The following is a 72,089-nucleotide window of genomic DNA, read 5'->3' on the forward strand; positions in this document are numbered from 1 at the left end:
AACTCATTTTTGAAACTAAAAACGGATGACCGTGCTAGGCACGCAAATCAAGGAAAACATAAAAATGATAATTTTGACCGTCCGACTATAAGTAATGGCACAATCTGAGTCCTTAGGAGTGTCACGGGGTTAACATTTTCCCCGGATCGAGTACAGTACTGGGTTAACAATGTCCCCAGATGTACCGATTAATACGGATTTAGTTTATGGGAATTATATAGTAACGACTAGATATTATATTACAGATCCAGGCACGTAGCTGTTCATTGTATTACCCACAGACTCACAAAAAGGTGAGTTTTCACGAGCCCCTTTTAATGAACTGTTTTAAATATTTTCCCGGGGCGGAAAGCATGATTGTTTTAAATTATCTAAGTACATACCGATCGTATGGAAACACTTGTATATTTTTATATATATATATGGTATGATGCATAGAATAGATAATTTGTTTATCGGGTGGAATTGTTCTGGGGTAACTTAGTTCCCAGAGGGTTATTGGATATATTTCTGGGTTAACAGTGTTCCCAGAGGGTATTGGATATGTTTCTGGGTTAACAGTGTCCCCAGAGGTTATTGGATATGGTTCTGGGTTAACAGTGTCCCCAGAGGGTATTTGATATGCGCTGGGTTAACAGTGTCCCCAGAGGTTATTTGATATGTACTGGGTTAACAGTGTCCCCAGGGGTTATTGGATATGTTCTGGGTTAACAGTGTCCCCAGGGGTCATTTAATGTGTTCTTGGGTTAATAGAGTTTTCACTAACGGGCTTAGCACAATTTCATCATTAACATATGATTTTTATACTGATCTATGGTTTATTTAAATTAGTGAAACTCACCAACTATTCGTAGTTGACCCGTTTTCTTTACATGCTTTCTAGGTATGCCCAGGTTGGAATGATTGATATGTGCTTAACTATCTATGCTACCTGTTGGAAGCTTGCTGCTCTGTATTTTGTAATGAATATATATTAATGTCTTATTGGTAATATATGTGTGTAACACCTAGACAGTAACGCAACTCGCAACAATGTAATATGTTATAAATTAATGTAGTGGTATTTTCTTTATAAGCAATGCTGTTGATATCAGATGTGTCTGTTGCATCCCGTGTACGTTTCCGCTGCGGTTACGGGGTGTTACAGAACTTGGTATCAGAGCCATTGGTTATAAAGATTTAGGATGTCTTTAAAAGATACCTAAAATATAACCAGTAGCTCAAGTATTATAGGATCTGAATATCAACTAATAATATATTGTGACGAGATCGGGATGAACTTGGATGGACAAGTGGGTTATTATGGTCCGGAACATAATAACAGACTTGTCTGCACGAGGGAATTCAGGGGAAGTCACGGGGGACTTAAATAGGTAAAATTGGCAACATATGTGTAAATATATGATAATATTATTATGTGGTAAAGTTGTATAAATAAGTATGTATTAATTTGATTATGAATTACACTATGAAAAGAACTATATGCTTGTTAACTTGTGTGCAGGTAAAAATGTCAAGCCCGCATAGCTTATCTATAGAGGAGGATCCGGAGGAGGTTAGCCCCGGAAACTCCGGGAGCTTACACGTGTCATCTGACTCCGAGCCTAGCGAGGCGAGTCACAGGAGCTCGAGTCAGTCCTCCCCGGCCCGGATCGCCAGATCCCCTACTCCCCTCGCACCGCAGGCCACCTCTGTCCCTCCGGGATTTGGTCCCCGCCTTACGGCGCGGATCAGCATTCCGCGTGTCCCACCGACCTCTCCCCCACCCCGACCTGCTACTCGTCGGGGAGAGTCCTCATCCCAGCCCGAGCCGATGGCTCTACCTGTCTGGGGCCTTCCCAGACAGGAGCGGGAGGCGGTGGCCTGGCTACGAGTGCTCACAGAGCAAGTAAATGAGCACTCAGCCGCCCTGACCGTGGGGGTACAGAGACGAGTGTACCTTGGTGACCGCACACTGGATTGCCAGTATGCAATCGACCGGTTGACCAGGGAGTGCTCGTACTCCCTAATGATGGTTCAGCGGTTAGAGGCGTGGCTCCGGGGGGTGGTGGCAGTAGTGGTGGCGTTGGTGGCAGTGATGATGTGGTGGGCATACCACCGTGTTTAGTAGTTATGTTTGGATGGGGTTAGTCAGGGACCATTTTCTTTTTGATACTCAGTGTAAGTAGTTAGTGGTGATACTAACACGGAGTGAATCTTGGTTAGTTATGATACAACCACTGGCCCCTAGGGTGGGTTTCTTGTAGGGCATATCACTATAGATACTTTTGGGTATCATTCAAGCACTGACCCCTTTACGGGTTATGTCGAGATGATACCGACATAGGGCCCTTGTAATAAAACTAGTTATGTAATGTTGACTGAAAGTATGTAAACTGATGTTTGTGTAATATGAATCAATGTTTACTAATGAATGAAATATGTATTGTGTTTTATGTTTTGAGATGGTATTGATTATATATATTTCTTTGATGATTGTGTAGAATGGCACCGAAACGATCCACGAAAATATCGGAAGTAGATGTGAGCCGTTTGATTGCTCAACAGTTGGAGGCGGCGATACCGGATATAGTATCGCGCATCGCCGCCAGTATTAATAACTCAACCAATCCAACCCCTCCGAGCAATCAAACGCCCATAAATAATGGCGGGGAACATAATGCTAATCCTCCACCTACTGATAACACGATTCCGAGTAATGACGCACCGCCTACGGTGGTCGCTACAGACAGTAATGGCCCTATACCTACCGTAGAGACCAACCGCACTGGACCCTCCAGGGGTTGTTCAATCAAGGACTTTATGTTATGCAAGCCTTTAGAGTTTAACGGGTCGGAAGGACCGAATGGGTTAGTGAAATGGATAGAGAAAATAGAATCAGTGGTGAATATCAGCAACTGTCCCGAGGATTGTGTCGTTAAGTACGCCACCTGTACGTTCACAGACCATGCCTTGACATGGTGGAACACCATAGTACAGACTCGAGGTCAGGCGGCGACAAACCGCATGACCTGGGCAGAGCTTAAGGATCTTGTTTTGAAACATTTCTGCCCAAAGAATGAATTGCAGAAACTGGAACATGAGTTGTGGAACCTGGAAATGCAGGGGGCGGACCACTTGGGATATACCAACCGGTTTAATGAACTGTCACGATTAGTGCCGTGGTTGGTCACCCCAGAGTCAAAGAGGGTGGAACGTTATATTTGGGGACTTACTCCAGTAGTGAGGAGTATAGTTAACGCGGGAGGACACCAGACGTATGAGGGTGCAGTGACACAGGCTGGTATTGTCACGTATGATTTCTTAAGGAGTGGATCGCTAAAGGCGACAGGAGAGTCGGCTGGAGGAAAGCAAGGTACGTATGACAATAGGATCCGGGAGAAGCAGCAAGGTAAACGTGCTAGACCCACTGCCCAGAACTACGCCATGACTAGTTCGGGCGGAAGGCAAGAACCGCAGAGGGGAACGTTTCCTAAATGTGGGAAATGTGGTTACCACCATGGTGGCGTGTGCAAAGAGGTGGTGTGCCACCGGTGTGGCAGGATTGGGCACTACGCACCCAGTTGTAGGACAAACTTGAACAACCTGAACCGTCAACCGCAACCTATCCGTGCGCAATCATTTAGGAACCAACCAACCCAACAGCAAAACCCACAAGGAAACCAATTGGTGACCACCAGCCGTGCTTGCTACGAATGCGGTAGCACAGATCACTTCAAGAAAAAACTGTCCGAAGCTGAATCAAGGAAGAAATGGGCGGCAACCCGCGGGTCAGGCATCGTCGTCCAACCCGGCGAGAAGCCGAGCTTTCGTGATAGGGGCGAGCGAAGCACGTCAGGACCCCAGCGTAGTGACAGGTACATTCCTTGTTTCTGACCATTACGCTTCTGTATTATTTGATACGGGTGCTGATAGAAGTTTCGTCTCCGTTAAATTCCTGTCATTAGCAAACATGCCGGTTAGTGAATCCATAGAACCCTATACCGTAGAAGTTGCTAACGGTAAGACCATGATAGTCAATCAAATTGTTCGGAATTGTCCTTTTATTCTAAACGAACAATCCTTCCTGATTGACTTGTTACCAGTAGAACTGGGTAGTTTTGATGTGATAGTGGGAATGGATTGGTTAGCACGCAACAAGGTATAAATAAATTGTGAAAAGAAACTCGTCAAAATCTGGGTGTCGGATGACGAAGAAGTATTAGTGCAGGGTGATAAGTCGGGCAATATGATGCCATTTATATCTCACCTCAAGGCGCTAAAATATATGCGTCAGGGATGTGTGGCGTATCTAGCGAGCCTGACGGCCACTGATTCTGAGGAAAAACGAGTGGACGATATTCCCGTGGTACGCGAATTTCCACAAGTTTTCCCAGAAGAACTTCCTGGATTACCGCCAACCCGACAAGTCGAATTCAGAATCGACTTATTACCTCAAGCCGGCCCTGTTGCTAAGGCCCCTTACAGACTTGCACCGTCCGAGATGCAAGAATTATCCAACCAGTTGCAGGAATTGTTGGATAAGGGATTTATACGTCCCAGTTATTCCCCGTGGGGTGCACCTGTACTATTTGTGAAAAAGAAGGACGGAAGCCTTCGAATGTGCATTGACTACAGGGAATTGAACAAATTAACCATCAAAAATAGGTATCCTCTTCCCCGAATCGATGATTTGTTCGACCAACTACAAGGTGCGAGCTATTTCTCAAAAATTGATCTTAGATCGGGATACCACCAAGTTAGAATTCAAGAGGAGGATATCCCGAAAACCGCGTTTCGGACTCGCTACGGCCACTACGAATTTTTAGTTATGCCTTTTGGGCTAACAAATGCGCCAGCGGTGTTCATGGATCTCATGAACCGAGTCTGTAAACCCTACCTCGACAAATTCGTCATTGTATTTATTGACGATATTTTGATATATTCAAAAAGTAAAGAAGAACATGAGCGACATTTGAGGTTAATTTTGGAGCTTTTGGATCAGGAGAAGTTGTATGCAAAATTCTCCAAGTGTAACTTCTGGTTACAAGAGGTGCAATTCCTCGGTCACGTTATAAACCACCAAGGAATACACGTTGATCCGAGTAAAGTTGAAGCAATTAAGGATTGGCAAGCGCCTAAATCTCCGAAGGAAATCCGCCAATTCTTAGGCTTAGCTGGATACTATCGTCGATTTATAGAGAACTTTTCCAGCATCGCCCAACCTTTAACCCTCCTGACTCAAAAGGATCGGAAGTATGAATGGGGTGAAGAGCAGGAAACGGCGTTTCAAACGCTAAAGCAAAGGTTGTGTCAAGCGCCAATCTTAAGTCTCCCCGACGGAGACGATGGATTTGTTGTATATTGTGACGCATCCCGTAAAGGGTTAGGATGCGTGTTAATGCAAAATAAAAAGGTCATAGCCTATGCGTCTCGACAGTTAAAAGTTCATGAGAAAAACTACACTACTCATGACTTGGAACTGGGAGCAGTCATCTTTGCACTTAAAATCTGGAGACACTATCTCTACGGTACAAAGTGCACCATATTCACTGATCATAAAAGTTTGCAACACATATTCGATCAGAAAGAACTGAATATGAGGCAACGAAGATGGGTCGAGTTGCTGAGTGACTATGACTGTGACATTCGATATCACCCCGGCAAGGCTAACGTCGTAGCCGATGCCTTGAGTAGGAAGGATCGGGTTAAACCATTGCGAGTGCGGGCGTTGGGGATGATAGTCCAGTCAAACCTTTCGGATTTGATTCGAGCCGCTCAACGCGAGGCGTTGAAAGAGGACCAATTGGATAAAGAAGGACTCTACGGGAATGAGAAGAATTTCGAACAGCGTGTGGACGAAATTCTCTATTTCAAAAGTCGGATTTGGATTCCGACCCTCCATGACCTTCGTGAATTAATCATGGACGAAGCGCATAAGTCGAAATATTCCATACATCCGGGATCGGATAAAATGTACCAGGATGTGAAAGAATTTTACTGGTGGCCAGGTATGAAAAAGGATATAGCCACATACGTCGGCAAGTGTACGACGTGTGCGAGGGTTAAGGCGGAGCACCAGAAACCTTCGGGAATGTTACAACAACCGGAAATTCCGGAGTGGAAGTGGGAACAGATCACAATGGATTTTGTGACGCATCTCCCCAAGACGCCCCGAGGTCATGATGCAATTTGGGTAATCGTGGATCGATTAACCAAATCGGCACATTTTATTCCAATTAGAAATAATTATAACACCGAGAGACTTGCGCAAATTTATATAAATGAAATAGTGTCTTGTCATGGCATCCCCATCTCGATCATCTCCGATAGGGATAGCCATTTCACCTCCAAACTTTGGCAAGCTGTCCAAGAAGCGTTGGGAACACGTATTGACCTAAGCACAGCTTACCACCCTCAGACCGATGGTCAGTCTGAGAGGACCATTCAAACTTTGGAGGATTTGCTTCGTGCCTGCGTACTGGACTTTAAGGGAAATTGGGATCAACATCTCCCACTCGTTGAATTTTCCTATAATAACAGTTACCATAGCAGTATAAAGGCAGCACCTTATGAAGCATTGTATGGGCGGAAGTGCCGATCACCACTTTGCTGGTCTGAAGTGGGAGACCCGCAGGTCATTAGATCGGATCTGGTCCAGGAGACGACCAGCAAGATTCTTGAAATTAAGAACAACCTAAAAGCCGTGCGGGACCGGCAGAAGAGTTATGCCAATACCCGTCGAAAACCGTTGTCATTTGAGAAGGGTGAAAAAGTATATCTGAAAGTATCACCCTGGAAAGGAGTGGTCAGATTTGGAAAGGCGGGGAAGTTGGCCCCTAGATATATTGGACCATTCATTATTACTGCGAAAATCGGTCCGGTAGCTTACCGATTAGAACTGCCTGAGGAACTAAGTGCAGTTCATAATGTGTTTCATGTGTCAAATTTGAAAAGATGTCTGGCGGATGAGACATCGGTGTTACCCTTAGAGGGTGTTCAAATAAATGATAAGCTCAACTTCGTAGAGGAGCCTATTGAAATAGTGGACGGTAAGATCAAGCAACTTAGACACAATAAGATCTCGTTGGTCAAAGTTAGATGGAATTCGCAACGAGGCCCAGAATTTACTTGGGAACGAAAGGATGAATTTCGGAAGAAATACCCCCACCTATTTCCTCAAAAGGAAGTAGTTGACATGTAAAATTTCGAGGACGAAATTTTTATAACGGGGGGAGAATGTAACGATTCCGGCAAATCCAGGTATACCCTAGCCGTTATACACTATTTACGTGTCATTTTAATTTTGATTATATGAGTTATAGTACGTTTATACGAGTATATATGATTCATGGTACGAATCATACTCGATTATATAGTGAATCGTATTGGAATTACAATTAACCAATGAACGATTATTGAAACCCGAACGAATCGGGAATTACATCATAGACGAAGTATATAATGTTTAGTGATGTTTACGAAGTATTAATGCTTCGGGACAAGTGAATTATAGCACAGAAAAAGGATTTCGATTTATTAGTACGTCGGTACGAAAAACGAAACATTTAACACCAAACCAAGCAAGAGACGATCGATCAAGCCGAAAAAGATGCGTAATTATTAATAATATGATGTTTTAATGTCATGGTTTAAGTTTTTAAAGTTTTTAAATCAGTTTTATGTAAATTTTATTTTAACCCGAAAAACGACCATTTTATGCTCGTTTTAAGCCAAATTACGAGTTTAAACGAGAAACGAACTGAGCCAGATTATCCACAACATTATCCGGATTGCGTAATCCGAATATGTGGCTTAGAATGGATTTGTGGGGCCCACCCCCATCCACCTTAATGGACCGATCGGTCCATATTATTATTATTATCATTCCATTTTCCTTTTCTAACAACAAAACTCTCTCAAACTCTCTCAAATCTTCAAACATCCATCCAATTTCTTGATCTCCAACTAAAGATTTGAAGGTATAAAACATGTTTTAATGCTTGATTCTTGTTTCTAACTCTATAATCTTGAGAAAAGGAAGTTTCATGTGAAAAATGGGTGAAAACCCGAGATGGAACCGATTCTCGTGTGATCAAGGGATGTATACAAGTTATACAAAGGATCTTGATCCAAGTGATGAGTTAAAAGTGTTTAGAACGAAATTTTACGGTTGAAATCGTGTAAAATGAGTTTTCCATGTGAAAGACGGGTAAAAGTCCGAGATGAAACCGACTCTTGCATAATCAAGAGATGTATACATGTTATACAAGGGATCTTGGTCCAAGAAATGAGTAAAAAGAGTCGAGAACGGATTTTTACGGTTAAAACCTTTGTTTTTACTTAAAAACCGACACTTTGAAAGAAATGGTTTGATTGTTGGTATAGTTTGCTTGGTATAGTGTTATTGTGCTTGTAAGTGTTGTATCTAGCGGCTAGCAAAGGCTAGAAACCGAGATCCTTGCGATCTAAAGCTAGAAAACACAAGATAGTTCGGTTTTCGTGTGGTTATGAAATTTGGACAGATTGTAGCACGCTTAGAGTCGGGTCACGAAATTTCACAGAGATGATCTACACATGAAAATAAGAGATCTGTGAATTTTTGGTAATTGTTGGATAAAAGATGAATATTTGGTGAATTTAATGCTTGGTTTTGGCCAAAAATAGTGAAAAATAGCTAAACTTGATGAAAAATTCTGGAACATTTAAGATAATCTTTTTATAACATATAAAAGTCACCCACAAAATTTGAGCTCAGTTGGAAAAGTCTAAGTAGGCTTTTCGGTGAAACGAGTTCTAGGGCTTTCTAGCTCGGTTTTGGGTGAAAATGGCTTGAAAAATGAGTTTTAAGTGCTGGAAAAATTCCAGGGAGTTATGAGGATGGCAAGGATCATCCCAGAAAAATTTGGGATTTTTCTAAAGTCTTTTGGTATTTTTGACATATTTAGTATTTTAAAAAGGTTTAAAAATAGATAAATAAATGTAAATATAAGAAAATAAATCTGGAAAATTTTTATAAAATGTCTTACAGTCAAAATAAGTTTTGTGCAAAATTTCATGACCCGAGACTAAACGGGTAATTATTTGTGCTAAAATGAACATAAAAACAAATATTTAAAGCTTAAAACGTGTAAACCGGCAAAACTCGCATAAGCGAGCTGACTGGTATATAAAAACCTAAAAATGGACCATTTTCATAAAACTAAGTAAAATAAGTAAAAATAAATCATCCGAAAATAATTCGGATGATTTGGGTAATTTTACCCAATTTTACTGTTTCCGGCACCTAAATGACGGAAACGGGCCCCGTGGCCAAACGGGGTGTCAAACCGAGCTCTAATTTCATCACTTTAACTAAAATAACAGTCAAACACCATTTTTGGGTTAAGTGTGAATAAACTCATTTTTGAAACTAAAAACGGATGACCGTGCTAGGCACGCAAATCAAGGAAAACATAAAAATGATAATTTTGACCGTCCGACTATAAGTAATGGCACAATCTGAGTCCTTAGGAGTGTCACGGGGTTAACATTGTCCCCGGATCGAGTACAGTACTGGGTTAACAATGTCCCCAGATGTACCGATTAATACGGATTTAGTTTATGGGAATTATATAGTAACGACTAGATATTATATTACAGATCCAGGCACGTAGCTGTTCATTGTATTACCCACAGACTCACAAAAAGGTGAGTTTTCACGAGCCCCTTTTAATGAACTGTTTTAAATATTTTCCCGGGGCGGAAAGCATGATTGTTTTAAATTATCTAAGTACATACCGATCGTATGGAAACACTTGTATATTTTTATATATATATATGGTATGATGCATAGAATAGATAATTTGTTTATCGGGTGGAATTGTTCTGGGGTAACTTAGTTCCCAGAGGGTTATTGGATATATTTCTGGGTTACCCAGAGGGTATTGGATATGTTTCTGGGTTAACAGTGTCCCCAGAGGTTATTGGATATGGTTCTGGGTTAACAGTGTCCCTAGAGGGTATTTGATATGCGCTGGGTTAACAGTGTCCCCAGAGGTTATTTGATATGTACTGGGTTAACAGTGTCCCCAGGGGTTATTGGATATGTTCTGGGTTAACAGTGTCCCCAGGGGTCATTTAATGTGTTCTTGGGTTAATAGAGTTTTCACTAACGGGCTTAGCACAATTTCATCATTAACATATGATTTTTATACTGATCTATGGTTTATTTAAATTGGTGAAACTCACCAACTATTCGTAGTTGACCCGTTTTCTTTACATGCTTTCTAGGTATGCCCAGGTTGGAATGATTGATATGTGCTTAACTATCTATGCTACCTATTGGAAGCTTGCTGCTCTGTATTTTGTAATGAATATATATTAATGTCTTATTGGTAATATATGTGTGTAACACCTAGACAGTAACGCAACTCGCAACAATTTAATATGTTATAAATTAATGTAGTGGTATTTTCTTTATAAGCAATGCTGTTGATATCAGATGTGTCTGTTGCATCCCGTGTACGTTTCCGCTGCGGTTACGGGGTGTTACATGCATGCAGCTTCTAGTTCGCTATAACCAATGGATCTGATACCAATCTGTCACACCCTCAAAATCCACTAACGGAGTTTTACCGTCAGAGGGTGTGAACTGGCAGGATCGGAATCATCAGTTATAATCAAACCATAAAATAAAGTTTCAAAACCATGAAAACGTTTACGAGTAATTAAATGCGGAAGCGTAAAAACCTTTAATCAAAAGTTGCGTCACGCAGGACGACTTAAAACCAAAGATAATTGTTAAAAATAAGTTTGCAGGACAAAAGCGTTTTCAATCAATGCATGTTCCTAAACCGCGCGCCCGCCTCGGCTACCTAAGAATAACATACTAAAAGTGTCAACACAAGGTTGGTGAGTTCACAAGTTATATAAAATAAATCGTTTAGCGTTTGCGTTCAGCGTTTTACGTTAAGCGTTTTGCGTAACCACGTTACGGCGTTTTGTGTTAAGCGTTTTGCGTAACCATGTTACGGCGTTTTGCGTTAAGCGTTTTGCGTTACCAGATAGTGTTATGTCAAATTATATATCGATAGGTAGCTAGTCTATACAACAAGTATTACTAAGTGTTCGACACCGAAGCTGACTCGTTTAGTAAGTGCCTTGTCACCAGGTCCTCCAGACCATGGTACGTGTTAGCCAAAATTACACCCGCTCGACCTCCAGTCGAGTTTAGAGTTGGGTGGGGTTTGTCAAACCCAGTAGTACTACTCAACAGTGACTCGCTATTCTAAATATTAACCGGTTCGATGTGTAGGACTTCAAATGTTTCGTTTGCCACTTAGCCTTTACAAGTGATATATAATTTATAACAAAATCTTAAATGCGTTGTGGAGTATGTTATCTCCACCAAGTGAAAAACGTTTGAAAACAGTTTAAAGAGGGGAAAGAGAAACTCACTGTTTGCGAAGAATTTCCCAAAATAAATCACCAAGATGCGCGTCACCGAAAAACTCTCTCTAGCGTTCTAAAACAACAAAGAGATTTTTCTAAGTGTCGGAATATTATCGAGTCTCTAGACCCGGCACATAATACATACGCACATAACATGTTTCGTGTTTCGTTCGTGAATCGTGTGTGACTTTAACAAGTGTTTTTTGTGACACGTCACATGTGTAAGCAACCATATACGTGTCATGTATTCATAACGTACATTACTAGCAATTCTTCCCCGTAAGGGCATTTTGGTCAACAATTAACAATCAACTAGCCATTATTCCCCATAAGGGCATTTTGGTCAAATTATGACAATCAATTAGCAGTTATTCCCCGCAAGGGCATTTTAGTCAAAACACGACAATTATCTTGCAATCATTCCCCTCAAGGGCAATTTGGTCAAAACACGATAATAAATTAGCAAGTATCATATTTCATGCATTTTCACAAAACTCAGCAGCTAGTTTCACCGAGACAGAAATCCTACTAGAAAGATTGTACTACTTCACCGATCATAGCATCTCAATTAATTTACCAAAAATCATCACAGAAGCACATACGTCTTAGGTTTCCAGAACATATTTTATTACATTTTTATTCCTCATAGTTTTCTCACAATCATCAAATCATTACAGCAAACTCATAACAGTCAAATTCATGCGCAACAGAATGTTATTTGCAATTCCCGTTCAACGAAAAATCCAATAAATGCAAGACCACTTGGGTTAGGTTCCTAACTCAATGAGTCAACTTCCAGAAGTGGAACCAACCCAATTGGTCTCGTAGTTCATGAGATATAACATTTACAACATAACCTAACAGCAGGTCTAACAGCTCAGCTTTGCACAACATTTTTGTAAAATCATAAAAGTTAACTTCTACTTGTCCAAAAATTACAAGTTTATATTCTTTAGAAACCAGACTCAGCCTAGTTTACTGTAGTACCAACAATCTCAACCAATTTTCATGTTTACACTTCGTTACAGTCACTTAAACATCAAATACACATTCTGTCCAGAAACTGTTTGCATCCAAACTCAACATAATAACAACCTATGAACTATCATGCATTCATATGACCCTCTAGACTCCATAAACACCATCCATGCACATCAATTACATATTACATACTTGATTAGGGTTTGTGTTTGAACTCAAATCAAAGACACAACAATCATCATGCAACAAGATTCAATCTAGTTATCAAATCATCATCCAAATACAACAATCATATTAACTATATGCACTCATGAAATCGGCCAGCTAGGGTTTGTTATTAACCCAACAAACATCAAAATAAATCAACAAGAATGTAAAGGATGATCAATTATACCTTCCTAGCACCTAGTTCTTCAATCAAACACTTGATTTGAGGGTTGAATGTGTATGTAGAGTGGACGGCAGCCAAGGAGAGGGGGGGTGGGGTTCCGATCGGGTTAGGGTTAATAATAATAATAATAGTTAGGTTTAAGTTAATGATATATTTATAGACATACAAGTTACACTCAAGTCCCTCCACTTTCAATTGTTGTTTTTCTAACTTAACCAACTAGTTTATGTCTTGAGTTAACGTTTTATACTATGTTATCACATAACACATAAATCTAACACATAATTATCACATAATTATTGTTTTGACGTTTTTCGTTTATTCATCAATCGTTTGCGTCAACTCGTTTGCGTTTCGGTGCAAATCCCGAAAGACTACACATGTAGTAAGTGTTAAGCGTCATTTAAACCCTAGTTTAAATGTAATGAAGTGTGTGTTATAGATTCAATGATCTTAAGTTTGAATTGACGGAGTTGAGTTAACGGAGTTAACCTGAAATTGACGATTGTCACATCATTCCCATGTTAAAGAATTTTCGTCCCGAAAATTTGAGTCAAGTCGTGATGAGTGTCTGAAAGAGTAAGAAAAAAAAATTTCAGTTTGTCATATCATCCCCTAGTAGAAAGAAATTTCGTCCCGAAATTTAATTCATACCTCCGGTGATGTCTGACGGTTTGCCAAGTTTCGCGGTTTTCTGTGTTTGGTTAGCCTCTCAAAAAGGTGAGGATACTTTTTCATCATTTGATCATCGCGTTCCCACGTGAACTCCGGTCCACGTCTCGAGTTCCAACGAACCTTAACGATTGGAATTTTGCTGTGCTTGAGCGTTTTGGTTTCCCAATCCAAAACCTCGACTGGTTCCTCAATGAAACGTAAATGTTCATCAACTTGTAGTTCCTCCAAAGGGACTACTTGGGTTTCATCAGACAAGCATTTCTTCAAATTTGACACGTGGAATACATTGTGTACGCCACTGAGTTCTGTTGGTAGGTTCAGTCGGTACGCCACCGGACCAATGCGCTCAGTTATCCGGTACGGACCAACATACCGTGGGTTGAGTTTGTTTCGCTTCCCAAAGCGAACCACACCTTTCCAAGGTGAGACTTTGAGTAACACCCGATCGTTCACTTGAAATTCGAGAGGTTTTCGGCGCTTGTAGGCGTAACTCTTTTGGCGATCTCGTGCTGCAGCCATGCGATTTCGGATTTGAACAATCTTTTCCGAAGTTTCGAGTACCAGTTCCGGACCAGTGATTTGGCTGTCACCCACCTCTGCCCAGCAGAGTGGTGATCGACACTTCTGTCCGTACAGCGCTTCAAACGGCGCTGCCTTAATACTTGCGTGGTAGCTGTTATTGTACGAAAACTCTACCAAGGGTAAGTGGGGTTCCCAACTTTTTCCGAAATCCAATACGCAGGCACGCAACATATCCTCCAGGGTCTGTATAGTTCGCTCACTTTGCCCATCCGTCTGAGGATGGTATGCTGTGCTCATATCGAGACGGGTGCCTAGTGCGCTTTGCAGCGACTTCCAAAAGTGCGAAGTGAAACGAGAATCTCGATCAGAAATGATTGAGACAGGCACTCCGTGTCTAGACACTACTTCCTTCATGTAAACACGAGTCAGTCTTTCCATTTTGTCCTTTTCTTTAATTGCTAGGAAGTGTGCCGATTTAGTCAACCGGTCAACGATCACCCAGATGGTATCGCATCCCGTCGGTGTCTTAGGTAAACCCGTAATAAAATCCATTGAGATGTGTTCCCATTTCAACATTGGGAGTTCCGGTTGTTGCAGTAGACCAGATGGTTTCTGGTATTCTATCTTGACTCTGGCACAAGTCAAGCATTTGCTCACGTAGGTGGCAATGTCGGCTTTCATGTTCGGCCACCAGTAAAGTGCCTTTAAATCATGATACATTTTATCTGAGCCAGGGTGGATAGAATATCGGGACTTGTGTGCTTAGTCCATCACTAGAGTTCTCAACTCTCCGTATCGTGGAACCCAAATCCGGTTCTCAAAATATCGAACCCTGTCCGATCTGGTTTCAAGTTGTTTGTTCATGCCCCGCATGAGTTCCGATGGAAGATTGTCATCTTTCAAAGCTTCAAGTTGCGCATCGCGAATCTGATCGGGTAAGCTGGCATGAATCGTGAGTTGCAATGCTCTCACCCGTCTGGGTTTATCTGTTTCTTTTCTGCTGAGGGCGTCGGCCACCACATTGGCCTTGCCAGGGTGGTACTTGATGGAACAATCATAATCCTTGAGCAGCTCGACCCAACGACGCTGTCGCATGTTCAGCTCCTTCTGATCGTAGATATGTTGGAGACTCTTGTGGTCGGTGTAAATGGTAAACTTGGTACCGTACAAGTAATGCCTCCATATCTTAAGAGCAAACACCACAGCTCCGAGTTCCAAATCGTGGGTTGTGTAGTTCTTCTCGTGAACCCGTAGTTGTCGAGAGGCGTAGGCTATAACTTTCTCGAGTTGCATCAGCACACAACCGAGACCTTGTATAGATGCGTCATAGTGTACCTCAAAATTTTCCGTTCCCTCGGGGAGGGCTAGAATAGGGGCGCTACAAAGCTTGGTTTTCAACAGTTGAAAAGCGGATTCTTGCGCGTCACCCCAATTGTACTTAGTGCCCTTGTGAGTCAAAGCGGTGAGGGGTTGAGCAATCTTTGAAAATCCCTCGATGAAACGCCGGTAGTAGCCGGCCAGTCCTAGGAATTGTCGCACCTCGGTCGGAGTCTTAGGTGCTTCCCAGTTTTTGATGGCCTCTACCTTACCGGGATCGACATGGATACCATTCTCGTTGATCACATGTCCTAAAAAGTGAACCTCGCGAAGCCAAAATTCACATTTCGAGAGTTTAGCATACAGTTGTTCCTTCTTCAATAGTTTCAGAATTACCCTTAAGTGCTCTTCGTGGTCAGTCTCGTTCTTGGAGTAGACGAGAATATCATCGATGAAAACAATCACAAACTTGTCGAGGTACGCCTTGCATACTCGATTCATGAGATCCATAAATACGGCTGGTGCGTTGGTTAGGCCAAAAGGCATAACCAAAAACTCGTAATGACCATACCGTGTTCTGAAAGCCGTCTTTGAGATATCTTCTTCGCGCACTCTAAGCTGATGGTAACCAGATCGCAGATCTATCTTCGAGTAGTAACTCGATCCTTGAAGCTGGTCAAACAAATCATCAATTCGGGGTAAAGGATAACGGTTCTTGACCGTCACCTTGTTCAATTCCCGGTAGTCGATGCACATTCGGAAAGTCTCGTCTTTCTTTCGGACAAACAAGACAGGGGCTCCCCACGGCGATAAGCTAGGTCGGATAAAACCCTTATCCAACAAATCTTGCAACTGAGTGGACAACTCCTGAAGTTCCGCCGGTGCGAGCCGATACGGGGCTCGTGCTATGGGTGCTGCACCGGGTGTCAACTCGATTTGAAATTCGACTTGACGAATAGGAGGGAGTCCGGGCAAATCCTCCGGGAAAACTTCCGGGAAGTCTCGCACAACAGGTATATCTTCAATTCGTTTCTCCTCCGCGGGTTTCTCAACAATTTGCGCCAAAATTGCCGGATGACCCTTTCGTAGATACTTCTGCGCCTTCATAAGGGTAATGACGCTGGTGGTCATGCCGCTTCTCTCGCCTCGGACCGAAATGATCTCGCCGGAAAGGGTGGTAATATGGACTATATTTTCGTGGCATATAATCTCCGCTCGGTTCTCGGATAACCAGTCCATGCCGACAACGACATCGAAACTACTAAGGGTAAAAGGAATAAGGTCGATATCAAAGACATGACCTGACAGTTTTAACTTACATCCCGCAAGTACATGAGTCGTTACTATAGTCTTACCTTCAGCTAATTCAACAGGAAACTTAGCATCTAACGGAATTGGAGTTACGTCTAAGAGTTTACTAAAGGCTTTCGACACAAAACTCATATCAGCTCCAGTGTCAAACAATACAGAAGCAAAACAATCGTTTACAGGGAACTTACCAGTCACCACGTGCGGATCATTGCGGGCTTGACCCGACACAATCACAAACGCTCTTCCCTTGCCATTGCTTCCACCACTACTGCCACTTCCATTACCTCCATTGTTGTCATTTTGTTTCAGCTTGGGGCAATCTTTTCTGAAATGACCTTCCTGCCCACATTCAAAGCATCCTTTCGTCGTCATAGGTGCCTTAGGAGCACCCTTTGCCGCAAGGTCTCCTCTACATTCTTTCGCTTGGTGACCCATCTTTCCGCATCTCTGACACTTGGCACGGTCACACTGGCCAACATGATGATAGTTGCACCTGTTGCACTTTGGATATTTCCCAGCATATCCGCTCGAAACCTGCCCGCTACCGTTGTTGTTATTGTGATTCTGAGTGTTAAAGCTCCGAGTGAATTCGGGCTTACGGTAGTGTTGTTGCGGTGGGAGGTTCGAGGATGAAGATCTGGTGTTGTCAAACTTCCTCTTCCCACTGTTCGGGTTGCTGTTGCTGTTATTGTCGTTACTCTGGTTGTCACGGGATTTAACGCTCGAACCCCTAAGTGGTAACGCACCTTGGGTCACAGCCTGATCCGTCAGTTTGTGAGCTAAACGGATCGCTTGTTGGATCGTGGCTGGTCTGGAAGAAGTCACCATGCCCTGAATCTGCGGTGCTAATCCATCAATGTACATTTCTATCCTCTTGCTCGGCGGATCCACCATCCGCGGACACATCACAGCCAACTCGTGCGAACGGGTAGTGTAGGCTTCGATTTCCGAACCCACCATCTTCAGTGACCAAAATTCCGACTCTAACTTCGAAATCTCCTCTCTCGGACAGTACTCCTCTCGCATCATATTTTTGAACTCCTCCCAGTTCATCGCATTTGCCAGTTCCAATCCAAGGATCTGGAAGTTCGAATTCCACCAAGTGAGGGCGGAATCCTCAAGTGTCCCAGCAGCGAATTTGACCCTACTGGCAGGGGGACAATTACACATCTCAAAGGCCGACTCGGCCTTCTCAGCCCAACGCAGGAAGCCTATAGCTCCCTCAGTGCCCTTAAACGTACTGGTTTGCAGTCAAGGTAGTTCTTGAAGGTACACGTTCCACTCGGACCTCCAGCCTGATTCTGAACGTGTGCGGCTAAAGCGGCCGCAACATGGTCGCTCAGCAGAGTTTGGAGTTCAGCTGCAGTCAAGCTGATGTTACCACGTCCTCGTCCAGCGTTTCTTCCAGCCATTTCCTAGAATCACCGTATAAAATGTTAGACATGAATTTTTCTTTCATATATAACACACCATACATGTAATAAAAAAGATAGGTAAGAAAGAAATAAGAAACAACATCACATCACAACCACATATTAGTCTAAATAAAAATTCATGATTAAAACCATTGTATTCGCTACAAAGTATTTCCAATCAATCCTTAAAAATCATAGAAAAATAATAGTTCGGATGGAGACAACCCCTCCATCTAAGTGTCATCATTACTAGATGTTCATCTGAGGACACCTCTGAGTGTGCCTCCTCCTCAGCCGGTTCTTCCTCCGGTTCTTCTTCGGGTTCCTCCTCGGGATCTTCCTCAGGCTCCTCTTCGGGATCTTCTTCAGGTTCGGCCTCAGGCCCCGCCTCAGGCTCGGCCTCAGGCTCTGCCTCAGGTTCGGCTGTGTTCTGAGCAAGTTGCATTTGCAAGACATCGCAACGCTCCAACGCTATCTCAGTTCGGGTCCTTGCTTCTTGGAGTTGCTCTTTCAAGTCTATCATCTCAGCTTGCATCTTCATCATAACTTTCATCTGTTGATCACTAGTCTCTTGCATTTCCTTCATTGCCGCTGCCATGCGGGCAATCTCCTCCTTAGTCTCGGTTCCGTCTTTTAACATTCTGGAAACGTTCTCCCTCGTATAGCGCATGTAACCCACGTCACGCTCCAAGTATGAAACAACAGCTGCGAGAACTCTTTCTACAGGTTCGGTTATGGGTGGTAGGGTGTTGGGATAAGCAGGGTGGTTCGGGTGAGGCAACGGGGGAACTTGTTCGCTATAGACCATACGTCTGATCATGTTAGGGTACCAATCCCTGCTAACGTTGTTTTCGTAAATGCCTCCGGATAGGCGGTACCTCTTCGGTGTGGGAGCTTTGAGTTCCGGGACTACTCGGGGTGGCGAGGCGGTAGGTAACTGCGGTTCCTTCCCGTGAGCATGCGTCATCGAATCGGATGATGATGAGAGTGGCGTCGACATTCCTACAGGTAAGCCGTGTATGCGCGGGCGTATGAGTGAAAGAGGTAAAGAGATAAGATTACAAGACTACACAAACCTATGCAGTGCGTATCATTATAACTAATGGGTCGTCGCGGTTATAGTCTAGTATGCATGCAGCTTCTAGTTCGCTATAACCAATGGATCTGATACCAATCTGTCACACCCTCAAAATCCACTAACGGAGTTTTACCGTCAGAGGGTGTGAACTGGCAGGATCGGAATCATCAGTTACAATCAAACCATAAAATAAAGTTTCAAAACCATGAAAACGTTTACGAGTAATTAAATTCGGAAGCGTAAAAACCTTTAATCAAAAGTTGCGTCACGCAGGACGACTTAAAACCAAAGATAATCGTTAAAAATAAGTTTGCAGGACAAAAGCGTTTTCAATCAATGCATGTTCCTAAACCGCGCGCCCGCCTCGGCTACCTGAGAATAACATACTAAAAGTGTCAACACAAGGTTGGTGAGTTCACAAGTTATATAAAATAAATCGTTTAGCGTTTGTGTTCAGCGTTTTACGTTAAGCGTTTTGCGTAACCACGTTACGGCGTTTTGCGTTAAGCGTTTTGCGTAACCATGTTACGGCGTTTTGCGTTAAGCGTTTTGCGTTACCAGATAGTGTTATGTCAAATTATATATCGATAGGTAGCTAGTCTATACAACAAGTATTACTAAGTGTTCGACACCGAAGCTGACTCGTTTAGTAAGTGCCTTGTCACCAGGTCCTCCAGACCATGGTACGTGTTAGCCAAAATTACACCCGCTCGACCTCCAGTCGAGTTTAGAGTTGGGTGGGGTTTGTCAAACCCAGTAGTACTACTCAACAGTGACTCGCTATTCTAAATATTAACCGGTTCGATGTGTAGGACTTCAAATGTTTCGTTTGCCACTTAGCCTTTACAAGTGATATATAATTTATAACAAAATCTTAAATGCGTTGTGGAGTATGTTATCTCCCCCAAGTGAAAAACGTTTGAAAACAGTTTAAAGAGGGGAAAGAGAAACTCACTGTTTGCGAAGAATTTCCCAAAATAAATCACCAAGATGCGCGTCACCGAAAAACTCTCTCTAGCGTTCTAAAACAACAAAGAGATTTTTCTAAGTGTCGGAATATTATCGAGTCTCTAGACCCGGCACATAATACATACGCACATAACATGTTTCGTGTTTCGTTCGTGAATCGTGTGTGACTTTAACAAGTGTTTTTGTGACACGTCACATGTGTAAGCAACCATATACGTGTCATGTATTCATAACGTACATTACTAGCAATTCTTCCCCGTAAGGGCATTTTGGTCAACAATTAACAATCAACTAGCCATTATTCCCCATAAGGGCATTTTGGTCAAATTATGACAATCAATTAGCAGTTATTCCCCGCAAGGGCATTTTAGTCAAAACACGACAATTATCTTACAATCATTCCCCTCAAGGGCAATTTGGTCAAAACACGATAATAAATTAGCAAGTATCATATTTCATGCATTTTCACAAAACTCAGCAGCTAGTTTCACCGAGACAGAAATCCTAATAGAAAGATTGTACTACTTCACCGATCATAGCATCTCAATTAATTTACCAAAAATCATCACATAAGCACATACGTCTTAGGTTTCCAGAACATATTTTATTACATTTTTATTCCTCATAGTTTTCTCACAATCATCAAATCATTACAGCAAACTCATAACAGTCAAATTCATGCGCAACAGAATGTTATTTGCAATTCCCGTTCAACGAAAAATCCAATAAATGCAAGACCACTTGGGTTAGGTTCCTAACTCAATGAGTCAACTTCCAGAAGTGGAACCAACCCAATTGGTCTCGTAGTTCATGAGATATAACATTTACAACATAACCTAACAGCAGGTCTAACAGCTCAGCTTTGCACAACATTTTTGTAAAATCATAAAAGTTAACTTCTACTTGTCCAAAAATTACAAGTTTATATTCTTTAGAAACCAGACTCAGCCTAGTTTACTGTAGTACCAACAATCTCAACCAATTTTCATGTTTACACTTCGTTACAGTCACTTAAACATCAAATACACATTCTGTCCAGAAACTGTTTGCATCCAAACTCAACATAATAACAACCTATGAACTATCATGCATTCATATGACCCTCTAGACTCCATAAACACCATCCATGCACATCAATTACATATTACATACTTGATTAGGGTTTGTGTTTGAACTCAAATCAAAGACACAACAATCATAATGCAACAAGATTCAATCTAGTTATCAAATCATCATCCAAATACAACAATCATATTAACTATATGCACTCATGAAATCGGCCAGCTAGGGTTTGTTATTAACCCAACAAACATCAAAATAAATCAACAAGAAAGTAAAGGATGATCAATTATACCTTCCTAGCACCTAGTTCTTCAATCAAACACTTGATTTGAGGGTTGAATGTGTATGTAGAGTGGACGGCAGCCAAGGAGAGGGGGGGGGGTGGGGTTCCGATCGGGTTAGGGTTAATAATAATAATAATAGTTAGGTTTAAGTTAATGATATATTTATAGACATACAAGTTACAATCAAGTCCCTCCACTTTCAATTGTTGTTTTTCTAACTTAACCAACTAGTTTATGTCTTGAGTTAACGTTTTATACTATGTTATCACATAACACATAAGTCTAACACATAATTATCACATAATTATTGTTTTGACGTTTTTCGTTTATTCATCAATCGTTTGCGTCAACTCGTTTGCGTTTCGGTGCAAATCCTGAAAGACTACACATGTAGTAAGTGTTAAGCGTCATTTAAACCCTAGTTTAAATGTAATGAAGTGTGTGTTATAGATTCAATGATCTTAAGTTTGAATTGACGGAGTTGAGTTAACGGAGTTAACCTGAAATTGACGATTGTCACAGATTGACAAAGAATTCAAGCCCCAAATTGGGAGAAATTTAGAAGTCTGCATGGATGACTTGGTGACCAAAAGCGATGCAGAAGAAACAATGCTGAAAGACATTGAAGAAACCTTTAGAGCGCTGCGCCAAATCAGCATGAAACTTAACCCTATCAAAATGTTCCTTTGGGATGGAGGAAGGAAAATCCCTAGGAGTGATCGTGACCAACGGAGGCTTCAAAGCTAACCTCGAAAAAGTGGAGGCGGGTAGTAAAAATGCCTTCTCCAAAAACCATCAAGCAAGTGCAAACACTTAATGGCTGATTGGTCGCGCTCAACAGATTCTTGTCAAGTCATGCTGAAAAATCCGTTCCATTTGTCTCAACCCTAAGGAACTGTCTCAAAAGTCTCAGTTTCGATGGACAGCAGAAGCAGAAACGGCGTTCCAGGAGATCAAATCGCGCTTAGCAGAGTTACCAACGTTAACGGCACCGCGAGCCAGAGAGCCGCTCATAATATACTTAGCGGCTTCAGAAAGAGCAGTTGGCGCGATTATGATGGTTGAAAGGGATGGTGTTCAAACACCCATCTACTATGGAAGTCGCACTCTGGCAGACGCAGAAACAAGATACTCCACCTTAGAGATGTTGGTTTTGTCATTAGTACAGACAGCGCGCCGCCTCAGGAGATACTTCCAAGGGCACCCAGTAAGCGTCCTCACAAACTATCGCCTGCAGAATGTACTTGCCAAACCAGAACTATCTGGCAGATTAGCAAAATGAGCGATAGAATTGGGAGAATACGCCATTGAATACAAGCCCAGACCAGCAATCAAAGGTCAAGTATTGGCTGATTTCATAGCAGAAGTACCCCAAGGAAAAAAAGAAGAGTGCCAAAAGGAAATGGAAACCCCAGCGGAACAAAATAAAGAGCAAACATGGAAGTTGTTCACCGATGGGGTATCCAATGATGAAGGCGCATGCGCAGGCTTGAAGATCACCAACCCGGATGGACAAGAATTCACGTATGCAATACAGTTGGAGTTCAAGAGCACGAATAACGAAGCTGAGTATGAAGCATTACTGGCGGGGTTAAGAATCACCAAAAAGTTGGGGGCAAAACATTTAGAAGCGCATGTCGATTCAATGTTGGTAGCAAACCAGATTGGAGGGCCGTATGATGCAAAGGACGACAAGATGGCATCGTACTTGGCGCAGACTAAGGCGCTAATGACACCCTTCGTCACATGCAAAGTTAAACATGTGAAACGAGGTGAAAATAAACAGACAGACGCTCTCAGCAAGTTGGCGTCCGTTAGTTTTGAACATCTTGCCAAAGACATCCGCGTTGAAGTACTGACACATCCCTCCACCACCGTAAGAGAAGTCCGCGTATGCTCCGCGAGCGCACCCACCTGGATGACCCCGATCATCAATTACTTGTCGACAAGCATTTTGCCAGACAGAAATATTGGAGCCAGGAAAATCCGTCACAAAGCGCTAAATTACACATTACAATACGGCGTTTTATACAGACGATCTTACTTGGGACCACTCTTCCGATGCGTATAACCACAGGATGCGAATTATTTGTTGAGAGAAATACATGAAGGAATCTGTGGAGTTCACGCAGGTCCAAGAATGGTGGTCGCAAAAATTATGAACACGGGGTACTATTGGCCAGGTATGCGTGTCGACGCGGAGTCGAGGAGAAAGAACTACGACGGTGCAGCGCATGCCAGCGCCACACACCAAACACTCTACGCCCCAAGAATGCAATGATACCGGTTACGTCATCCTGACCGTTCCAGAAATGGGCAATTGATATAACAGGATCATTCTCTGAAGCGCTGGAGCAAGTGAAATTCCTGATCGTGGCGATTGACTACTTCACCAAGTGGATCGTGCCGATGAATTTGGTTAGCGATAACGGAACACAGTTCACGGACCAACGCATCAGGGAATGGTTCAGAAAGTTAAGCATAACTCAAACGTTCACTTCTGTTGCCCATTCACAAAGAAATGGAGAAATGTAGCGCACCAATCAAACCGTCCCCAAGCAACACACCAAATAAAAAGCTGGTTATTATTATTTTTGAATTAATTTAGTTTTGGACACCATTCTACTTGAAAGATAACACTTTTGATTTTGGACATATATACGTACGAGGCTACAGCCGTCTCCATCCGTCTCTTTCTTGTCAAATTGTGTGCAGTCACATATATTAATATTATTGTTATATGATATTATACACATACGTATACGCAACAACAGTCCTTGATATTCTCTTTCAGTCTGCAACAGGCTTTTCCTCTCTCTCTCTCTCTCTCTCTCTCTCTTAGCCCCTTCTTGCATTAAAACATTTTACAGAGACTAAAGCCCAGGTTTTTATTATATGAAGATCTAAAACTCTTGTTTTTTCTTGATCTGGACATAATGTCTCAGGCTAACTGGGAGGCTGATAAAATGTAAGTCCTTTTTCTTTCTTCTTCTTTAAATCTTGTAAAAATCAGAAATTTATTTTATTTGCTAGATTTGGGATGTGGGCATCTTTCATTTTTGTTGATTTTGTTCTTTTTCTGAATCTTTTTGAATTTTTTTGTTCTCTTTCTTTTGCCTCTTTTTTTGTTCTAGGGTTTATGTATCTATCTGCTTTTCTGTTTCTTTTCTATAAAATTAAAGTTGTTTTATTTTAGTAAATTGTGTTTACTTGGTAGATTCACTATTGCTGCATTTTGAAGGAAAACAAATGGTTAGAAAATGGATTTTTAATCTAGATTTTAAAATGTTTCAAAGCCGTGTCATGATTGTTCTTTATTTTTTTTTCATAAAATGTTTAATCTATGCTCATTTGGTGTTTAAATTTGTTGTTTTTGGTTTGATTAACAGGTTAGATGTTTATATACATGATTATTTGGTAAAGAGGGATTTGAAAGCTTCTGCTCAGTCTTTTCAAGCTGAAGGGAAAGTCTCATCTGATCCTGTTGGTAAGAATTAACTTTGCAAAGATTATTTCTCTAAAAAAGGGACAATTTTTATTTTAGTTCATATAGTTTAGATAATATAAAATGCATATAGTTTTAGGCAGTTATAAGAGTTCTTTGCAAGCTGCTAAGATTCTTTTTTTTTTAAAGAACAGGTTTTCTTTTGGTTCAGATAGTTTTCAGATTATAGCATATAGTTTTCGGTAGCTATAAATATTCTTTGCAAACATGGTTTTTGAAAAGTAACAACTTTTATTTCAGATCATATAGTTTTTAGATTATATAAAATGTATTTAGTGTTCGGTAGCGATAAGAATTCGTTGCAAAGTTCTTTTTTCCTTTAAAAGAAAGAACTTTCTTGACAGCTCATATAGTTTTTAGATTATATAGTTTCCGGAAGAGATAAGAATTTTTGCAAAGATTCTTTCTTGATAAAGGAACATTTTTTTAATTTTAATTCATATAGTTTTAGCTATGTAAAATATATATAGTTTTCGCCAGCAATAAGAATTCTTTGCAAGACAGAACTTTATTTTTTAGTTCATTTAGTTTTTAGATTGTGTAAATATAATAAAGTAATTTATAATTCTTTGGCAGCAATTGACGCCCCGGGTGGCTTTCTGTTCGAATGGTGGTCCGTGTTTTGGGATATTTTTATTGCAAGGACTAATGAGAAGCACTCAGAAGTTGCAGCTTCCTATATTGAAGTTGGTTTAATATCTCATAATTTTATTATCACAACATGCACTACTTGTTCTAACACACTCTGTTTCCTTAATTCCAGACACAATTGATCAAAGCAAGGGAACAACAACAGCAGCAGCAACAACAACCTCAGCAACCACCTAATCCACAACAGCAGCAGCAGCAGCAGATGCAAATGCAACAACTGATGTTGCAACGTCAGGCTCAACAAGCACAACAACAGCAGCAACAGCAACAACAGCAACAACAGCAAGCGCAACATCAGCAACAGCAGCAGCAACAACAGAGAAGAGATGGGGCCCACTTACTCAATGGAACTTCAAATGGACTTGTTGGAAATGAGCCTCTAATGAGACAAAATCCCGGGACCGCTAATGCCATGGCTACTAAGATGTATGAGGAGAATTTGAAAGTGCCACTTTCAAGGGATGCGTTAGATGATGCAGCCATCAAGGTACATCTTTTTTTCATTTTTTTTTATTTCTTTTGGTTTTATGTTTGGGCAAATATAAAGAAAACCAACATACTTTCTGTTTTTTTGTCACAAAATCAACAATTTTTTCTACATCTATGTCCTTCCTACATGTTAAATTTGAACAAAAGTATGAATTTATTTTAAAACAACTTGAAACCTGTGCATCCGATTGTTTTGCTTACTTGTTTATATTTCTCTCACGTGAGTTATATTTTTTCCCCGGTTGTTTGTTAAAACAATTTGAACATACTGGTTCATGTTAAAAAATCAGTTCAAATTTAACATGTAGAGGGACTTTAATGTGCAAAAAATTGTTAAGAGTGACCTTTGTAAGTAAGAAAGTATATTAGCTTTTAATGATGTTTGCCCTTTATGTTTTTTGTGCGGTCAAATGGTTGACCTCAGCTGCGAGGAATATCTGATTCTTGCTTTCTTTTTTCTATCGTTTAGCAAAGATACGGGGAAAATGTTGGCCAACTTTTGGATCCAAAACACGCATCCATTTTGAAATCTGCTGCAACTGGGCAACCTTCAGGGTAATGTTGTGTTCTATTGTTTTAAAAGAAAGAAATACATCCAAAAAAGACTTAATGTTTGTATTTTTACAGACAAGTGTTGCATGGTACATCTGGCAATATGTCTCCTCAAGTTCAAGGTCAGCATCAGCAACTTCCAGGATCTGCATCGGTGAGTACTGGTACACCTCTGTATAGATACCGAATTTAGCGGTCAATATGTATTATTTTGTAATTACATTACATATAAGCACAAGGATTGACAATTATTCCTCAAGTTTCTGTGAGATTTGTTATCTCATTTTTGCATTAATTTTTGTGAAATAGGAGATGAAGATGGATATGAATCCAATGCTGAATCCTCGAGCTGCGGGACCTGAAGGGTCATTGATGGGAGTTCCTGGTAATGTTGGTTTAGTCCATTAAACTGTATCTGTAACGTGTCGTTTTGTTGTGAACTTGATTTTAGTGTTTCCATAGTTTACAATAAAAAAAAAAATTCAAAGTGACCCGTTGAAAAATATTGAACCTTTAGATCCGATTACACATAAATTTTTTCAATTATGATTCATTTTTTTTGTTAGTTTTCTAAGAAAACAATCATGTTTGGGAATTATGGGCTCTCAAACAGAATCACAAGTTTACAAATTGATTTAACCAAGTTTACTTTCACAGGATCAAATCAAGGAGGTAACAATTTGACATTGAAAGGATGGCCTCTCACAGTGAGTTCATGAATGATTTTTTACACTTTTAAGTGTAAATCTAATATGATTCAAAAAGTTCGGTACTTTGGTTATTTTCTAACTTTTACAAAATCTTGATTTGGGTTGAACAGGGTTTGGATCAGCTGCGGTCTGGTCTACTACAGCAGCAGAAGTCATACATGCAGGGTTCCCAGCCGCTACATCAGCTGCAAATGCTCACACCTCAGCATCAACACCAACTTTTATTAGCTCAACAAAGCATGACATCACAGTCTGCTAATGATGAAAGCAGAAGGCTCAGAATGCTTCTTAATAACCGAAGCATGAGCATGGGTAAAGACGGTCTTTCTAATTCTGTTGGTGATGTTCCAAATCTTGGTTCATCTATGCCTGTTATTCCTCGTGGTGATCCAGATATGTTACTCAAGGTACGTTCTTTTTTTTTCATATTAATAGTGTTTTATCATTTGACAAGTTATCATATTAATAGTTTTCTTTTTTCATATTGATAGTGATTTATCATGCTTATAAATAGTTATATCTCTTGTAACTTTGTAAGCAAACTGAACTACCTTTTTTGTAGTTAAAAATGGCTCAGCTGCACCAGCAACAACAGCAGCAGCAAAATAATAATCCACAGCAGCAGCCACATCTTCAGCACTCACTTTCCGCTCCGTTAATTCAAAATTCAAATCTCAATATCCAGCAAGACAAAATGCTGGGAACAAATAATGTAACTGCAGACGGGAGCATGTCAAATTCCTTTAGAGGAAACGACCAGGTACTTCTGCCCCTTTTTAGGGGTGTTCATTGACTCGAATTCGGGTTATTCGAATTTGAAAATATTAAAACAGAAACTGAATTAAGTTTGTCTAAAATTCGAATAAACCGAATTAGGGAAAAATAATCAAAACTATTAAAGTATATTTCTAAACTAATATCTAACTCATACATAATACTTCAGTTGGTATCTGGATTTAGAAGGTTTTAATCCCAACTAGTTGCAAAATCAACATCAACAACATAACAAAAATAAGTCAAAATGTCCAAGCCATAAGGATAAACAATAGTTGCCAAAAGGATTCATATTCGGGTTATTTGTTAACCGTAAAATAAGTAATGTAAAGACCTGGCTCATATTTTTATCCCAAAAAAAATTTGAAGCCCACTGTATATATATAAATAAAATACAAATAAAATACAAAGAATATAGATATAAATCTTATTTGGGTTATTTTAATCGAATTGAATTGTGATATATATATCCAAATTTGATTCACATCCAAATAATAATTTTGAATTGAATCAGGATTTGACACGAACACTTCGAAAGGCGAATTCGGTTTGAATCAAATTTTAAGTTATTCGAGTCTGCTTCGGATAATGAGCTTTAGGGGGTGTTTGGCATGCATCCAAACACCCCCTAAAGATTTAAAAGAAGAGGAGAAATAAGACATTTTTTATTTAAAAAAAACAGAATGGACGAAAGAGAAAGCAGCCAGTGTCATCTTCTGGACCGGCCAACAGTTCAGGAACAGGGAACACCGCGGGGCCCTCACCAAGTTCAGCACCTTCAACACCATCAACTCACACACCTGGTGATGTCATCTCAATGCCTGCACTTCCACATAATGCCACTTCTTCCAAGCCTCTAATGATGTTCGGGAACGATGGTCCCGTGACTCTTACTTCCCCATCAAATCAATTGGTGTGTGTCAAGTTATTCAAAAGCGGTTAAGTTTAGTTTGTATTTTTCTCTTATTGGTGACTATGATATTCTGCAGTGGGATGATAAAGACATTGTGCAGGCTGATATGGATCATTTTGTTGAGGACGGATCACTTGATGATAATGTGGAGTCTTTTTTAGATGATAATGATCCCAGAGATGCAGTTGGTCGTTGTATGGATGTAAGCAAAGGTGAGTCAAACCTCTAAAAACATACCCCTGCTTTAAATATGTCACTTGTGTAGGTTGCAAAATGGGTTAAGTCGGGTCGGGTTGACTTGCTAATACGTTTTGCATAATTTTGTTTCGATTTATGATGTCCAAAACCACCTGCTTCAAATATGTCACTTGTTTCGATTTATGAATGATGTCCAAAACCACCTGCTTCAAAGGTGAGTCAAACTTCTAAAAATATACCCCTGCTTCAAATATGTCAAATATGTCACTTGTTTAGGTTGCAAAATGAGTTAAGTCGGGTCGGGTTGACTTGCTAACACGTTTTGCATAATTTTGTTTTGATTTATGAATGATGTCCAAAACCACCTGATCTTTCAAACTTATTGTGGTGTAAATGAGCCAAGCAGCTCGTGAGCTGCTCGAGGTTGGCTTGCTAAAACTCGAAGCGACTAAGCTCGAGCTTTTATTGTGGCTCATTTAATAAACAAGCTTCACATATCGAGCTCGATCCGGCTTACGAACCTTTTATTTATATAATTTTAATTTAATACATTAAATATATATTATGTAATTTGTTATTTTAGTATATTATATATACAATTAGAGTGTAATTGCACTTTTGTTTTTTATGTTTCAAGCAAATTCCAGGCTCCTTTGACTAACGTACTTATATGCCGCTTCCTTTACTTTTTACTTTTTTAATTAGGCCCTGCCCTTTTTAATCAAATTTGAGGGACTAAAGTCTTTTTCTTTTTGCACTTTTTTCTCTCTATCGATCATACACTTGATTACCAAATTGATATGTAACAAATGGTATCAGAGCTTCCGATCCTTGGAAGTTCTTGATAACAAACCCTAATTCACCGTAATCCGTTAAATTCATTCGATTCGTTCTTTTTTCGTTTCAGTTTCTTGAAATTCATCAATCGTTTCGTTTGATCAATTCTCCAATTCCTCCAACTATGGCCACTCGTATTCAGTCGATAAAACGACTTTGTAACATGAAGGAATCTGTTAGGGTTTAGAAATTAAGCAGACGATTTATTGAATTGAAACAAAGGGCCTGATTCGAGAGGGCTAGTCTTCAGTACAACATTCAAAAACACAAATTACTTGAACAAGAACAACAAAAGAAACTACGCCTGCTATTAATCTGACAACTCAAGTTAACTGCTCCTGGAATAATGGGTCATAACCGCTCCGCTACATTCAATTTTCCCGCTGTTGTTTTGTTGACCCAATGGGTCTATCCATAACCCAAAGATGCTATTAAATTGGACCCGATCAGATGCTTTGACCTGGTTCTTTTTCCTTTTGTACATCTTCAGGGGTTGGTGTGTATCATTAGTTCCCCCGCGGTAAAACGCCTTGTCCTCAAGGCGAAAAGAAGGAAATTGTTCAGCTAGTAAATCGTACGTCTCCCAAGTAGCTTCTTCGAGAGGTCGTTGATGCCAAGATACTAATAATTCCAAAACCGGATGACCTGCTTCAGTAACCCAACGATGATCAATAATAGAAGCAGGTTGGATATCAATTTCCCAATCCTTTGTAATAGGTACGGGAGCTATTGAATCCGGAGAAAAAGAACCGTGGGCAGGTTTAAGCATAGAAACATGAAACACTCGATGAATCTTGGCATCACTCGGTAATTCGAGCTCATAGGCCACAGGTCCAATGGCAAGCTTGACACGGTAAGGTCCAAAAAATCGAAGAGAAAGCTTCTCATAACGACGTTTAGCTAGGCTCTTCTGTCGGTAAGGTTGAATTTTCAGGAACACGTAGTCCCCAACCTGAAAAGTCAACTCTCGGCGTTTCGAATTAGCTTGATTACGCATGCGATCTTGAGCTTTATAGTAAGATTGAGACGAAGAAGTTTTAACATATCGTCACAGTCGATCAGTTGTTCCAGCTCAGTGTTTTTTGTTTCACATGTAACATATGGCAAAAGAGAGGGAGGCTCTCTGCCACACACAACCGAAAATGGGGTGGTGCCCGTGGAAGAGTGATACCCGGTATTATAAGAATATTTTGCCCATGCTAAATAAGAGCTCCATTTGGTTGGTTGTTCATGAGCAAAACAACGTAAGTAGGCTTCTAGACATCGGTTACGAACTTCGGTTTGTCCATCCGTTTGAGGGTGGTAGCTGGTACTTAATTGCAGCTTGGTTTTGCTCAGACGGAATAGTTCCTGCCAAAAGGTACTAAGAAAAATAACATCCCTGTCAGAGACAATGGAACGAGGAAAACCGTGTAGACGGACAATTTCTTTACAAAATAACGCAGCTACACTCTTAGCAGTAAAGGGGTGAGATAAACACAGGAAGTGGGCATATTTACTTAGGCGATCCACCACCACTAAAATGGTATCAAACCTGTTCGAGCTAGGGAGGCCTACAATGAAATCCATTGATATATCTTCCCATATTTGAGCCAGAATTGGTAAAGGTTGAAGCAAGCCAGCTGGTGATAATGTTTGGTATTTCTGTTGTTGGCAGATCAAACATTGTTGAACAAATTCCCTGATCTCCTGCTTCATTTTCGGCCAATAGTATTGAATGGACAAGCGTTTAAACGTCTTTAGAAAACCACCGTGCCCACCCGCTGGAGTGTTGTGAGACTCGTGAAGCAGCTTGAGTTTGAGGTTGGACATATCAAGGATGACCATTCTGCCCTTGTAAAATAAGAGCTGGTCTTTCAAAGAAAACTCGGGAACAGATGACGGATCAGAGTGTAGTTGTTGGATGATATTTGCTGTGTAGGGATCCTGCTGGAGTCCCACTTTGATGTCGGTAGCTTCAACACAATAAGGAACAGATAGAGTCAGCAACGCACCTGAATGGGGTTTCCGTGAGAGTGCATCCGCCCCTCGATTCTCTTTCCCAGCCCTATGGCTTATGGAAAAATCATAAGGCATGAGTTTGAGTAATAGTCGTTGCTGTTCGGTTGTAGTAATGCGCTGTTCCAACAAGAATTTCAAGGTATAATGATCAGTACGAATGAGAAAGTGGCGTCCCAATAAATAATGGTTCCATTTTTGAACGGCTAGAACCAAGGCTAATAATTCACGATCGTACGTGGATTTGATCCGATTGGAGGGAGAAAACCCTTTACTAAAATAGGCAATAGGATGGTCTTCTTGAGACAAAATAGCTCCGACTCCTGCTGATGAAGCATCGCACTCAACAACAAATGTCTTTGAAAATCCGGTAACCGGAGAACAGGAGCCAAAAGTAATTTTTGTTTCAACGTATTGAACGCGATTAACGCCTCCTCAGACCACACAAACCCATCCTTCTTTGTAAGGGCTGTTAGGGGACGTGCAATCAGCCCATAATTTCGAATGAACCTCCTGTAGTACCCTGTAAGACCAAGAAAACCCCGAACTTCTTTCACATTAGATGGGATAGGCCATGACTGGACAGCCGAAACCTTCTCCTGTTCAACATGTACACCTTCTGCATTTGGAAAACTTGGCAAAGAACTGACCATCATATAATAACTTCAGGGTTTGTTCCAGATGGGATAAATGTTGCTCCATATCAGGGCTGTATACGAGTATGTCGTCAAAGAACACTAAAATAAAACGACGTAAATAGGGACGAAATAAGTCGTTCATGATTGCCTGAAATGTAGAGGGGCATTTGATAAACCAAAAGGCATAACCTTGAACTCATAATGTCCCGACTGAGTTCGAAAGGCTGTTTTTGGTATATCTGGATCATGTACCCTGACCTGATAATATCCCGAACGTAAATCCAACTTTGAAAATACTGTGAAAATACTGTCGCTCCATACAGCTCGTCCAATAACTCATCAATATTTGGGATGGGGTACTTGTTTGCTATAGTTATCTTGTTGAGAGCACGGTAATCCACACACATTCTCCAAGAATGATCTTTCTTCTTTACCAGTAGAATCGGGATGGAAAAAAGGGCTATTGCTCGGTCGAATAAAACCTGCCTTTAACATTTCTTCTACCTGTCTTTCTATTTCAGCCTTCTGAGAATGAGGGTATCGGTATGGGCATATGTTGGGTGGTGTCGAGTTTGGAAATAAGGGAATAGAATGGTTTTGTGAGCGATTAGGAGGAAGGTTTTTGGGTTCTTCAAAGATAGTATTATAACGATCGACAATGGGTTGTAACAGGGATGGTATATTGGGATTGGTGTTCGGTTCAACAGCCAAATGCTGGAAACTGGATGATTTTTGGGGTCTAGTCGATATACCTTGCAACTTGTAACGATTACCATCTACGTTAAAAATCATGAACATTTCCCTCCAGTTTGCTTGAACTGTATTTAATGTAGCCAACCATTGAACTCCCAATACCAAATCAGCCCCACCAATTGAAAATGGATAAAACTCTTGAACAACTTTGAGTTCGTTTATTTGAAGTGTAAGATTTTTGCAAATGTGGTTACACTTAATTACATCCCCATTCCCTATTTGAACACCGAATGGTGGTATTGCTTGAGTAGTTAATTTCAATTCATCTACCAATACATCCGAGATAAAATTGTGTGTGGATCCCCCATCAACTAAAATAAGTACCTCAGTGGAATGAAGCATACCTTGAACCTTCATAGTTGTGGGGTGAGGTTTAACCGAGAATAGCATGTAAACTGATCTCGGCAACATCGTTAGGATCCTCCTCTATAATGCCGACTTCATTGTTTGATTGTTCAACGAAGTCTTCATCTACTTCTAACACTTTTAAGAGTACCCGCTTTACATCGATGGCTCGGTCCATATTTGTCCCCACACCGGTAACACTCCCCGCGGAGGTAACGGGACTGTCTTTCTGTATCTGAAAGCCGAAGTGCTGGTTTGGGATTGCTGTTGGAATGGGCTGTTACATAATTTGAAGTTTTGGACTCAAGTTGGGCTGGTTTTGAATGAGTTGTCCAGGTTCCCCCCCTCCCCGGAACGGGTATGGTTAAGTTTTGACTCGAATTCAAGGGCGATGCTCACAGCCTTGTAAACGGTTCTTGGTTTCTGTATTCTCACATCAGCTTTTAATTCTTCTTTGAGACCATTGAGAAACATCCCTAGGAGGCAGTGCTCAGGCCAGTTAGAAACCCGAGAAGAACGTTTAGCGAATTCTTGTCGGTATTCTTGTACTGTTCCTGTTTGTTTTATACTGCATAAATGCTCATTTGGAACTGGAACTCAGTAGGCACGAAATTTTTTTGTAGGGCATGAACTAGTTCCTCCCAAAATTCAACCATCTAGTCAGCGGACAACCAAGAATAAAAATCCAATGCATCTCCTTCTAAATGCATCGATGCAACATCTACCTTTTCATCCTCTGGTATGTTGTAATAACGTAAGTATTTCTCAGCTTTGAGAATCCAACCTCGAGGATCGCCCTCACTAAAAGTTGGAAAATCAATTTTATTATAGGGACGATACCTGTGATGATGCCCAGATGATTCTCCCATAGTCACATAGTTCGCAGTACGCTCCGGTACGGGAACGTGGTACGGGATCGCAATTCGCTAGGTCTCCAAAATTCGGTACGAGATGGGGTAGGCTCATTTCGGATCGCTCCGGTACGATGTACCATGTAATGTGGTACAATGTGCCATTTAACACTTTTTTCTAACATAAGCTAATTAAAATTTAACTTTAAAAAAACTTTGTTTATAATTTAATGTATAATTAATAATTATCTACACATTTAAAGATAAACTTAAAAAAACTAAAACTTTAAGGATGAAAACTGTAATTTCAAATGCTTAGGTTTAACCTAGTTTCTAAATCACCGTCTTTCTCTTTCTCCATTTCCGTCAGCCTCCATTGTCCATTCTTCTTCACAGCCTCCTTAATCAACAAAATCCTGGTACTTTATCACACATTTTGGTCGGATCTTCATCACTCGTATCCTAGTAAGCCTTTATCTACATCTCTCTATCTTCGATTTGACACAAAATCACTCGATTTGCGCCTGAGATTGAATTGGTTTTCTGGAACGCCATTTTTTTTTTCAGAATCGCGATCCAGGGCGAACCTAGAACGCTTCCGTACCGCGAATTGGTACGGGCGATCTGGATCGTAAATCGTGGCATGTTCAGCGATCCTTGTGACTATGGATTCTCCTTCTTCATACCTCCCGGAACCACCACTCGACTTGTCTCTGTTGTTTGATTGTGATTTTAGGGCTGCTACATCCTTTTTAAAACTGTCTAACGTCTCTAATTTTGAGGCTATAGCGGCTAATTGGGCTGCAACTGAATCTGGTGGGTTTCCGTCACTTGAAGCACCCCGAGTTTGAGCCATGTTGTCGATTTCCCGGCAATGGAACCAATGTTAGGGTTTAGAAATTAAGCAGACGATTTTATTGAATTGACAAAGGGCCTGATTTGAGAGGGCTAGTCTCCGGTACAACATAAGATGAAAAACACAAATTACTTGAACAAGAACAACAAAAGAAACTGCGCCTTCTATTAATCTGAGAACTCAAGTTAACTGCTCCTGGAATAATGGGTCATAACCGCCCCGCTACATTCAATTTTCCCGCTGTTGGGTCTATCCATAACCCAAAGATGCTATTAAATTGGACCCGATCAGATGCTTTGACCTGGTTCTTTTTTCCTTTTGTACATCTTCAGGGGTTGGTGTGTATCAGAATCTCTTCCAGATGATGTTGCAAAAGATTTTGTACAGTTTGGATTTGATAGTTTTGATTAGCATTTTTTTTCCCTTATTTGGATTTGAGGACAAAAATCTTATGAGGGTGGAGTAATGTTAGGTATTAAATAGTAGAGGGCCTAAAGTGTAATTGTCCAATAGTTTAGGGTTACCATTGTAAGAGGTTAATGTACATGAACAGGAGCATGAATGAGATAGGGTATCGATTATTTCAGACTAAAGTGTACTTATTCTTCTCTATCGATTATACACTTGATTACCAAATTGATACGTAACACTGACGACTAATCGATCCAACAAACAAATTTTTCGTCAATTCATCAGATACCCCTTCGACGGCCGATCAATCGAACAAACCATCAGGTACTTGGCGTCTGATGAAAAGAGTAAAGCAAAATTGCCATGTTACACTCACATGCTTGGCTTGTGATTAAACTTAACGAGAAAAGTTAACTTAGTTAGGGCAAAAGGACGGACCATGATTAAAAAGTAAAACATAGAGGACGATGCCTGTAAATACGTTAGTTAAAGGACGGAACCTGAAATTGGGTCGTAACATATAGGTCAAAAGGTGCAATTCACTCATAAAATTATGATAATATAATAATAGTTATGTAAGATATTTTAAATTATATACAAAATTTACTATTATAGTACATTAATAAAATAATAAACAAGCCAAGCTTGAAAAAAGAACCCCACGAGCCGAGCTCGCGTTTTGGCAATAGAGCTCTAAATAAGCCAAGCTCGAGCCCGAGCTCTCTTAAGTTTTATTGATCTTTTGAATTCTGACTGTTTTCTTTGTATTGGTAAGAGTTCACATTTACCGAGGTGAATTCAGTTCGGGCTAGTGCAAGCAAGGTAGTTTGTTGCCACTTTTCATCGGATGGTAAACTTCTAGCCACTGGTGGTCATGATAAGAAGGTAAAGATTCAAAGTTTGTGTTACACTGCATTCTCAAGAATAAATAATTAAATATAAATATATAATTAATTACACTGTCTTTTGTTATGCAGGCTGTATTGTGGTACACAGATTCTCTAAAGCCAAAAACCACCCTCGAAGAACATTCATCATTGATCACGGACGTGCGTTTCAGCCCGAGCATGCCTCGCCTTGCCACGTCATCTTTTGATAAAACTGTCCGCGTTTGGGATGCTGATAATGTGTGTTACTGTTAGCTATTAACGCACCTTCTCCCATTACTTTTTCATTGACTGCTTTTTACTTATATATTCTGAAACTGCAGCCTGGCTTTTCACTGCGCACGTTCATTGGGCATTCTGCCTCTGTGATGTCATTGGACTTCCACCCGATCAAAGATGACCTCATCTGCTCGTGTGATGGGGACGGGGAGATAAGGTACTGGAGCATAAATAATGGTAGTTATGCGCGTGTATTCAAGGTATGTAACTTTACCACCTGTTATATAATCACTTGATAAATTGTTTTTTTAAAATTTTTTTCTAAATTACATATATATAGGATTGAAATCGTGTGAGAACCTTTTGTGAATTGAGCGCCAATTTGGACCACTCAAAAACCCCTCTAAAAAGTTATAAAAAAAACGCAAAAATGTTTATCTAGCATCCCTCGTTCAACAAAAAAAAGCTCGGTTTAGCCTTTTGGTTTAGCTTAGCTTTTAGGGCTAGGTTTATTTATTTATTATTATTATTATTATTATTATTATTATTATTATTATTTATTTTTCTTATTTTTTTTTTGGGGGGGGGGGGGTTGGGGTTATAGGTTTTTGGTTTAAAGGAAATTGGGATTCTTACCCTATATGTATGTATGTTAATTTTATATCGTTAAATCAGGGTGGGACGGCTCAAGTGAGATTCCAGCCTCGCCATGGAAGATATCTTGCAGCAGCTGCAGAAAACATTGTCTCAATACTAGATGCGGAGACGCAAGCGTGCAGGCATTCATTGCAGGTATATATTATTTACTTGTTTTTTGTTTATACTTTTTTTGTAACATTATTGATGAATTTGGCAGGGGCATACCAAACTGATTCATTCGATTTGCTGGGACCCGAAAGGGGAGTATTTGGCTTCTGTAAGCGAGGACTCGGTGAGGGTTTGGTCTCTTCTGCCTGGAAATGAAGGAGAGTGTATACATGATCTTAGCTGTAATGGAAATAAGTTCCATTCCTGTGTTTTTCATCCTAGTTACGCTTCGTTATTGGTCATTGGTTGTTACCAGGTTAGCTTTCGGTTCTTCTTGACAGTAAACTCTACACATTTGTTTTAGTTTGAAGATATACACTAAATAAGAAGTAAACAGATCTTTAAATCTTTATGCTATCGAGGGGTGAAACGAACACAACCCAAACCCGAGCACACTTAAAGTGTTTAACCCAAACATAACCTGTTTTAACTTTTAACACATTTATTAAAACATGTCAACAAGTTGCTGGTTTGGTGGGTAATTATTGTAAACATGCTAATGGTGTTGGTGGGTTGTAAACAAATGGGATTTACGAGTCAGTGGACCGACCTGTTTAATTTAGAAGGTGGGTGGGCCGATTTGTTTTAACAAAAACTGTTAAAAAGGTCAACCAGAACACGACCCATTTTATATATGGGTTAGATATGCTGGCCCAAACCTAATTATTTTCGTGTCATATTTAGGTTGTTTCGGAAATCGCCACTTCTACTATCGAGTGGGTTGTTCAATTCCTAACACGGCACATAAATGATTAGGTTATGGGTTGTCAATTTGTCATATTTAACCTGTTTAATGAACAAGTTGAGTTGGAGTTGCACTAAAGTTAAGGTGACTGATTACAACCCTTCTACCCAATTGACCAACTCAGATAAATGTGTTACATGGGTTAGTTTGTTCGTGTATGATTTCTTTGACACGATTAATATACGAGTTGTGTTTGGATGTATCCATTTCAATCCACCAACTTGACACATTGAGTGTAGAAAATAGTGAAATGTTCACATAAAAGTAACTTGTTTTTGCTAATCTTCATGCCTTTTGATTTGGAATCTTATTTCCACACATTCACAGTTTTGTAGTTTTATTATTTCTGTACACTTGTGACATATTCTTCCAGCATACTTTAAAGTGCTAACTTACCAACTGATTATTTGTGTTGATGGATGGATGCATGCAGTCTCTTGAGCTATGGAACATGTCCGAGAACAAGACGATGACACTGTCAGCACATGAAGGGCTAATCGCTGGTTTGGCCTTGTCTTCAGTTACGGGTTTGGTAGCCTCCGCCAGCCATGATAAGATCGTAAAACTTTGGAAGTGAATGTATGTGGACCCCATGTGCTTGGATGATAATGATGTAGTTTGTGACATTTCATGTATTTTAGATGTTAACAGACACAATTAATCTAATCAGTACAACTGTTGTAGCTTGTATTGTTCTTCAATAGCATTATGTGCAACTCCATGGGTCTTTGTTTTGAGTGTTTTTTATTACTGGTTAACTAGCAGTATTACCCGCTCAGGTTTAAGCTGTTAGTTTAAGCTGTTATAGTTGTTTGCTCACGTTATAAGTTGTTTTAAACATTTATATGAACTGCAGTCGGGTAAGTTTACTTGCAAAAAGTGTTCGGAGTTAACATACTTAAGATTAAGGGTGTGTTTGGGATTCCTTGTTTAAGTCTTAAAGGGCTTTTTGTGTAAAGAAGTTATTAACTTACGACTTTTAAAAAAAGAGTTTGGATTAGCTTATGTCAATAAGTTGTTTTTTAATAAGTGTTTGATTTAGCTTATTCACGTAAAATGACCAAAAAGAACATTCGGGATTGCTTAGTTGCGAAGTGAGGATGTAAGGGTTTAATGGGAATATCTAACCCATTAAAGGTGCGTTTGGGATTGTTTATTTATGTGAAAAAAGATATTTTTGTTAAAATGACTTATTAACTTATGAATATTTTAAAAGAAGTTTTTAAAAAAAATGTTTGGATTAGTTTATGTGGGGAAACCTAAAATGACTATAAATGACACTATTTTTTGTAAGGAGTTAAAATGAGTTTTGTGGGTTAGAGGGGTTTAATAGGTAAATCAAACTCATTAAGTTAATAAGTTACAAATTCTTAACTTTTCAAAACCTCTTTATTTTGCCTTCTTCATAAGTTAAATTCCATAACGCCTTATGGTTTGCCAAACACCTTATACATCTTATTAACTTTTCAAAATGTTTATAAGTTATAAGTTGATAAAAATAAGGAATCCCAAACACCCCTAAGTTAATAAGTTACGAATTCATAACTTTTCAAAACCCTTTAATTTTGTCTTCTCAATAAGTTAAAATTCATAAGACTTTATGGTTTGTCAAACACCTTTTACACTTTATTAAATTTTCAAAAAATTTATAAGTTATAAGTTGATGAAAATAAGGAATCCCAAACACCCCCTAACACCCAAAATTAATTCTTTCAAAAGTTAGATGCAAAGCTATAAAAACATCTACAAGAAGGGCTGCAAGTTCTTTGTTGATTGAACTGTGTTCCCGAGTCTTATTTAACAATGGGCATGTTTGATTGGATGTAATGGAATGAAGAGGGAATGAAATGAGAAAACAGATGGAATGAACAAGGAAATGAAATGGATCATTACCATTCATTTGTCTAGTTTGGTTAACCTATGAGAATTAAATGAATTATTAGTTAATGATTTTTGGTATCCAAAAAATTGTATGAATGAAATAGAAACAATAAGAACACTCTTATCTCAAAGTAAATATTTTTACAAAAATAAAAAAAAAACCCTTCAATGATGACGGTGGAGGTAGTGGCGGTTAGGCGGCAAGCGCGGTGGTGGTGGTGGAAGGGGTGGCGGTGGTCAAGCGATGGTTGCATTGTAGTGACGGTGATGGTAGAGTGGAGGCGACGGTGGTTGTGGTCGGGCAGCGAAAATGGTGGTGGACGTGATGGTCAGACGGTGACAATGGTGGCGACGACGGTGGCAGCGCTGGTGGTAAGGTGGAGGTGGTGGCGGCGAAGACGGAGGTGGTGGTGGAGACGACGACGGTGGTGGTGGTGGCGGCTATGGTAGTGGTGGTGGTTGTTGTTAGGTGGTGGTGTTGTTGAGAAAGTAAGGTAAATGAGGAATGGAATGAAAGAAAAGAAGGGGTGGTAGGGATGAGCTCGGGACCGTACCGGTACCGGTACCGAAAATACCGATCCTGAAATTCGCAAATTCTTGGTATCGGTACCGTAGGTAAAAATTCAGGAAATACCGGTAACGTACCGGTACCGATACCATACCGATCCTGAAACTTAAAACTTTGGTACTGATTCGGTACTGGCGTGTCACACCCCGACCAAAGGCAGCGGAACATGCCGAGGTGTAACGATTGCCCATAAGCACATGACACTAATTAAAGCGACAAAATTTAACAAACTTATTTCATTTCACAACATCGAAAATGTCACATAACAAATATTCATAAATAGTTATAACAAGATATCACAAAGTATAGCAAATTGAATATTGTTCATTTCACTAATATCCTAAAGGACTTGACAGCGTTTCTCCGCAAGCTCGAGTCAGCCAAGATGCAAGCCTGTACATTTCATAAAATAATGTTTATCGACACAAAGGTTGGTGAGCAATTCATAAGTTTGAGCATAATAGTATATAGTAAGGAAAAAGCCACAAAACTAGTATACGAAACAATAAATAAAAGCAATAACTTGGATAAAAGATAAAATCGCTAATAGAATTACGTTAGCGACACCTAGCTATAAGGGGATGCCAAATAGTCTAGGATTTTATAGTTATCGTTAATTGCATTACGTTAACGACACCTTGCTATAAGGGGTTGCCAAATAGACTAGGGTTTATAGTTCATCCAACCAAAAGCGATAAACACATAAGCATATAATCATAGAACACCAAATCGAGCAATTATTTAAGTAAAGTATACAATAACGTTTGTGGTTTAAGATTCAAGTATAAAACATTTAGTTGAAGAAGTATGAAATGTCACCCCCAAAAACAAAAGATGGAAAACGGGGTATTAAAGTACTCACGTTCAAGTAATAAACTTGAAAGATGATAATTTGGAGATTTGCTGGAACGACGGGTTTAACGAACAATGCCTAAAAGGAAAAAAGTTTCGGATTTTGAAAGATTGTCTTGAAAGTATTTAAATAAATTAAATGTTGAGAAATGTAAACAATTAAAGTTCAAGGTTTAAAATGTAACTATTTACGAATTTGTAATAATAACCCTTTAAAAATGTAAGTTTGCTCGAAACGGGGTTAAAGTATCTAACCTTAATATTTACTCAACCTATGTTAAGTAATAAGGTAGGTAAAATGCAAGAATGCAAGTCCCTTGGAATAAAGATACTAAAACGGGTTTAACGAGTGTTCGGGTTGTTGGTTCGGGTCTTGAAAATTGGTCAAACCCAAAGTCAACTTTCCAAAATACTAAATGTTATGAGATAACTCATAAAAATCCAATAATACTTAACCAAGTATGTAGATCTATTGTTTTAGAACTAACAACGACGTTAAGCGAGTGTTCGGTTTTTGTCGGTCTAAACTTTGTTATGAGATCAAGTTGGATCCAACAATTTCATGTACTTAAGAAAATAATTAAAATCAGTTTGTAAACTATTTTTTAAAGAATTATACAAGTCTTGATAGCTAAAAACACACTTGTGTGTCTTAAGTGAGTAAAAATCGATTTAGTCGGTTTGGTTTGGTTTCCATCTCACAATAAGTTCATAGATGGTTTCCACATGCCCATATATCCAAGAACTTGTATAATATGTACAAAGTTCGGTTTACGGTTTGGAGCTAGTTACGGTTAAACCGTGTTTAGAATCTTCAAACCCATAACCATGGAACTTGTAAATAAACTAAAATGAGCAGAAGTTAAGCATGGTTAGTATGTATGAACAAGTTATATAAGTATATATATATATATATATATATATATATATATATCAAAGACACGAAGTCCTCCATGAAGCCTTGCCTTACAAGGTCCAAAACCTCACCGACCGGAATCGGAGAAGCAACTACCAAAGGTAACAAGGGGTGTATATTATATATATGTTGTACCACCATATTCAAGTATTATTAAGACTATATAAGTTAATTATAATGAAAGATTAAACTCAGTTTGACTTTTGGAAATCAAACCTTCAAGAACACATAAATAACAACCTTGAATCTATGAAGTTTGAAAGAGAATTTGGAGTTGTAGCAGGGGAAAATGAAGGGAAATGGTGGTGTATATATAGGCTAAGGATAAGGGTCAAACATGGGTGTAAATAACAAGTATTTGCATGCAAAATGGATCAAAACAAAACATAAACAAACAAAATCCGAGCTGCTGGTCTGCAGGGGGATCGGGATACACGACTATAGGGAGTATCCTCCATCACTTGGCGCGATGGGGTTGGTTACCAGGTTTTCCAAACTTTCAAAAATGGCAGAAATGGCCCCTGTAGTTCGTTTTAAGTGATTTTTACGGGTTTTAAGGACCGAAAAGGATGTTTTCAAGACCCAACAAGTGTAAAACAATAATGTAACATAAAATCCATCATTTTGATTATATTCAAGGTTTCGGTTTACCAAACGGGCCGGTTTGCATGATAAAACGAATACAAACGAGACCCTAAATTGACAAATGTCACAGCATCCCCTACTTTAGGAAATTTCGTCCCGAAATTAAGACGAAGATGATGATGCAAACAAATGTGGATACTTCTCTTTCATTGCGTCTTCTCGTTTCCAAGTGAATTCCGCGCTACACCGTGATTCCCATCGAACTTTGACTAAACGAATACGACTACGCTTGGTTTTCTTCTCGTTGCGATCCATGATCTCAACGGGTCGTTCAACCATAATCATCGACTCATCGACATGTACTTCATCGATAGGTATATGGAGATTACCCTTGGCTAAACACTTTTTAAGATTCGTAACATTAAACGTAGGATGAACACCTGCAAGTTCTTGCGGTAGTTCGAGTCGATAAGCTACCTTCTGTCACACCCCGACCAAAGGCGGAACATGCCGGGGCGTAACGTATTGATTGGACATAGCTCAAAAGACACTAATTAAAGCGACAATAATTATTTAATTTCATTAAAATTAAAACAAGTACACAAATTCAATATACAGAATAAATACATCATACCTTTTGGGTTTAGAGTAAATATCCTATGGTAAAACTAATATCTTCAATCTTGAACAATGTAAATTACTTGTACCTGTAGCATGTATAAAAATAGAGTTTGTCAACACGAATGTTGGTGAGAATATATAAGTTTTAGTGTTGTATATATATAGAGAGAGAGAAATCACAATTCTTATTTAAATGATGAGTATTACAATTCATATGAAAATGTAAACACTAAATAGATGTGGACCCGTTCTTATTGATACGAAATCAAAGTACTTGAGTAAGTGTATGATCATACTAGATGAGAATAGATGAGGATGAGATACCAACCACCAAACATAAAATAAACAAATAAACACATAGAGCATTATCATAGAGCATGCAATAATCACACATAAACATATATTGAATTGTGTTTTGAATGAATGCGGTCAAAACATAAGTAATTTAAATACGGTATGCATTCTACCCCCAAAATGTGTAAAAGATAAAAAGGGGTATGTAAACTCACCTTGGAGGTAAGGGAGACGCTAACGAGGAGGCGGTTAAAGCAAACAAGTTAGTAAATTCCACGGAGAGTCTCAACGATAAGTCCTAATTAAAGTTATAATTAAGTAAACAATCTAACGACACAAACGAACAAGAAAAAGACATGATGGGTTCATAACGGATTTTGGGATCGATAAGGCATTAAATATATTTACGTTACTTATATAAGAGTTGAATTAAAAGCGTAAATGATATAAATATTTACACAAGTTACTTATCTATTTTTGGACAATAATATGTTAAATAGATGTATCATATAATTAGTATACATATCAAACAAAAACTCATATTTTTTAGTTTTAGCAATGAGAGGTATGCTTAGACGAGTAAAAATTGTTTCTAGTTTATTTATTAATTAATTTATTTATAAAGTTAGATAAGCCGGAAACTATATTGATTTTATAATTCTATATATGTGTGGATGTGAGTGTGTGTGTGTATATATCTACATACAAAAGTTCTAAATGAAAAATTATTTTATAGTTTTGTTGGTGTCCGGATCGTTTAAACGACCAAAGAAATATATATTTCAAAATAATACAAACAATGGTTTAAATAAAGAGGAGAAAGAAGAAGGAAAAAAAAGAATAAAAAAAGGGCTGCCCAGGGACTCGAACCCGGGTCTCTGGGTGGCTGGGTTTTAACGGGGGTGCTCCAACCAACTGGACTAGTGGTTCAATTGGTTAAAGTATGAAACAACAAGAAATTTAAACAATCACTGAAACAGATCCCAAATCCACAAGAACCCTAAATCCCAATTGAAGGTCAATTGCCCTTTGTCAATTAAATTATTAAAGGGCTTTGATTACTCTCCCAATTCCGAGCCAGAATCACCATTTAATTACCTGAATCGAGTTCGTATTGACGGGGAACGACACCTAGGGTTTTACGGCTGAACACGAGATTAAAATCAAAGTTGCACTGCTTCTGAGTTACGATTGGGTTAGGGGTTGTAACAGGAATGTAGTAAGGAATGTGTGAGACGAGTTAATCGAATTATAGGTGCGTATTTATAGCATTACGAGGTCTAGGTCAGCCGCGGTTTATAAATGATTGGTTTGGTTGTTAATTACGTGATTATGGTATGATTTAGACGCGTTTTGACCAATTAACGACTCTCCAATAACAATTCCATGATTCCTGGCGTGGATTTTGGGTCAAGAAAGCAAGGGGGGGTGCTGCTCGACGGAAAGAAGGAAAGAAGAAAAGAGAAAAAAATTAAATAACTTTTTAATAAATTGCATTTTGGTCCCTAGTCTATAGACGTGGATTCAAAAGTTACTCAAAGTTGGCTAAGGGTTGATTTTGTACAATTTTATAACTAAAATCAAAAAAATAAATAATAAAAAAAAAATTTAAACGGGTTGGGTTTTCGGGGTAGTCCGTTTCGGAAAGAAAGGTAAGCTAGCTCCTCGTTTCGTTGATCCTTTTAAAATTCTTGAACGTGTTGGGAAGGTATAAAATTCGTCAATTTTCGGACCCGAAAATTGACGAATTTTATACCTTCCCAACACGTTCAAGAATTTTAAAAGGATCAACGAAACGAGGAGCTAGCTTACCTTTCTTTCCGAAACGGACTACCCCCTTCCAAGGAGATACTTTTAGAAGGACAAGACCGTCAACATTAAATTCGATCGGTTTTCGCCGTTTGTCGGCGTATTTCTTTTGACGACTTCTAGCGGCTAGGAGGTTCTTACAGATTCGATCAATAACGTCGGTGGCTTCTTGGACCATTTCGAGTCCCGTGATTTGAGCTTCACCAATTTCGTTCCAACTAATCGGGAAACGACATTTACGACCGTAAAGAGCTTGAAAAGGAGCCATATCAATGCTAGAATGATAGCTATTGTTATATGAAAACTCGATGAATGGAATGTGAGAATCCCAATTCCCACCGAAATCAAGAACACGCGCTCGTAGCATATCCTCGAGTGTCTGAACCGTACGTTCGGGTTGTCCGTCCGTTTGAGGATGATAAGCGGTGCTAAGATCGAGACGTGTACCCAAATCTCCTTGGAGTGAACGCCCAAAATGAGAGGTAAAACGAGCATCGCGATCAGAAATGATAGTCAATGGTAAACCGTATTGGCACACAATTTCCCGAACATAGATTTGAACAAGCTGCTCGATAGAATACTTTTCGCGGATCGGAATGAAATGAGCAGATTTGGTTAAACGATCGATAATCACCCAAATACTATTGTTGCCTTTTTGGGTGTTGGGTAGTTTAGTGATAAAGTCCATAGCAATGTCTTTCCATTTCCAAACGGTAATCGGTGGTTGCTTGAGTAGACCAAAAGGTGTTTGTTGTTCAGCTTTGACTTTTGAGCAAGTAAGACATTTATATACAGACAACGCTACGTCCTTTTTCATACCCGGCCACCAAAAGGTAGCACGTAGATCGAAATACATCTTATCCGCACCGGGATGAACGGAATACCGCGAATTATGAGTTTCGTCGAGTATACAAGTACGAAGATCATTGCGATTGGGAACCCACAAGCTATTTAGAAAGTACAAAAGCCCATCGGGTTTGGTTTCGAGTTGAAGTTCGGCTCCACGTGAAATTTCATCGTACATGTTACCTTCTTCAACGGAGGTACGTTGAGATTGGAAGATACGAATTTGAAGATCGGTTTGAACAACAACGCTTAAAAGCAGAACGGATTTAACATTTACCTTACGACTTAGGGCGTCGGTGACAACATTCACTTTACCGGGGTGGTAGCGAATCTCGCAATCGTAATCACTAAGTAATTCGGCCCATTGTCGTTGTCTCATGTTGAGATCTTTTTGTTCAATAATATGTTGAAGGCTTTTATGATCGGTAAAACCACACATTTTGTACCACAAGGGTAATGTCTCCAGATTTTGAGAGCGAAAACGACGACACCAAGTTCGAGATCATGAGTCATATAGTTCTTCTCGTTGACTTTAGGTTGCCTTGATGCGTAAGCGATGACTTGACCTCGTTGCATGAGAACACAACCAAGACCTTGATGAGAGGTATCGCAAAATACAACAAAATCGTCATTTTCATCGGGAAGGGTTAGAAAAGGAGCATCGCAAAACATGTCATTGAGAGTACAAAAGGCTTCCTCTTGCTTCGAACCCCAATCGAATGGTTTCCCTTTATGAGTAAGGGAGATAAGAGGCAAAGAGATCTTAGAAAAGTTTCGAATGAAACGCCGATAATATCTGGCCAAACCGAGGAAGAATCGAATTTCCGTGGGAGTCGTTGGAGTTTTCCAATCCTTAACGACCTCAATTTTAGCGGGATCAACATGAAAACCTTTATCATTTACGATATGTCCTAAAAATTGAACTTCCCGAGCCAAAATTCACATTTGGAGAACTTCGCGTAGAGTAGTTCGTTTCTAAGGAGTTCGAGAACGGAACGCAAATGATATTCATGTTCGGCTTTGGATTTATAGAAGATAAGGATGTCATCAGTGAAGACAATAACGAATTTATCAAGGAATGGTTTGCAAATGCGGTTCATGAGGTCCATAAATACCGCGGGTGCATTTGTTAACCCGAAGGGCATAACCAAAAATTCAAAATGTCCATATCGAGTACGGAAAGCGGTTTTTGGAATATCTTCTTCGCGAAGATGCAACTTATTATAACCCGATCGAAGATCGATTTTGGAGAAACAAGTTGCGCCTTGAAGTTGGTCGAATAGGTCTTCGATTCATGGCAAGGGATAACGATTTTTGATGGTGTGTTTGTTAAGCTCTCTTTAATCGATGCACATACGAAACGAACCATCCTTCTTTTTCACGAAGAGAATGGGAGCGCACCAAGGAGAAGAGCTAAGACGAATGAATCCTTGCTAATCATAAATTCGGTTTACAGTTTGAAGCTAGTTACGGTTAAACCGTGTTTAGACTCTTCAAACCCATAACCATGGAACTAAAATGAGCAGAAGTTAAGCATGGTTAGTATGTATGAACAAGTTATATAAGTATATATATATATATATATATATCAAGGACACGAAGTCCTCCATGAAGCCTTGCCTTACAAGGTCCAAAACCTCACCGACCGGAATCGGAGAAGCAACTACCACAGGCAACAAGGGGTGTATATTATATATATGTTGTACCACCATATTCAAGTATTATTAAGACTATATAAGTTAATTAGAATGAAAGATTAAACCCAATTTGACTTTTCGAAGTCAAACCTTCAAGAACACATAAATAACAACATTGAATCTGTGAAGTTTGAGAGAGAATTGGAGTTGTAGCAGGGGAAAAAGAAGGGAAATGGTGGTGTATCTATAGAGTAAGGATAAGGGTCAAACATGGGTGTAAATAACAAGTATTTACATACAAAATGGATCAAAACAAAACACAAACAAACAAAATCTGAGCTGCTGGTCTGCAGGGGGATCGCGATACGCGACCATAGGGAGTATCCACCATCGCGTGGCGCGATGGGGTTGGTTACCAGATTTTCCAAACTTTCAAAAATGGCAGAAATGGCCCCTGTAGTTCGTTTTAAGTGATTTTTACGCGTTTTAAGGACCGAAAATGATGTTTTCAAGACCCAACAAGTGTAAAACAATATTGTAACATAAAATCCATCATTTTGATTATATTTAAGGTTTTGGTTTACAAAACGGGTCGGTTTACATGATAAAACGAATACAAACGAGACCCGAAATTGACAAATGTCACATGGCGGTACCAAATCGATCGGTACCGAATTTGCTCATCCCTAGGGGGTGGGAATGAATGGTTCTGATGGAATGAGATTCCATGTGTAATCGATGATTCCATTCCATTAAGTAACTGAACATCACTTTTCCATTTCTAAGCAATGAATCATTTCATCCCCCCTATGATTACTGCATACCAAACGCTATCAAAGGAATGGGAAGGAAAATAGAGGAAAAGATGAAAAAACCATGTTCCAGAGATTTTTTAAGAAATGGGAGAGGAGGGGAGGGGAAAGAGGGGAAAATGCTGGAAAATAGGAACATATATTCATCTTCTCAAATTGGAGAGAATAAGAGAATATTTTTGTATAATTTTAACTCATATCAATTACTAAATTACCCTCATATCTAACTTCTTATTATATTAGTTAAAATGTATAATTTGAAAATTGTATTTCCTTTTCTTGACCTTTTAACTCGGGAACACCTAAAATGTTTAATTTCCTTTCTTTTCCTTTTCATTTCATTAAACTATGGAACACGAAATAAAATCACACATTTTCCTTCACCTAGCTTTATTTCATGTTCTAATTCCCCTTCTTTCCCCTCCCATTCTTAAATGGGACTCGAGAAAACTTGTTAACTACTGTTTTACCCGGCTTGTTGCGCCGTGGCTGGTCGGTAAAATTTGGGCGGTGTTAAAACTCAAGCGTTGTAGGTCCCAAGTGTTGAGGCAGTAAGTTGAAACGAATTCGGCCGGTTCCAGTTACGTGTGTTACTCTACCATAACTATAATAATAAGTAAAACAAAAAAATATAAAACTTAGGTGGATAATGTGGTGGCGTCGGTAGGTAACTCGAGTGTCGATAAAATCCGACCGTCATTGATCTCGGGTGTCGAGGCGGCGAGTCTATGCTAAATTTGTGTTCGTTACGGTACCAAAACTAAAAAACATCAGTATTCTGTCGGTTTTTGTTAAGTTCGTTGCAGTACTAGAACTAAACTTACAAATATCTCTCAACTAAGATGGATTTTTCATTCAATGACGAGTCGAGCTCAGTCGTCCCACGTTTTATTCACACGGTCCTATTTGCTGCAGCCGCTATGGTAACGACTAGGGTGAAAATTCGACACCGAAAATCAGAAGAGATGCTTTGAACAAAGACCGCGAAATGGGTCATGAGCTCCTAGTAAATGATTACTTTGACGATAATCCGATATCTGTCAAAAAAAAATGTTTAAGAGGCATTTTAGTTTGAGCAAAGAATTATTCATAAAGAAAAGTTAAATATTTAGAAGCGTACCACCCGTTTTATAGATAATTGATTGATGAAAAAGGACGTCAAGTTTTTACAACCTAATGGGGTACGGGAGAACATCCGATGCTTAAGACGAATATTTAAGAATATTCTAGAAAAGTGCACGAGAAAGCATATACAATATGCATGAAAAAAAATCATAAGAAAAGAAAAGGCGCACAAATTTATTATTATTATTATTATTATTATTATTATATCTTTTAAAATATCTAATATTAACAAATTCTAAACGTAAACGTCCTCTTACAAAGTGCTCATTTTTTGTCCACGTGTTAGTATAAAATTTATTGAATATGTATGAGTGGATTACAATGTACAAGTCTTTTAGATTATAAATTGCAAGTTTTAAAGCTTATGTTACAAACGTTTGTTGCGGTTACCATTTTTCGGACTTACTTATATATAGAAGTTAGCACCTCTCTCTCTCTCTATCTCATGCTTTGCAGTTTTACGTCTAGAAAACTGTTTTTATATTTTTATGTACGTACATGATACTTGGTTAGATCCCATTTGCATTTGCGGTAGCCGCGAATTTCATGCTAGGTTATCTAATTTTCTTAGGGTTGAAAGCATGGACATTTTTTATACGTTGCTTATTAGGTATTCTGTCACACCCCGACTAACGATAGAGGAATATAAAATGGGAATGTAACAAGCACCTCTGGTATCAACCACATTGTTTATAAATAAATATTAACAAACTAATATACATTATATTTCATCGTTCTAACTTCTTTTACAAACAAGGTGTTACACTACGTTGATCAGTAAGTTAACCACTTTATTCCGTATTAGCATACTTGCCTCTATCTACAGTAATTACATTCACGACCCAAGAACATAGAACACAACACTTTAGTCCAACTTTGGTACACCTGAAAAGCATGTTAAAAAGGGGGTCAACTACGAATAGTTGGTGAGTTTCACAAGTTTAAACGAAATCAGTTATGCATGATCATAGTATTTATGATATATATGTATATGATGTAATTAAACTAAGTCACAAGTGAAATCTTGACGTGCTTTTTTCACGTGGCCTCCACTGCATACGCAGTCGCTAAAGCCTCAACTGCCACATGCCCCGGGTACTATGTCTAACCCCACATAGCGTATGTATAGTTATATGGTCATGTGCAATTGTATAATGTCTAGGCATACCCCATAATCTCTGTCAATTGGGTTTGTCAAACCAATCGTACTATTCACATGCCACCGACTCATAGTTAATCACTCGTGTTTGCGGGGACTTTCAAGTGTTATCACTTAGATAATTCACATCATAGTACGTTTTCAAATAGATAGATATATATAAACATCCTTTTCACCCCAAATGTTCATAAAACAGATTAAAAGGAGGGGTCATGTAACTCACCTTAGGTCAATAACACACTGCTAAAGATGGTATGTCTCGATTATCGCTTAATTCCTATAACCGGTATTGTACAGTTAATACTTGTATAGTCTTTAAACTGAATCGGGCTATATATCTAGTCAGGGTATGGATGTTACGCCCAGAATTTGTCAGTAGTCTTAGATTGTGACATTGTACAATGTCTAATATTCAAAATCGGTTTTGGCTCAGTTTCACCGTTTTCTGTGCCTGGCCAAGTTGGTCATTTATGCTTTTTGAAAATAGGTAAGATTACACAAACTTGAGTAAACGTACTATTTGATAAAATGATCCAAATTATGAAAGAAAATCAGGGTTTAGGTATCTGGATTCGCTACATGGTTCGTTCGTTTTTACACGAACTAGGTTGTAGAAAACGCGCACAATTCGCCCGAATTGTCCAAAATCTCTTAAAAAGTATTGTTTTACTAAATTTATCCAAAAGTATGATATTTGACCACTTTTGATGTTTTGATATTCCAATCAGTTTGTTAATCATAACGTTGCTGGTTTTATCAAAACTTATATTTGTTAAATCTTCAAATTATTATAACTTTTTATTTGAATATATATTAAAATTATGAGAATTTTTGTACTTGAAAATTAAAATGTGTAGATTCTTATAAAAATATTTTCAGAATTACTAAACTTGCAAAATTATCACCATAAGATCTCTTATGACTTCAACTATGGATTTGTCGTCAATGACTTCACCATAAGATCTCTTTTGATTGACTATGGCCATGACCCTTCCAAAATATTCACCAAGTAATCCCCCTCTATCATAGCAAGATTCTCAAAGTATCCTCCTGGAGTTTTATAGACTCAACCTGATAATTTCCCTCAAACTCCATCTTCAAGATTTCCCATGTCTCATTGGCTATAGATGCAGCAGCCTCACGGGAAAACAACTGATCATGAACAGCTTGTTGAATGATTGCCATAGCATAAGCATCATGTTTCTGGGCAACCTTCAATTTGTTAGAGTCTTTTTTAGTTACATCAATAGCAGTTACCACTAGGTCCCAAAGATCACGTGATCTTAGGATGACCTTCATTCGAATTCTCCAGTACTCAAACCCATCACCCTTAAAGACAAGGGTCGGGGTAGGGGCAGTAGGCAACATGATGGTATATTCAGCCATTGAAAACTTGATCGATGATTTTATTCACACTCTTCTAATAGGAAGCACCACCCGTGCTCTGATACCAAATTTGTTAGTATTTTCAGAACTATTGTAACACAAGTAGAATTGAAAGGAAGCAAAAGTTTTGTTCTTGGTTAATAATCAGAAAAGGTGAATACAACTTGAGAACCCTAAGGCCTCCTTAAATGCTAACGATTCTACCTAAGGAATAGGTAAAACCTAAAGAACAGCACAAATGGCTCTTATTCAGAACTTAAATAACGATAAGCAAATAAATAGGAATAAACACACATGCATATGAGGAGTCTTGTATTAAATTTTAACACTTTCGTGCCTCTAGTTTTGTAAGTTAGTTCTCAAACTTACATTGTTGGAGAAAGGTATGCAGGTTTGGTATAAACGGGTTCAGATCAGTTTCAGGTCAAACCCGTGAACCCGTTCCAGCTTAACTGGTCGTGTTCATGTCAACCCGGCGGGTTTGTGGGTTGACCAGATTAACCCATCTATCTTAATTTTTATAATCTGTTGTATGTAATAAACTACAAAGAAACCGGCAAAAGATTTCTTAATTAGAATGTAGCACTTGTATCTTTTTTGTTGTAAAAATGTAAATCAATATATGAACGCACTAAGAAATAAAAAAAATTTCGTGTCAACCTGCAAATATCCATGTCACGTTTGCCTTCATGTGTCTGACACGATTTTCGGTTTGGGTTATGTTCAGGTTCATTTTGCGTTCTGATGAATATTAATTAATCCAGAGTTAGGTCATTATGTAAATCAATTGTCTCAACTTATTTAACAAAGAAACAAATGAGTAAAGAATCCAGTTAACAAGGGCTTCTTGGTATTGGCTTCTTGGTATTACTATACATTTAATTATAAATTTATAATATGACTGAATTACAAAAATTGTCCTTTATGTTTGTATCTAATTTAAGTGATTATCCTTTATGTTCAAAATTGACAAGAACTATACTTTACATTTTCAAATGTTACAGCGTTTGTCCTTTAGCCCTAACCCAATTAGTTTTTCTCGTTAAATCAGGTTATGTGTCTTACACATACCTTTTGAATAATAATGCTTTTATAAATATATAATTAACAAATTAAAAAGCTTTATATCTATCACTCTCAAACACTCTCCCTCTCTGTCTTCTCTAACACCACCACCACCACCACCACCCACTCCACACCACCAATTGCCACCAACCCACCACCAGACACTGAACCCACCAGCCAAAGCACCACCCATCTCCCGCAAACATCCTAATTTCACTATCGTTGACAAGAAGATGCAGAATGAACAACACCACCGCCATGAACACACCAGTCACCATCTCTTCCCCGCTTTCACCAAATCGTTCTTTTGTAATCTTAAACTAAGAATCACTTCGCTTGCAATCCTTTTCCGTCACTCAAATCGTTTATCTGTGATCAACATTTCTGCCGCCGCTGCACGAACTTCGGGGAAACTCCGACGGTATCAACGGGCATCAATTTGAGGTAAGTAAAGCACTAATGTACTTGTTTTTGCATGCTAAACAAAAGCCCTATCGTATCTAACATTAATTCTACTATCTAGGTTGAACTTGGAAGTGAAAATTGAAACACTTTCTAGGGTTTTGGACGCCGAAACGGTTTACGAAAACATTGTATTTATAGTGAGACAGTTTCCGGTGGAAGTGACGATTGTTTACGTCGTTGGAAAAGAAGGTGGTAGCTTGCCGAAGATGGAGCTATGATGGAAAAGGGGAGGGGGGGGGGGGGAGGTGGGTTGGATTTGATAATTTAATTACAGAATATGTTTTTATATATTTTAATTAAATATGTTTAGTTTGATAAAATTACAAATTTGTTTTTTATTAATTATAATATTTTTAATTAAAAAGGTAAAATGACCAATGTATCATGACCTGATTTAACGAGAAAAACTAACCGGGTTAGGGCTAAAGGACAAACGCTGTAACATTTGAAAACGTAAAGTATAATTCTTGTCAACTTTGAATATAAAGGATAATCACTGAAATTTGATACATATTTTTTTTTGTAATTATGTCTTATAATAACGTAACAACATCTATCATTCATTATAATGATTTCTAATCTTTGATTGCTCTTTTTAGGTGGGAAAGGGTGTTACTAATGATTACAATGATTATGTTGGCACATTCGAGTACCTAGAGGGCGATACGTAAGTTAATTTATATTAGAACTCCTTGTTAAATATATCACACTGATAAAAATTGATAAGTGTTGATTGTGATAGATTGGACTTAGAGAAGATAATAGGAACAAAGTAGACTTAATTGAGGTCGTGGACTCACTCAAATATAAACAAATTACACTAAATAGATAGCGGTAAGTGAGTATCGAACCTAAGGAGATTGTGGAAATGTGTTACCAAGTAGATTTATAAATTAGTTTAATTAAAATAAATGCAGAAAATAAACTCAATGATGATTGCTTGTTTGATTAACTAAAAGTAATTAAAATCACTTAACAAATATTTAAATAAAAGACGAGAGAATATGTTTCCCCTTGGTTCAGGAATCTATGAATGTTAATTTGTAGGTTTAATTTAAAGATGAACTACATAGATATAGTTTGTGATTATGTGATTGATTGTGATAAATGGGGCCTAAGAACTTGGATTATAAAACACAAGGTGACCTCCCAATGATCAATTAACTTATCCAACCCCGAATCCCTCCTGATTAATCTCGATTGCCTATGGCACCAAGAACTGATGGTTCAGAAAACGAAATCAAAAAAACTAACAATTTAGCAATCATTACATAAACACCATAACAATGAAATCATAAAGATTAAATTACTATCTTAGAAATAACATAAACATTCATATAACATTCAAAACGAAACCTTACAATTCGAGGGAAAAAACAAGAAACTTACCCAATCATAATTTGGTTCCTCATCACTTTGATTTTTCATCAAATGCTTTAATGAACTTTTAAGGTGTAAAATAATAAGTACAAAACGATTACAATAAAGTGGCAGGCAAACGGGCAACAAGCTGCGCCGCAACCCCCGTTTTGAATAGCATCCTACTAAAAACGAAGCTTTGGGACCTAGGAGCCGAAGAGGTTCCGTGTACGACAAAAACGATTATACTGACACCCATAATAATGTTTTGGAACCTCCCAATCGCCCTCAAGTCACCTCCAATTGAAAAATAGTGAAAAGACAACCTAAAACTCGTCCAAAAACGACTTTTAAAGTGCAGTTACAAAATCATCGTTAGGCCCACCGTAAGCTACGGTGGCCACCGTAGCTTACGGCGGCCTATTATGTTGGTTACGCTGGGAATTATCTGCCTTACGGTGCAGTTTCTCCTTCAGATGCCACCGTAGCTTACGGTGGCTACCGTAAGCTATGGTGGGGTTCTTGTTTGACTCCTTAACGATAATCCAGGGTTATGCCCTCTCTCCATACATTGGAGCCCTAACAACAAACAAACTAAATCCTACCCACTAACACGTCTTATTCCTATTACTTATAATACCTCTATATTATACTTTAGTCACTTGTATTAATTTCCTGTTGACACCTTTTAGAATACCTATATCACTTTCCCCCAATAGCTCATTCCCATCATTACTTTCCCCTTCAAAACACTCATGTCCTCACGTAACTCAAAAAAATTTGAAACAAAAATACCAGCTTTTAAAAGTTTAAGAGTCCAAATATAATAATAAACATAAGAAATAGAAATAAATATTAGCTACGCTCATATCCTGGAGATAATTAAAATATTTTGGTTTTTATTCGATATATTGTAACTTAAGCGTTAACAGAAGAAGCAATCGTTGAAGCTAAAAAATATATATGTACGGACGTTTATAATAATAATAATAATAATAATCGGTTAATTTATAATACGTATATAAGTGGAAATGAAAGTCATCTTCAATTTATGTATTCACCTCATCTATATTCAAAATATATCGGGTATGTTTGGCAAAACTAGCTGGTAGCTATAGCTGGAAGCTGCTAGCTGGAAGCTGGTGGCTAGAAGCTTATTTCCTCTTCCTAACATCCTTAATTACATATTTTTTCATACCTAAAAATTTAATTACATATTACCCCTTCCTAACATTTATATATTACATATATGTCCATTTTATTCATTTTATTAAAATAAACTTATTTATTGACAAAATTACCCTTTATTCAAATAAATGCAAAAGTAAAAATACTGAATAATTGTATACAATCAATTTATGCAGTTCTAAATCAAGTCGATCCACTTCATAATTTGTTTTTTTTGGTTAAAAGTAAATCCTTATGCAGTTAGTACAACCTCCCAATCATGCTCTTCCTTTCCGTTCTCCATGACAATTAACCCCATTCCGGCTGAGCCCTTACCGAATTTTTAGATGTTACAGATCTGGTTGGGCAGTGGTGAGATGGTGAAGGTTGTTTCAGATCCGCGAATGCGCCATACTATCGTATTTCGTATTTCAGTGAGAAAAAGAGAGATAAATCAAGGGAGAAGGAGATGTGCCGGCCGTCGTTCATTGTGTTATGGTCGAAGGTTGGCGAAAAACGAAGAATGGTGATGGTGGGTGGTCAGCGGTGGTTCTACGGTGAAATACAATGGTAGGGTATGGGGCTGTTAAGCTAATACATACTCCCTGCCGCATTTGCATGACACCAACTTCTTATCAAACAATAATTAAGTACGAAATAAATACACAAATATATATAACTAGTTTGATCATTCCGTGTTACGGGAGTTTATTTAAGTTTTTGTTTTTAATCGTTTTGCTATTTTATGATGATTTATTTTATTTTTTAACGTAGTTTGTTTTAATTTAATACATATATATTAGTTTGTTATTATATTTTTTTTGTGTTTGTGTATTTTCAATTGAAATGTGTAGGTTTTTTAGATTTTTAACGAACAAAAATACATGAACACGAACATGTTGATTTTTTTAAAAAAATAAGCATGTACACAAATATTTGTCTAATGAAAAATGGGATGTTGATGTAGTTGATGATGGCGTGTTGCATCGGAAGTTAACCGGCGATGAAGATGATAGACCAGCAATGGAGAACATGTAAAGAAAATAAATTAAATTAGGGTTTGAGGATTAAAGTATTTACCAATAAATAAGTTCTTATAACCAATTTGAGAGCTATTAGGGTTTGGTAAGACCCATGTGGAAATTATCTTTTGATGATTAAGGGGTTATTTCCCAAATTTATGAGATGTTATAACCCGTTTAAGGGTTATCCGGGTTTGGTAATACCCATGACTCGCGAAAATTATTGTTTGATTATGAAAGAGTTTCACAAATAAATGAGATGTTATAACCCATTTAAAGACTATATGGGTTTGGTAAGACCCATACCTGGGATTTCGGGTCAAATGCATGAGAAGCCTCCATTAAAAATCAAGCAATCTGGTGGCTCTAGAAAATGTGGGGGACAACCTGAGAGTGACACGTAGGATTTTATGATAGGCAATTATATAGATAGTTAGATATAAGTAAAATATATATTATGAGTGGTAACTTTACGTTTCCATATGTGATAAACATATAAGTTTTTAGAATGCAAACCTGCCTCTTTCAGAGTTTGCCATGTTTCAAATTATGGCCACTAATCTCAAATACCTCGCTCTCACTAAAAATAATCACTGCCATTTCTCTGCTATATATCAATCAATCAATCATACCCAGTTAAGTCCCACTAACAGAAATGCTATAAGTAGGGTCTGGGGATGGTGGGATGTAGGCACACTGTACCTTTATCCAACGGGATAAAGAGGTGGCTTCCTGAGAGACCCTCAGCTCTGAAATACATATGTATGAGGCAACATAAAGTAAAAGAAATAGTAATAATAATAATACAAATTAATAATAATATTAATAAAAACAATAATAGTAATAATAAAATAATAATAATACTATATGATGTGTGATCAAAATAAGGTAAATAGAAGCCATAAGGTGCTTCTTTTTCCCTAAAAATCTTTAACTTTAATCCTACTTTTCCAAGAATTCCTATCTCCAACCATGTCCTCGGAGAGGTTTAGGTCTATCAAATCACGCCTAATCTTCTCATCCCAAGTCAATTTAGGTCGTCCTCTACCCCTCCTCCCCTCTATAGTCATGTTTTCTACAGATCTAACAGGATTCGTCGAATGTCTTCTCTTCACATGTCCAAACCATCTCAATCTGCACTCTCTTATCTTGTCTGATATGCTCGTTACCCCTAATCTCTCCCGAAACACAACGTTTCTTATTCGCTGTAACCTTGTGTGGCCACGCATCCATCGTAGCATTCTCATTTCTGCTACCTCCATCTTCCGCACATGTGCCTTCTTGATGGCCCAGCAATCTCATAGAGCATTGCAGGTCTGACTGCGACCATATAAAATTTTCTCTTTAGTTTAGTTGGGAAACTCTTGTCGTATAATATACATGTGGCTGCTTTCCATCTACACCATCCTACCTGGACGCGATGGGTCACATCACTGTCTAATTCCCAATCGCTCTGAACAAAAGTTCCTAGATACTTGAACTTTGTTACCTGCGGGACCACCTGCCCTTCAGTGGTGATTTGTGCGTCCTCATTGTCATATACCCCCCCAAAATCACAGTGGAGGTACTCCGTCTTAGAGCGACTAATCCTTAAACCTTTTGTCTCTAAGGTTGATCGCCACTCCTCTAACCTCGTGTTTAGATCTTGTTTTCTCTTAGCAATTAACACAATATCGTCTGCGAACATCATGCACCACGGTAGCATCCCTTGAATCGATTTTGACAACTCATCCAAGACTACTGCAAAAAGAAACAGACTCAGCGCTGACCCCTGGTGGAGTCATACCTCTACGGGGAAGGAATCAATATCCTCCACGGGTGCACGGACACTCGTTGCGGTTCTGGTGACTAATCATTTATGTGTATACTTGATATGTTTGATATGTATGTGGTGACTAATCATTTACTTGATATAAATAAATTTAAGAATCCCCGCATTTAAAGATGACTAAAGAATATTTGTGACGAAATTGAGAATAACGAAGAAATAAATCAAAAACAATATATATGTGTATACTTACAAAGAGGTGCTTGAAGAGAAGCGATGATTAATGACCAAATAGAATAAACGAGTAGCAAGTACGAGACTCGAACATGCAAGTTATAGAGGTAGGGTACCAAAAAGACCCAAATACCCTTAAGTACCACCCGCGGGTCGCAGAAGAACCTCTCATATATCGCCCGCGGGACATATTGATCACCCGCGTATCATGGTGAAGGAGGAACGTCCTCATACTACACGCGGAAGCATCCCGACACCCTCAAAAGTCATCCGCAGGACAGAACATATGTCCGCCTAAGTAACCGGAAGACAATGCCAGCGGGATAGCTGTTACCAATTAACTATCATCTAGAAGAATATCCACGATTGTTACTTGAGGAATACGTGACCTACCAGCCAATGAACAAAGGACACCTGGCCAGGTTGTTATAACCGTGCACATGGCCAAAGTGCGACTCATCCTATCATTGGACGACGCGTGTCCAGGTTGTTATACCCATGCACATGGGACGTATAAATCAACCTATCATAAGAGGACACGCGTCCATGCGGTTATTGAAGATCTTCTAGAAGAGGACAGCTGGCCCAATCACCTTCCTACATCCTTTGGCTATAAATACCTTGTCAAACGGTATGAGATATTCATTCACTCACTTGCATTCTGATTACACTTAGTCTACTTACTTCATTACTTTCTCCTCTATGAACGTTACTGATTCTCTTGCCGGAGGGTGGTTACAGGAAGACCCCCCCTCTTGTCCTTCCTGTAACGAGGTTCACGGTGTCTGTTTTGCAGTTTCTGGTCACTGGACTTTGGGAAGTTATACTCATATCCTGGTCGTAATTATCATATTTTACCCTATGGACTCATTGGATCCGGAACCCATACCCGGGGATCGGATCCGTGTTTCTTCATTGGCGCCATCCGTTTTGGTGTTAGAACTGCATATTTTTTCTCCGTTGGTTTTTTGGTTCGTTTGATATGAGTAAACTTCCTGAAGGGCCGACAGGAACTCCTGCACCTGACTCACGTGTAACTAACACGGAAGCACCTCAGGGTTTCGCTTCAACTGTTTTTGCACGTATCACAACTCCAGGTGGACGTACTCTCGAGCGGGTTACAGCTCTAGGGTCACGAAATGTTGATGTAGTACATGGAGATTCCACCCCAAAAAATGTTACAGCACCGACCGGTCCCACTCCCATAGATATGGGATGTGTCTCGGCACCGGAAGGTTCCAATTTGGGTAGTCTCAGACGAATTACGGAGGAGACCCGTCGAAACCGATCAGTATTGGGTCCGGAAGATGACTCAGGCGATTCTGACATGGCAAGGTCTCATAAACGTAATTCTAGATCCAGAGGAGCGTTAACTCCTAAAGAGTGGCTCCGTGCACAACAACAAAGTTTGGTAGCCGAATATGAATGTAGAAAACGTAATGAGCGTTTTCATGCCCGCGCTCTGATTTATGAGGAATTTCCTCGGAGATCCCCTTCTCCTCCACCATCAATGAGAGGAAGTCAGATCCGTTATAGCCAACAGGCGGAGCCAGAGTTTGGCGAAATTCCAAGGGTACGCCCTCGTCCTCGCATTGACAAGCGGATACCATCTTACTTGGAAGAATTTGATAGCTATGATTCAACTTACCAACCGGGGGAACACAGTATGTATACCGGTGACAGTAGGATGAGCTCACAGAGCAATGTTGAACGAGACTTTACCAAACCATATCGCCTCGCGGCTTTCGCCGAAAAATCAAAGTTCATAGCAAGTATTGCTACAGCACCCTTTCCTGTTAATGCTAAAATACCTACATCGGTAGGTAAATACAATGGTATGACTGATCCAAGTGATCGTCTCTAGAACTTTGTGGCGGTAGGTGGTGTTAGTGGTTGGACGCTTCCCTATTGGTGTCACAAGTTCGCATTGACACTAATAAGGGCAGCAAGAGAGTGGTTTGAAAAGTTACCTGATGGCGAAATCTCTAGCTGGGACGATCTGGTGAAAAAATTTTCTCAACAGTTCAGTCATCAGAAGAAACATACACGAGACCAATCAGAAATTTTAGATGTCGTTCGCCGCGATAACGAGTATATAGAAGATTTTATCACCAGATTCAATGACGAGAGCCTGAACATCGGTGGAATTAGTAAAGACATGCTTCGCGGTGCCTTCCGTAAAAACGTCAAATGTGATGATTTAGTCCGCACACTTACTGGCAGAGATGGAATGCCAAAAGAGTGGGATGATCTTATGACTGCGGCAAAGGTGTAAGCGAACACTGAGAAAACATTGAGAAGTGGTAACCCAAAGCAAAAATTTAAAGTCGAGTTTCAAACTCCGAGACCAAATAGACAGGCGAAAGGCCCTATCTGGTCAAGACTTCAATCAAGCACGGAAGCACCAAAACCATTTAATGCACGATCCCTCATAGGAAACAAGAACAAAGCGGGACCCTCGAACTGAGGTCCCAATAATTGGACTCCTCTTTCAAAAACTCCCGCCGAAATTCTCACCACAGAAAATGTGAATTTTAGAAAACCTCAGCCACTGACGAGAAGGTCATTCCTTGACCCGAAAAAGCGTTGTTCGTATCATGATGACATTGGTCATAATACGAATGAGTGCAGAACATTAAAAAATGAAATTGAAGAGGCTGTAAAGTCTGGAAAACTCGGACACCTGGTAAAAGGTGTGAAACCTGACAATGGTAAAGCTCCCACACGGGACATCCAGGGTCTGAGTAAAAAGCAAGTCAGAGATTTAAACGTCCATATGATACAAGGCGGATACGATACAGGGAAAAAGAGGAAGGAGTCTGATGATGAGGAATTGAAGAATGAGCCAGTGATCTTCTCTCGAATCAAGGGAGGCCCGAATAACAAGAACCCCTTTATCATTACTGCCCTATTCGGACACTATCGTTCCCAATACGTCTTCTTCGATACCGGTAGTACTTCGGACATTATGTATGAACAATGCTTTGAACAGCTGGACGAAGAAGATAAAGAAAGATTGAGACCCATCCACGCTCCAGTATCTGGGTTCGGAGGGGAAATAATGCATCCGCGGGGTGTAATTTCATTCCCAGTCACCCTAAGCGACGGAATTCATTCTAGGACCGAGGAGGTCGAATTTCTGGTTCTGTCGGCACTATCAAAACATGACATTATTCTTGGACGAGAAGCGATTGGTGATTTCAATGCTCATCCGTCCACGGCACACGGTGCAGTAGGAGTTCCAACTTGCACTGGCATAGCAATAATTCATGTTAATCGGCACTGCTTTGCAACCGAGAGCTCAAAACCTAGCAAAATTCCAAAACAAACTGTGAAGATTGAACCAGAGAAATGGGTTTTGAACAAAAAATTTCCTGATCAAACTGTAACAATAGGACCTACTATTTCCGAGATAGTACGGACTTTCTTGAAACAGTTATTATCAAAGAATATTGATGTTTTCGCTTGGCAACTCGCGGATATGACTGGTGTGCCGTGGAACATTGCGGAACACAAATTAAGGGTAAACCCGTTGTTTACACCAATTGTTAAAAAACAATGTAAGATGGGTCCAGAACAAACAAAAGCAATGAACGAGCAAGTCTAGGACCTCTTACAAGCTGGAATCATCCGCCCAATTCGTTATCAGACCTGGGTTGCTAATCCAGTTATCGTCCTCAAAAGCAATGGGTCATGGCGGATGTGTATCGATTTCAAAGATATAAATAAAGCATGTCCCAAAGATTATTATCCTTTACCCGAAATAGATCTCAAGGTTGATGCTGTGGCACCATTTAAATTCAAGTGCTTCCTGGATGCCTACAAAGGCTATCATCAGATCCGCATGGAAGCAGGCGATGAGGACAAAACAACATTTCGTACTGATCAAGGCACCTTTTGCTACAAAATGATACCTTTCGGACTAAAGAATGCGGGAGCCACATATCAACGATTAATGGACATAGCGTTCAAAGATCAAATTGGTCGGAATTTAGAGGTGTATATGGATGATCTCGTAATCAAAAGTGTTGAGGAAGACCAGATGTTGAGAGATATTGAAGAGACTTTCGAAACCTTGAAAGGTATTAACATGAAGCTGAATCCGGCTAAGTGCTCATTCGGAATAGAAGAAGGAAAGTTTCTTGGAGTGATTGTCACGGATGTGGGCTTCAAAGCTAATCCAGATAAAGTTCAAGCTATAGCTCGTATGCCTTCTCCTTCTTCCCTCAAGGAAGCTCAAACACTCAATGGTCGATTGGTTGCTTTGAATCGTTTCTTGGCAAACCATGCAGCCAAATCTCATCATTTTATCTTAACACTAATAAATTGCCTTAAGAAAGCACATTTCAATTGGACTGCGGAAGCAGAACAAGCTTTTGTGGAGGTTAAAAAATGTTTGATGGAGTTGCCCACGTTAATAGCACCTTGTGCGGGAGAACCTTTAACATTATATTTATCAGCTTCAGACATTGCCATCGGGGCTGTCCTTCTGACAGATCGAAAGAACGTCCAAACACCGATCTACTATGTTAGTAGAACGCTATCGGACCCGGAAACGAGGTACTCCATGCTTGAAAAAACTTGTTTTAGCACTGGTCTATTCTGCCTGACACCTCCGTAGACACTTTCAAGGGTACCCCATCAATGTCTTAACTGGATACAAGCTCAAAAACATTCTCAGTAAACCAGAATTGTCTAGCCGATTGGCTAAATGGGCCATCGAGCTAGGTGAACACGCAATAAAATACAAACCTAGGCCATCAATCAAAGGGCATGTGTTGGCGGACTTCGTGACGGAAGTCCCGCATCACAAGGAAAAAGAATGTTTGATCGAGCAACAACCCCAAGCACCTCCGGAATCAGAACAAATTTGGTCTTTATTTACCGATGGAGCTTCAAGCAGTGAGGGATGTGGCGCTGGCCTCAGGCTAGTCAATCCTAAGGGCCATGAGTTTACATACGCCATAAAATTGGACTTCAAAAGTACCAACAACGAGGCCGAATATGAAGCTTTCTTGGCGGGCTTACGGATAACCAAAAAGCTTGGGGTTAAGCATTTAGAAGTTCGGGTAGATTCCATGTTGATTGCGGGACAGATCAACGGCACATATGAAGCAAAAAATGATATCATGGCTTCTTATGTGTCGCAGGCAAAATATTTGATGCTCCAGTTCTTTTCTTGCAAAGTTGTTCATATAAAGAGAAGCGAGAACAGATCAGCAGATGCTCTCAGTAAACTAGCTTCAACAAACTTCGAACATTTTGCCAAAGACATCCGCGTCGAAATATTAGACCGCCCGTCTGTTCCGCAAAATCAAGTTTTAGTGATCCAAACGGGAGTGGAATCCGGGATGACACCCATTATAGCATACCTGTCATCCGCAGCACTTCCGAAAAAAAAACAGCGGCCCGGAAAATAAAGCACAAAGCCTTGAACTATCAGATACTTGACGGTGTTTTATACCGACGTTCCTTACTCGGACCACTACTACGATGTATGGATGCCGAGGACGCGAACTACTTAATCAGAGAGGTTCACGAAGGCATTTGCGGTCTTCACGCTGGCCCGCGCATGGTCGTGGCAAAATTAATGAATGCTGGATACTATTGGCCAAGGATGCATTTGGATGCTGTGAATGAAATCAGAAAGTGTGATTCTTGCCAACGGCATGCTCCTAACACGCTACAACCAAAGAACGAGTTAGTTCCAGTCACTTCAGCTTGGCCGTTCCAGAAATGGGCAGTAGACATAATGGGACCTTTCCCCGAAGCCCCTGGACGTGTCAAATTCTTGATAGTAGCCATCAACTACTTCACGAAGTGGGTGGAGGCTAAACCGGTTGCTTCCATAACAACAGCAAATGTTAAGAAATTCCTGTGGGAATTCATAATATGCCGGCTTGGTCTTCCTCTGGAACTTATTAGCGATAACGGAACTCAGTTCGCGGACAGTGGGCTACAAGAATGGTTAAAGGAACTACACATTTCTCAAGTTTTCACCTCTGTAGCTCACGCGCAAGCGAATGGTCAGGTCGAGAGGACCAATCAGACCATCAAGGAAGGAATTAAGGCAAGATTAGGAACTAAAAGGACGGGTTGGGTCAATAAATTGCCCCATGTACTGTGGGCCTTCCGCACTCAAAAGAATTCTAGTAATTCCGAAACCCCCTTTAGTTTGACGTATGGTACAGAAGCTATGATTCCGGCCGAGATTGGTATCCCATCCGCCAGAGTTCTTATGATTGAAGATAATGATCATGAACTCCGAATGAACCTCGACCTCCTCGAGGAAAGGAGAGAACTAGCATCAATCCGCGAGCATGATTAAAAACGTCAGTTGCAAAAATATTATAACTCGCGGGTTCAAAGATGTGAATTCGATTCGGGAGACTTTGTCTTCCGCAACAACGAAGCCTCCGGACAAGAGCCTCCAGGCAAGTTGGCCCCAACTTGGGAAGGACCCTATAAAATCAAGAGAGTTTTATCTAAAGGGGCCTACAAGTTGGAAAAGTCGGATGGGACTGAGATCCCTAGAACTTGGAATGGGGCCCAACTAAAGAAATGTTACATATAGTCTGTTTTTCTTTTCTGGCCTGCGTGCCTAGTTGAATGTTTACAACTTATGTATTTTTTACTTATGCTTTTCTAATAGAAATTTTCTTTTTAGTCACTTATGACTTGTAATCCTTTATTGGCATACAAAGAAGATCCTACACACATTTATATTATGACAAATAAACAAAATGTACCAGATGCAAAATTAAACCTTCTTTATTTACACAAATGGGATTACAACATAAACAAAAAGAAAATCAACTACAAGAACAAATTTTTTTTTTATGGTGCAGCATCATTATGCCCGGCATCCCTTCCTCCCGCATCTTCCGCATCTTCTTCTTCTTCTTCTTCATCAAGTTCAAGAAGAGTTTTTAATTGCTGGATGCTGTCTTCCTTATCAGCAAGCGCGGATATCTGATCCGTCAAAGAAAATTTCAACGAATCGAAATCCTTTGATTTCTGCTTAAGGATGACAACAGTATCTTGACCAGCTAGGATGTATTATTCAGGACGCTTAGAAGTTGAACCAAATTGGTAACCTTCTTGGAAGCCCAGATGGCGACCAGCTTGTTTAGAAGTTTTCAGAAGGATAGCAACACAATTCCCAAGCTCATCGATAGCCCGAACAACGGCGATGACCTGTTAAAACGACTATGTTTAATTGACCTTAAATACTCAGATTATTTATGGTAAAAAACAAAAGATATACCTTGGGGATAGTTTCTGCCAATAGCCACTTTTGATCCGCCTTGGCCCGGACAAGATCCATCTAATGACCAGCGCACTCCAAAGCATGGTCACAATTTTTGGCATTAAGATCAGATAGACGCTTGTCTTTGGCCGCTGATTCAGCTTGCAAAGCTTCAATTAATCTGGCCTCTTCAGCCATTTATTTGGCTTGTTCTTCCAATTGCTTCTGAAGAACAACCTTGGTTTCCTCGGCAACAGACCAAGCAACCTTTTCCGCCTCAAGAGCCTGACGGACCTCTCGGGATTCGCTCATCACTTTAAGAGCTTCGTCCTTGGCATCAGTTGCAGGGGCTGCCAGCTTGTCCCACTGCTCATTCATCGCCAACCAATCCCTGGTTATCTCTTGGTTGGTGGAAATAACATTCGCTAAATAGTAAGAGTGGGAGTTCAATAACTCTTGGCGAACACTATGACGACGACACTCCCTCTCAGCGGGAGGAAGACTCTCCCGCAAATATTCAAAACATACATCTACGTCTCGGAATGTAGAATCCCGACGTAATGTCCAGCGCGGTTGATGAGGGGTAGGATCTTCCTCCTGAGGAGCTGAAGAAGTCTGAGGAGCATGTGGAAACATGCTCACGCCTCCTTGATCTCTAAATTGATGAACATAATAAGAGGGCGATTTCTGGGCATGTTCAGAAGTGTCAGCCTCCTTATTCTTCGGAGGAGAATCATCCGCCACAACAACTGGATCCTGGACAGTGTTGGGAGGCGGTGGTGGGGGAGGAGGAGTTGAGTCTTTAAAACCAGAAACACCTTCAGAAAGGTTATCCAGGCTCACTGAAAAAATAAATGAAGGGTTAGGAATATTCCAATCCAAATAAGTTAAAAAAGTAAAGAGAGATTTTGCATACCTAACGAAGGGTCTTCTGCATCGAGCTGTTCCAGACGTGCTTCCAAGGCGGCATGATTTGTCTTTTTGGATTTTTTCTTCTTCAAGACAATCTTTACCGGGTTAACCTTGCGTTTGCCCGCCACATTGGAAATGCCCACATCAACGACTGGACGTTTACCCTCAGCGGTAATATCATCAGCTTCCAGACCCTTGGCGTCCACAACAATATCAACGTCATCTTGACTCGCCGCCTGGCTAGTAGTGACTCGTTGACGGGTAAGACCTGCAGTTGAACTCACATCTCTATTAGCATCAGTTGACAAAGTGATGACTCCTCGCTAGACGAAAAGAGTACGATCACTCCACTAGAAGTAATGGCAGACACAGGTCGGGGTTTCAAAATGCCCTCACCCTTTTGGATGCAATCTTTAACATATGCCTCACCTTTGGCATACATCTCCTCGGAAACTTTGGGTTCCGGGTGTAACGCTGTGGGAAACACAAAGTTAGGACGGGTGCGCTCAAGAAAGGGTGCATCCCTTTCATCGATTGGGCGGCGTTCCATCATACCTCCCTCACGATCCAACAAAGTGCTGAAGGCGGAACCTTCACCTATACAAAGCAATTATAATAGTCAGAAATCTAAGGTATATAAATAAAAAACAAATATTCCCAAACTTACTCTTGTCAGTCTGCTCGTAGTAAGGTTCCAGAATTGGAAATGGCCACAGTCGGCTCATCTTCGCACTCACCATTGCTCCCTCGTGAATGGGACGCATGAGAGTAGGCGTAGAAATCAGAGTCTTGTACCATGAATGACCTTCATGAGCGGCGGCAGAAACCACTGGCATGGGAGTTTCCGCCTTACGTTTTATCATCTTGAAAGGAACGACGTCCTCAGCGAATCCAGAAAAACTTTGGCTTCCAGCCATGAAGGCTACGGAGCCACTCCGTGCCTATTGTTCTCTTTTAGATGGAGGCAAAACTGTTCCACCCATCACGAAGGGTCATTTTATAGAAAATGGCAAACATGCCAACAGTCGGTGCAAGGTTGCGAGTTTGGCAACATAATTCAAAATGTCGAATCCTCAACATCCCGAAGGGATGGATCTGCGAGAGATGAATCCCATAAGTTGTCAGAACTGATTGGACAAATTTGGTAATCAGAATCCGGAAATTCCCCGTTGAATTTCAGCAGCACTCTGGTCTTTAAGTTCGACTCGCTCATTCTGCAATTTTAGCTCCACTTCAATATCATGGATCCGAGCACCCTGAAGAGCCACTTGATTTTCCAACGCCGAGTTTGCTTCTTAGCCCCTGACTAAATCGTCTCGGTCCTTTTGAGCCTTTTCCCGATCAGCCTCACGAATGGAGTTTTGCCTTTCACAAGCCTCCTTCCATCGGTGAGCAGCGTCAGCATTAAGATCTTGCTCACTCTTAAGGGCATTTTCCGCGTCGGCCTGTTTCCACTTAGCAGTTTGGGCATCAATACGATGCTCCTCAGCTTCTTTCTTAGCAGCCTCAGTGGCCCGCCGAGCTTCTCCCACTTTCTCGCCTAGAGTACGCCACTCACTTAAAACCTCTGGCTCCCGGCCAAAGCATTAGCTAAATGATAAGCTACATTCGTGTGAAGATCATGGCGGGAAAGGTCACGTTGATATGTCATCTCAGTGGGTGGCGTACAGTGTTCAACAAAACCCATACAAGTTCTAGGATAGGAGAACCGAGACCTGTTAGTAATGCCCCATGGAGGTACAAACAACTCATGTTTGTCATCCAGGCCCGTATCCCCGTAATAACGGGAACCCGAAGGTTTAAGGCGAGCCGGGTTGAAAAAGGATGTTGAGGAGGAGGCCGAGGAGGAGACTCTTCAGTCCTGTAACCTTCCTCATTAACAGCAGGATTGTCCTGATGATCACCAATACCACCCCCAGCCTGGAAAAGATAGTCAAAGCGAGTATCAGTTTCAGACTGGTTGTTAACTCCCTCTGTTACAATATCAATTGGCGGAGTCGGCATCCTATCTTCTATAATAGTCTCAGTCGGAGGGGAAGTCGGCCGATCTTCTGCCACAATGCCACTTGGCGGAGTAGGCGGCTTGTTCTCCACCTCTTTTTCCGGAGGAGGAGATGGTTGCTTTTCAGTTTGAGGGGTCGGGGTGGGTAATTTCTCAGATATGTCTTCAACAAAGATTAGAGGATCTGCATAAAAAATTATAATCAGATGAAAACATCCTAAAAAAGTACAACGTTTAAAGATAAATGCATACCTTCTACAGTATCGATGCGGTCAGCAAGACTGTACTGGGCTTCTTAGGGCGATGAATTTTTCGTTTTTTCTTCGATGGCCCTGCCTCAGCTTCCGCAGTCATCACGCCCGTTTGATTCCTTAAAGCCCTCTTTATCTCCAACTCTGCCAATAAAGACGAGACAGAGGAAAATTCAGACGCATCTTCATCAGAGTCTTCCTCCTCTTCGGAAACAGGAAAATCAGAAGCATCGCCATCGTCATCAATTGATGATAGAATGGCGATCATCCCGTCGGAAGTAATGGCATTAAGGGTAAGAGGGTTTAGAACATATGCACCTGTTTCCAAGGTGGAATCCGAAATAACAGGTTCAGTTCGAACCTTCTTCGGAAAAAGAAATTGAGATTTGGTCTTTTCAAGAATTGGCTGGTCTCCCGCCCGGCGGATACTTTTTCGGACACACCCTGTGTCCTCAAAGAGAGCATTAATCATAGAACTCCGACCTGAAAAGATAGGAGCTTAATCATAAAAACACTCAAGAAAGCAAAGAGACAGTAAAAGGTAACTTACGTTCATTCAAGTCTACGAAAATGGGCTCCATAAATTCTATTGGCCACAAACGGCTCATGCCTGCCCACATTAGAGCTTCTTCCGGCAAGGCCCGCATAGTAAGGCCTTGACATGTATACCAACCATTACGGATAGTAAGGCGATAAAAAACTGGAAATCGATCAATGTGTGGCACCATGTCACGTGCTATGCATACAAATTCGTAATGACGAATCCGAATCATAGCACAGGGATGCAGTTGAGATAAGTGGATCCCATATTAGCACTTTCTGGAGAAATCTCGTTATGGGTAAACGGAAATTCTCATGAACGAAATAATCAGCATACAAAGCCATTTTCCCAGGCGGTGGGAAACTGGCTATGGAACCAGGGGAAGGAAACTCCGGCCCCCATTCAGGTGGAATACCATACGTTACCAATAATTTTTCATATTCTGAATAATCCCACGACACTTCTATTTCGTCGACCTCAGTCTGTACGTTCGACATTACAATGAAATTGAGTAAGATAGAAGAAAGATATATGAAAAGATTCAGAGAAAACTAAGAAGATAATCAGACGAAAAGAGTGATAAACCTTCGAATAGAAAGAGTCTTTCCTTATTTATACCCATCGCAATTAATGCGATGGGATATGAACAGTAGAGAGAGAAAATCATCGCCCAATCAATAATTGCCACGTCACGCGGGTAATTCGAAAAAGAGAAAAAGCTGCACAGTCGGGTACGGTGACAGCCGTCAAAAATGTCCCATCATCTATTCACGCGCCTGCGAGTGTTCAACTTGTCCTTTTTTCATGATTATCCATACCAACAGAAGATATTTTTACTTAAACTTCAAAATTAAAAAATCCCCAAAAAACATTAAAGTCCAAAATTTCACCCGCATATAGACTTCACGCGGAAGAAACACTGGATTGGGGGGACTTGTAGAGGTAGGGTACCAAAAATACCCAAATACCCTTAAGTACCACCCGCGGGTCGCAGAAGAACCTCTCAT

At 39.8% G+C, this 72,089-nt stretch overlaps 1 protein-coding gene across 1 annotated transcript; it reads left to right on the plus strand.

The window, feature by feature from the left end:
• Positions 1 to 24,212: 24,212 nt before the first annotated feature.
• On the plus strand, positions 24,213 to 39,284 carry LOC143590538 (transcriptional corepressor LEUNIG-like). The gene is made up of 18 exons (XM_077070991.1): positions 24,213 to 24,385; positions 24,807 to 24,904; positions 25,499 to 25,608; positions 25,686 to 26,060; positions 26,532 to 26,617; positions 26,690 to 26,768; positions 26,924 to 26,999; positions 27,272 to 27,321; positions 27,435 to 27,731; positions 27,887 to 28,084; positions 28,781 to 29,011; positions 29,088 to 29,223; positions 36,674 to 36,783; positions 36,876 to 37,025; positions 37,109 to 37,264; positions 37,680 to 37,796; positions 37,861 to 38,067; positions 38,990 to 39,284. The coding sequence occupies exons 1-18, from the start codon at positions 24,354 to 24,356 to the stop codon at positions 39,131 to 39,133; spliced, it is 2,652 nt and encodes an 883-aa protein (XP_076927106.1). The 5' UTR covers positions 24,213 to 24,353; the 3' UTR covers positions 39,134 to 39,284.
• Positions 39,285 to 72,089: the final 32,805 nt, after the last annotated feature.

This window comes from Bidens hawaiensis, unplaced genomic scaffold, assembly GCF_021521415.1.
Source record: "Bidens hawaiensis isolate Kalapana, Puna unplaced genomic scaffold, B.hawaiensis_p1.1 tig00038641_1, whole genome shotgun sequence".
Taxonomy (NCBI): Eukaryota; Viridiplantae; Streptophyta; class Magnoliopsida; order Asterales; family Asteraceae; genus Bidens; species Bidens hawaiensis.

Excerpts from the sequence above, each read along its gene's own strand:
- LOC143590538 (XM_077070991.1), top strand. The coding sequence starts at position 24,354 with ATGTCTCAGGCTAACTGGGAGGCTGATAAAAT. Across the intron at positions 28,085-28,780 it reads CCTTTAGAGGAAACGACCAG|AATGGACGAAAGAGAAAGCA; the intron begins GTACTTCTGCCC and ends TAAAAAAAACAG. Across the intron at positions 36,784-36,875 it reads CTGGTGGTCATGATAAGAAG|GCTGTATTGTGGTACACAGA; the intron begins GTAAAGATTCAA and ends TTTGTTATGCAG.